General features: G+C 48.6%; 1 long non-coding RNA gene across 1 annotated transcript; it reads right to left on the bottom strand.

Moving 5' to 3' along the window:
* Positions 1 to 25,627: 25,627 nt before the first annotated feature.
* On the bottom strand, positions 25,628 to 71,793 carry LOC119964141. The gene is made up of 3 exons (XR_005460259.1): positions 71,718 to 71,793; positions 37,657 to 37,698; positions 25,628 to 26,288 (listed from the first exon to the last, which is right to left on the bottom strand). It is a non-coding gene; the product is annotated as an uncharacterized LOC119964141 (long non-coding RNA).
* Between the last annotated feature and the right edge of the window lie 296 nt (positions 71,794 to 72,089).

Below are 72,089 nucleotides of genomic sequence, written 5' to 3'. Positions count from 1 at the left end.
TATTTGTCCATTATCAGTCAAACATTGGAAAGACCGAAGCTCTTGGCTGGGATTCTCCGTCCCGCCGCACCCATTTTCTGGTGTGGCGCGCCCCTGCCGGCAGTGGGACCTTCTGTCCCAACAGCCAGACAACGGGTTTCCCATTGTTGACACCCCCACGCCATCAGGAAATCCGCAGGCATGAGTGTGCTGCTGGTGAAGTGGAGGATCCTGCCGACGGAGAATCTCGCTGCTCATCATCAGCCATGCCACATATCCCTGTTACTGATTTGATACACTCGTTGGCCATTGTCTCAGCTTAAACCAGGCTGAGAAAGTTCGGCAACTCTGAGTTGAACTTCTAACTTCATATCCTCTTTATCACAATGATCACGGAATTGTACCTTGATAACTTGGCCCACCTCAGCTGCCTTCATCACCTCTCGATCTTTTGTTATACCCTTTGTTTTGTCATATGTCTCTTAGATGCCAGGGAAGAGTTTTAAAAACAGACGATATCTTTGGAATTGGGTCTGCTCAAAAGCACTGCAGCTAACTGTGTGAAAAGAGAGAGAGCCCCGAGGTAGTGGCAAAGTGGTAATATTACTAATATAGTAATCCAGAGACCCAAGCTATTGTCCTGGGACAACACGGCAGCTGATGGAATTTATATTCAATTAATTTGTAAAATCATGAATTGAAAGCTCATCTCAGTAATTGCGACTATTATCGATTGTCCAAAAAACCCATCTGGTTCACTAGTGGCATTTAAGGAATTGAATCTGCTGTGCTTACCTGATTCGCCTACATGAGACGCCAGACCCACATCAATGTGATTGACTCTTAACTGGCCGAACAAGCCACTCTTCAAGGACAATTCGGGATGGGCAATAAATACTCGCTGTGCCACCCACATTAAAATAATCTTTATTATTGTGGAAGGTGATGTGTTAGGCAGGTTGGTTCGATGTTGACTGTAACTGGATGCAGTGAAACTAGAAACAGACGCCTGACACAGGAGATGATCCAACACTGTTTTATTTTACTAGTGAACTGCTATACATGTTCAGCTGTGGGTTGACACTCTACTAATCTAACTGATGACCTCTTACTGGCTTGACCAGACTTACTAGCTACCGCATGGTGATAGTGCTCACTAGCTTGTGCACTCTGAGCTGGGTCCTGAGAGAGGGAGATTCTTATTGCCCTGTGGGCTTTATAGTGGTGGTGTCCTGTCTGGTGATTGGTTGTTCTGTGTTGTGTGTTCATTGGTCATCCTGTGTGTCAATCACTGCCTGTCAGCATCTCATTATATACATGAGTGGATATTATGACAGAAGGGAAATTAATGAGTTGCCAACTTACAAGCATGCTGGAAAATGCTTGACTATAGTTCAACACTGCTTTTGAATGAAAATAAGTCGGTCAGGTAACATAAATGAAATACTGCTTAATATTCTGGTCTCGGCCTTATTATGAAAACACATTGTCCTCCATAAGATAACAAAATGTGTACTCAAGTTGTTTTTAGCCAAGGGCAAGAACATACGCACTACGGATTTCATCATACGTACTTTACAAGGTCTATTTAATATAAACATGCCTGTTTACTTCAAGCTGTTATTTCAGACCATAAAGATATGCTTCCTTCAATCGAATCTCAGAGCGCAGTGCACTGGCCTTGCAGCTGGAACACTCTCTCTCCGCAAATATATTTGTGTAAATAAATTTCCTTAAAACGAACCTCGAGGAATTTCCACGACAATTATTGTCACAAGTAGGCTTACATTAACACTGCAATGAAGTTACTGAGAAAATCCCCTAGTCGCTACACTATGGCACCTGTTCGGGTACACAGAGGGATAATTCAGAATGTCCAAATGACCTAACAGCATGTATTTTGGGACTGTGGGAGGAAGCCGGAGCACCCGGAGGAAACCCACGCAGACGCGGGGAGAACATGTAGACACCACACAGACGGTGACCCAAGCCGGGAATCGAACCAGGGACACAGGTGCTGTGAAGCAACAGTGCTAACCACTGTGCTACCATACCACGTACAGAAATATAGAAACTAGGTGTTGGCCATTCGGCTCTTTATGCCTCCTCCACCTTTCATTACGATCATGGCTGATCATCCAACTCAATAGCTCTACCTGCCTTCCCCCAAATCCTTTGATCTCCTTTGCCTCAAGAGTAATATCTAACTCCTTCTGAAAACCTACCTTTTTGGCCTCAACGACTTCCTGTGGTAGCAAATTCCAGAGGCTCGCCACACTCTGGGTGAAGAAATTTCTCCTCATCTCAGCCCTAAAAGGTCCTGAGGACCATATCCTCAGACTGTGACCTCTAGTTCCCAGTCATCAGGAACAGGAAGGATTCCTGGATCAACCCTGTCTCATCCTGTTGAATTCTAAATGATCCCCTCTCATTCTTCTGAACTCCAGTGAATATAATCCTAACCAACTCAATCTCTCTTCATACATCAGGCCCTCTATCACAGGAATTATTCTATTCACCTTCGCTGCACTCCCTCTATAACAAGAGCATCCTTCCTCAGATAAGGAGACCAAAACCACACACAATACACCAGATGTGGTCTTCATAAGATCAAAGACACAGGAGCAGAATTAGGCCACTCGGCCCATCGGGTCTGCTCCGCCATTCAATTATGGCTGATATTTTTCTCATCCCCATTCTCCTGCCTTCTCCCCATAACCTCTGATCTCCTTATTAATCATGAACCTATCTAAAGACACTCAGTGATTTGGCCTCCACAGCCTTCTGCGGCAAAGTGTTCCACAGGTTCACCACTCTCTGGCTGAAGAAATTTCTCCTCATCTCAGTTTTAAAGGATCGTCCCTTTAGTCTGCGATTGTGTCCTCTGGTTCTAGTTTTTCCTACAAGTGGAAACATCCTCTCCACGTCCACTCTATCCAGGCCTCGCTGCATCCTGTAAGTTTCAATAAGATCTACCCTCATCCTTCTAAACTCCAACGAGTACAGACCCAGAGTCCTCAACCGTTCCTCATACGACAAACTCTTCATTCCAGGGATCATTCTTGTGAACCTCCTCTGGACCCTTACCAAGGCCAGCACATCCTGTCACCAAGGCCCTGCTCCTGTATTCAAATCCGCTCGCTATGAAGGCCGGCATATGATTTGCCTTCTTTTTTTAAAAATAAATTGAAAGTACCCAATTATTTTTTTTCCAATTAAGGGACAAATTATTGTGTCCATCCCACCTAACCTGCAAATCTTTGGGTTGTGGGGTGAAAGCCACGCAAACACGGGGAGAATGTGCAAACTCCACATGGACAGTGACCTAGGTTGGGGATTGAACCCGGGTCCTCAGCGCCGTGAGGCAGCAGTGCTAACCTTTGCGCCACCATGCCACCGTTCGATTTGCCTTCTTTACTGCTGCATGCTTCCCTTCAACGACTGGTGTACAAGGATCCCACGTTTCGTTGCACATTTCCCTCTCTCAATTTACAGCCATTTGTAGAATTATCTGCCTTCCTGCTTTTACTACCAAAGTGGATAACTTTTACATTTATCCACATTATACTGCATATACCATGGGCTGGATTCTCCGAATCTGAGGCTATGGCCCCACGCAGGCGGACAAAATGGCGCAAAACGGCCACCGATTCCCCCTTTTGCTGGGGTTAGCATGCTGGCAGCGTAGAACACCTGGCTCTATCTGCCGATACGGTCCGGAGAGTTGCCGGGTCCGTGGCCGCGAATGCGTACGGCGGCGGCCTGCAGCGGCTGCAATGTGCTACATTGCCGAGGCCGCTCGCGGCTTGCACGCTCCGGAGCACCCCCGCACAGTGCCCCCAGCCCCCGATAAAGTTGCCGCCCCTGCCCGCGGATCAGCCCTCTCCAGACTGTGGCGGCGCTGGACTGAGTCCGCAGCCGCCACACTGAGTTCCCCAGGAACCAAATCGACCGATGCATCTTTACATCCTCCTCAGAGCTCACCCTTTCACCCAGCTATGTGTCATTTGCAAATTCAGTTCCTTCATCTAAACCATTAATGTATATTGTGAATAGCTGGGGTCCCAGCACTGATCCCTGAGAACCCATTAGTCACTGCCTGCCATTTGGAAAAGGACCCGTTTATTCTTACTCTTTGCCTGCTGTCTGCCAACCAGTTTTCTATCAATACACTACTTCAATCCCATGCGCTTTAATTTTACACACTAATCTCTAATATGGGACATTGTCATGAAAGTCATGAAAGAAAACAAAAGAAAGTCAGTGAGAGAGAGTGAGAGAGCCAGAGAGAAAGCGAGAGAGGGAGTGATAAAAATAAATAGACTGATAGAGAGAGACCAGTAAACAGTACAAGAGAGACATGGAGAAATAGACTGACTATTCACCATCAAAATGCCGGGCCACGGGCCACGCATGCGTATGGCTGACGACCTGCAGCGATCATGCCATGCAATGTGGCACCGGAGGTGCGCTGACCCGACTCACAAACTGCAACCTCACAGCCCATCTTCTGGCCACCCCCCACCCAGCCCTCCCAGCCCTCACTGAAGCCCCCACAGCCAGCGCCATGGATCCCGGCCGAGTGTGGCGCCGCTGGACACAGTTCGCAGCCGCCAAGCCGGGTTCATGATTTTTGTGAGAGCATGTGTCTGCGCCATCGGGAACTCAGCCCATCGGGGGCAGAGCATCGCGAGTGAGCCGGCCGATGAGGCGCCAACGGTATTGCACGTATCATGATGATGCCAGTTTGGAGGTGGCGGAGACTCACAAACAGGCGCCAAACCTGCGCCAGGCCCGATTCTGGCATCGGAATGGATTCTCTGCCCGATCGACAATTACGATATCGGCAACGTGTAACGGAGAATCCCGCCCATTCAGTTTGTTTCCTTTGTAAGCTACATTGGTGATTGTATTTTGGAATATACCCTTATGATAGTGTACTGGAAATCATATTATGATGTACACGCTCTTAATAGTTGTTACAAATATGTTTGTAAGAATGTTAGATTTTAGGGAGGAGGTCCCATGGTGCAATGATTAGTGTCCTTGGCTCTGAGCCAGAATCCCACTCCAGAACCTGATGGCCATGGAAGGTGCATTCATAATGTGGCCAAACAGACTAATTATCAACCAACAAATACTTCCAATAGGCCGACAGCAGGTAGGAGCAGGGGCGACCCCTCACACCTCAAGCCTCTGGCAAAAGGCTGGCAACCTGTTCTAAGGGACTACAAGTTAGGGAAAACAGACATAAGCAACATGTGCATTATCTGCCTCATGTGTCTCGAGATGTGGGAAGTTGTCTAAATACGTTTTGGGACTCTCCTTTTAATTCAGGGTAAAAAAAATTAGGGACACTTTGGCATCCGGGCACTTTGTTATGGAGGCTGCTGAATCTTTCAGAGTTGGACGGTGTGGTTGGAGGTGGACTAGTGAGCCTGGCGTGGGGGTGGTTCTGGCAAACCTGTCAGAGCAGGTTGGGAATTTTGGACAACTTGTCAGTGTCGGGCTGATGAGGAGGGAGGAGTTTGCTGTTTAATGATAGCATGGGACCGAAGCACAAACAAGAGGGCTCAATATGCTTGTGAAAGTGCATAGTGCGCATGCAAGAAATGTAATAATCGAGAATAAGGATCAAACCATGTCTCAGTTGCAGACAATTAAAGACATGGGACAAGCACCTCAAATGTGGGAAGTTCCTGGGAAATTCAGGATGGTTGCAAACCCCAGAAGTCGATTATGTGACCTATTCTGAATTGTACCCAACATCAAGCTTGTGTGGCTTAGGTGTTAAAGGTTAAAGGGCTAGTAAGTAATGGGGGAGGGAGGTTGCTGTTGGTGAAGGGGGATTGCAGGTTGTCTTACTGGGAAGAAAGTGCAAAATATTCAGACCTGTAAACAGTGACCAGGGCAGTTATGCTGATGGTGGATAGTCTGTTAATCCCCAAGTCTCACAGGAAGGTTTTAGAAATGTAACTGATTAAATTTTAAACTGTCTATTTAATTCTAGGATAGAAGGTTCACTTGGCAGAGAAATGGGGCTATTCTTTTACCTGCAGATTTTATCTTCACGATGCGGGCTTGACTACAACTTTGACTGGGGCAAAGCCAGCCATTTTTTAAAATAAAAATTTAGAGTACCCAATTAATTTTTTCCAATTAAGGGGCAATTTAGCGTGGCCAATTCACCTATCTTACACATCTTTGGGTTGTGTGGGCGAAACCCACGTAAACACGGGGAGAATGTGCAAACTCCACATGGATAGTGACCCAGAGCCAGGATTGAACCTGGGACCTCAGTGGGTTGAGGCAGCAGTGCTAACCACTGCACCATCTTGCTGCCCACCAAAGCCAGCTATTTAATGCTGCATGGAGTAAGCCACTGTGAGTTAATCACAAGAAACTTCCATCCTCTATTGTCTTCAAGTGAGCCAAGAGAGAATTCTCAGGCTTGCAATATTTCCAGCTACCATCTTGAGAACTTGAAGTAAAAGTGACATTTTTAACTCTTTAAGTAATTTAAGTGCATGGTGCATCTTTTGTAATCATCTTTTCTGTTGTGTGTGTGTTTTGTATGCATGTGTGAGTTGTCATAATATACACCAGTATATCATGGTGCAGATACACACTGATGGACACACACCGCGACCAATCAACATGTACAAACACCGCAGCCAATCACCAGTTAGTATACACACATATAGGCAGTTACTATAAAGGCAGAGGGCACCACGGTTCCCGCTCATTCTGGGTGCTGCCTCTTAGTGTAACAAGAACTCATCCAGCCCAGCACAGACTCACACTACGTGCTGAGATAATCAACTGGTTCGGACAAGGCTTAAACATAGAACATAGAACAGTACAGCACAGAACAGGCCCTTCGGCTCTCAATGTTGTGCCGAGCAATGATCACCCTACTTAAACCTACGTATCCACCCTATACCCGTAACCCAACAGCCCCCCCCCCCTTAACCTTACTTTTTAGGACACTACGGGCAATTAAGCATGGCCAATCCACCTAACCCGCACATCTTTGGACTGTGGGAGGAAACCGGAGCACCCGGAGGAAACCCACGCACACACGGGGAGGACGTGCAGACTCCGCACAGACAGTGACCCAGCCGGGAATTGAACCTGGGACCCTGGAGCTGTGAATCATTTATGCTAACTACCATGCTACCGTGCTACCCCTTAGGTCTCTAGTTTAAGTTAGCATCATTTAGACCCACAGTCATCGTGTGTTAGTTAGTTAGAAGTAGTTAATAAAATTGAGTTGAACCTTCATCAGTGTTGGAAGTGCCTGTTCATCTCTCAAGTCTACACTGGCCTACACTTCATGAGTGGGTGCTATTGCGATTACATTTTGAGTGTTGAGAATGTGAACATTTATTCTTTCTCTTTTCAAAGCAGCTACTTCCATTGCTTATTCAGCCATAGAGAGTGTAGGATATTGACACAAAGAAAAAAAAACCAGCCAAGGATTTTCCTGCCCTTCTCGGGTGTGCACCAAAACGTATGTCCCCATCTACAACCAGACCAGAAGCACCAGTGACACATTATAAAATCTTTTTCTAAGATATGGGGCGCGATTCTCCGCAAATGCGGAGAGTCGTGAAGGCTGCCGTGAAACTGGCCGTGTTTCACGGCAGCCTCTGCGCCCCCTCCCGGGACCTGATTCTGCTCCCCGGTCGGGGCGAGCAGCGGGGCCCCGTGAACCTCGGCATCGCAGGCTTAGCGAACTTCGCTAAGCCCGCGCGCTAAGGTTAACAGTGGCTGACGCAAACAATGATGTCAGCCGCGCATGCGCGGATTGGACGGCTCCAATCCGCGCATGCGTGGATGACGTCATCACGCATATGCGTGAAACCCGCGCATGCGCGGGCCGTTATGCCCCTCAGCCGCCCCGTGGACTGATCCAGCGGGGCGGCGGAGGAACAAAGAGTGCGCGGGGTTCGGACCCGCTGCCTGCGATCGGTGGGCACCGATCGCGGGCCCATGCCACCCTTGGCATGGCCGTTGTGCGGCCGTGCCAATTGGTGGCATGGTTCTCCAGAACGGCACTTTACGGCCGTTTTCACGAACTGTGAGAGCAGGTGTGTTGGAGTGCGTGAAAACGGCCGTTCAGAGGCACTTCAGAGTGCCCCCCGAAGTCCGCTGCTGACAGGCCAATCCCGCCGACATTGTTTAAAAAACGGCGAGCAGCGATTCGTGTCGTGGGGCGGCCGTGGGGGGGGGGGGGGGGGGGGGAGAATAGCGGGAGGTCGGGAAAAATGTCGGGAAGGCTCTCCCGCTATTCTCCGACCCGTCGTGGGGGGCGGAGCATTGCGCCCACGAGAATTGTCTGTAACCTTACAAGAACCAATTCACGATTCTTTAACCCCAAGATAATAAAAAAAACACCCAAAGCTAATAGCACTAATGTGAGGCCCTGTAGGGCTATACCTACAAACCTTCCATAATTATACCAAGGCGTCTTTCTCCTCAAAGGTGAGACACAAAATAGGTCACGAAAAGGATGAGCAGAGAATGCCCTTTCTGCACATTCTAACTCTTCCTATTGAGACTTTATCCACACTCCCGCCCCCGCCGTGGCCAGAATTCTCCGCCACCTGGGAATCGGCGGGAGCGGGAATCACGCCCCGCCGATCAGAGTGCCCCCCGAAGTCCGCTGCTGACAGGCCAATCCCGCCGACATGGTTTAAACCACCTCTGTGCCGGCAGGATTGGCGGCGCAAGCGGGCCCCCGGGGGGGTGGGGCGCAGGGCAATCGGACCCTAGGGGGTGCCCCGACGGTGACCTGGCCCACGATCGGGGCCCACCAATCGGCCGGCGGGCCTGTGCCGTGGGGGCACTCTTTTTCTTCCGCCACCGCCACGGCTTCCACCATGGCGGATGCGGAAGAGGCCCCCCCCCATCGCGCATGCGCCGGTGTTGACGCTCCGGCACATGTGCGGACTCACGCCAACCGGAGAAGGCCTTTCGGCCAGCCCTGACGCCGGCCAGCGTAGCGCCAAAGGCCATTGGTGCCAGTCGGCATAGCGGGAGCCACTCCGGTGTCGGCCTAGCCTCTAAAGGTGCAGAGAATTCCGCACCTTTGGGGAGGCCCAACGCCTGAGTGGCTGCCGCCACTCCGCTATGCTGGGACCCCCGCCCCGCCGTGTAGGGGAGAATTTGCCCCTGATGTGTTATCTGTGCTAGTCTAACATTGACTGCAACTGGATGCAGTAAAACAAGAAAGAGGCTTCCGACACAGGAGATGGTCCAACACTGTTTTATTGAACCTGTTGATTACTGTACATAATCTGCTGTGGGTTGACACTCTATTAACCTAACTGATAACCTCCTACTGGCTTGACCAGACTAGCTCTCTATCACATGGTGATGATGTTAATTGGCCTGTGCACTGCGACTATCTCCCTGGCCGTGTCCTGTGAGAGAGAGGGAGAGACTTAATGCCCTGTGGGCTTTATAGTGGTGGTGGCCTGTCTGGTGATTGGTTGTTCTGTGTCATATGTGTTCATTGGTTATCCTGTGTGTCAATCACTGCCTGTCTGCATCTCATGACATACATGAGTGGATATTATGACAACACCCACCTCCCATCAGTGGCCCTACCCATATTCATCATGATTAGAGCAAAGGAGACCATAAACCATATACCTCTGCCATAAACATACAGACGGAAAGAAAGGAAGAAGGATAGTCTTCACACATCCCAGTGTCATACAACCAGCACAGAGTATTCAGAAGGAGCAAGCTGAGGAGTAATTTTCATAAAGGCAGATGGAAGTCCCTGCCATTCTTAAGGATAAAAACTCACTGTCGTGCTCGATTGCTAAATCATCTCCGTCAGAATGAAAAATACCAACACAGAATCAGGAAGGAATTATAATGACAAGGGTTAGAGTTTGGATTATACAGTGCCAAAGTATTGCCTTCCATGTTCACAAAAACCAAAGTTTTAGCCAGATTGTCGAATGTCTTTATTGAGTTGTTGGATGTCACTCTCAGTGTAGCAGGACACAATGATGCATATTACACTTCAATGGCCTTCAGGTGTCTTCCAACTTCATCAAACCCCATGCGTCTCTGATGTATCGCTGCCGATAAATCTTGAAAAAAAGGAGACCTTCACTCCCTCATCGATCAAGGCCCCATTATGTTTAGCTGCCTCCAATACTCTTTGGTGAGCCTTGAAGTTATGAAAACAGATAATTACGGGTTGGGGTCTTTATGGTCCTTAGGCCTCGGAGACAGGATACTATGTGCACTTTGTAATTTAATGTGCCCACTTTTAATTTCTAAATTAAGGAGATGTGGTAGCCAGCTCTCAAATCATTTAACTGGTCACTTACCCTCAGCTCCTTCTGGCAAACTCACAAGCCGGACAATCTTCCTCTGGCCTCAGGAGCCTGCTCACTCACTAATTTGCCATGTTGAGGAGTTGGCACCACCCCAGCCACTTCTGACTGCTTTCTTTGTCGACAATTTTCTTAATATTTCTCGGCATTGTTTCACCAACATTTCGCCAGAAATCTTCTAGGGATGTAATATGGAGTTCTCACTCCCAGACTAGTTAAGCACAAGCACTGTGAGCGTAATAAATGAAAGGATTATAGACTGAGTAGTGTCAGAGCTCTTGGAAACTCAGCGAATCCTGTACTTGCATCACGTGACCTCCCATTTCTGTTTGTTTTTGAAAGTCATATAATTTCTTATCGAAAACAACCATGGTTGAGATTGGAAATGTGGTGAATGTATTATGACAGCCATTCACCACTGTAATGCATTGTACTATGTTTTTGCCCTTGCGGGCTCCACCTATGGACCATTGTATTGTATTACACCACTTTGTATCAGGTTGGTGCCCTTGTGTGCTCCGCCCCTGGCTCCACCCCCTTGAGGGGAGGTATATAGAGCTGCTGCCCTGCAGGCGGCTCTCAGTGCAGAGCAGTCGCAAGCAGGCACTGTTCTAGCTTATTAAAGCCACAGTTCACTTCAACTTTCTGTCTCGTGTGGATTGATGGTCGCATCAGGAAAAAAGGAGAACCATTCCACTATATCTCACTCCTTTCCATCACCATAGATGCGGGCAGGTTGTTTCCACTGGCGGGTGAAAGCAGAACTAGGGGACATAGCCTCAAAATAAGGGGAAGTAGATATAGGACTGAGTTTAGGAGGAACTTCTTCACCCAAAGGGTTATGAATCTATGGAATTCCTTGCCCAGTGAAGCAGTTGAGGCTCCTTCATTAAATGTTTTTAAGGTAAAGATAGATAGTTTTTTGAAGAATAAAGGGATTAAGGGTTATGGTGTTCGGGCCGGAAAGTGGAGCTGAGTCCACAAAAGATCAGCCATGATCTCATTGAATGGCGCAGCAGGCTCGAGGGGCCAGATGGCCTACTCCTGCTCCTAGTTCTTATGTTTTAAATGGAGATGAGAGTCTAGAGGATCGCTAATTAGCATTTCTGTCTAGATATAATGTCCTGGTCATTCATGTTGTCATTGCTTTGGGCTTTAAGAGAAGAAGAGCCATAGGAAACCATTGTGGTATTCACTTAGAAGTTTCCGAAGATATCCCTGAACCTCGCAGACAGGTCAGTGTGGATGAAACTAAGAGAGAAGAGAGAGAGAGAGAGCAGAGCAAGCAGAGAGACACAGCCAGCAGTCTACTATTCGCCATACCGCTTCTGATTGGAGCTCAGGTTTGGTTGGAAGAGAGCAACCTCGTGATGATTCAAATGAGGTGGGAGGTTTCATGTAGCTTTGGCAAGAGGGAGGGATGTTCAGGGAGTCCTTACTTCGAAAATCAGTCAGGGGATTAGAAGTTACCTGGCTAGAAAAGGAAATAGAAAGCAAGCTATTGGTAGTTGAGAATAACTTTGTTCTGCTCCCTGGAGAATGAAATGCCTACTCAAGTGACTTTTAGTCAGTCACTGTCAGTTTAAATTTCCTTTTAAAATGTATTTGTCTCTATGGGGATAACATAATGCTGTACAGAGGGATATGTTGTGGAGTACGCTTGCTTGATAATGCTGTGGATAATATATACTGTATAAATGCATGTTGTTGTTTTCAAATACATTGCTAAGGATTTTATCACTGACTACTTTCTGTTCATAATCACATAAAAAGAATCTGGATTGTCCAAAATACTTTCAGATGATACATGCTTATCAATTTTTGAGGGTCTTCTCTTTTCAGGGAAACTTACAAATGGTTACAGAATTAGACCTTTTGTATACTTGGGCTATCTCTGGCTTATGCTTATGTCTCACAGTGTTCACCTTTAGATTAGAATCTCTGTTCCCCTGGCAGTGTAAGTATTTTGTATTCTAATATGTTAAACAGCCTTATGAACAGAGTCACAAAGAGAGTGACGCAACCTAGTTTGTGTGATTAGAGATAACATGAATATATCAGTTTCAGTTTCACTGTTGCAATTGATACTATCTGAATGTCTGGATGAGGTTACAGGTCTGTAATTCTGACCCATGGATCCATCACTTCAAGCTCAGAGGTCATGAGATGAAACAGTGTGTTGCAAATGTAATGCTCAAATGGTTAACTGATTTATTCCATATCTCTAGCTGCCTGCTGAAGTTTTGATGATGGTAGTATCCTGCCTGCTGTAGATTTGGTAATGGTGGTATCGGGGCTGTGAAAGGAAATTGTCTGTTTCGTAGGAATGTGTTCGGGACTTTGCTTAACTCTTCAGGCAAAGTGCCTGTGTGTGTTTGTCTCTGTCTGTATTTTGTATGGGAGGTCAGTGTTGCTTTCACTACCCAAAGTGCCCTTGAAAAACACACAAGAAAAAGGAAAATTGGAGTCAAATGCAGAGTTATGCATTAGTCTCTTAGCTGGCTTAATGCACCAGTATCTTCAAATCATCATTACTTAATTTTTAAAAAAGTATTTTGTGGGATCTTGTACTAATGAGGGTCAAAGATGTTAACGTTAAAGAATAGAAAACTGTTTCATCCCCGGTATCCCAGTGTTGGCATTAGGTGTTTTCAAATCAAGTAAACTAAAGGCTGGATGCAGAGCAAAAGGTCTATCTCGAACAACACTTCAAAATATGAGGGGCTCCAACTTTGGAAAGTACCGTGAATGTGTCAGTTTGACATTTCTTTCCCATTTTCTTCACACCAGACATCCTTGTGCCTTCAATGTTGATGAAGTAGGATCAATTTTAATTTGGGATGGAAATCGGACAAAACTGTTAGCGTAAGGCCTGGCATTTTAACATTTGGGCTGATGCACTGATTGCCTGTAGAATCAGGCAACTCTCTCACAATTCAAACAATTTTTGGCATGTTTCCCGACTATACTTAAAGAAGGTTGCACCTTTTAAAGTGAGGTTTCATCTCCTACTTTCATATTTGTTGAAAGAATACTGGAAATGATTATGATATGAAAAATGAGTCAAAGAGCTGCCCCTGTATCACCCCCCCCCCCCCACTCCCCCACCCCAACACTTCTCCAATGTCTCCTATGATGCCATATTGGTAGAAGTAAGAAGCAGGTAGGAGGCAGCATCCCAAGAACCACCATCAAGCAGGCCTATGCAGTGAAGACTGCTAAAGTTAATGCCATTCAAATCAGCACTGATGCATCAAATATGGAATGTCCAACCCTCAAGACTGCCATCTCACCAGATCAAACTTAATCCCACCCTAACTCTTCTCCCAGATCTCTTTACCATCGCACCTTTCAACATCAAGAGATCCTGGCAGAGAACATTGTGGTAAATTAATTATTGTGTGGCACTAACGTGTATAATTGAGGAAGGTTCTTGGTTGTGATGTTTGGATAATGCTGCAATTAGCTGCTGATGTCTCCCAGTTTTCTTCTGGCTAATAGTCCATCCGAGCACCAATTCCTGAAGAGTATTTTATCACACAGATCTAATGTAAATGTCCCCATGTAGTTGAATTGCTTCTGACATTTGGATTTTACTTTGCTCTCCAACCCCAAAAGGGGTTTGTGTTACAGAAACAACAGAAAGATAGGTTAATGAGTCCTACTCACTGGGATATCAGCCAGTGAGCACTCTCCCTTCTGAATCAGAGGATTGTGGGTTCAGATTCTGTATGCTTCAGAGGTTTGAGTACATAATCTAGGCTGATACTCCAGTGCAGGACTGATAGAGTGCTCGTGCTGCTGAAGATGTTTTTCCCAATGAGGCAATAAAGCTAGATCCTGGCCGGAATTCTCCAGCCGTTTGCTGGCGGTGGGATTTTCTGGTCCCACTGGCCGTGCTGCCGTGTCCATGGGTTTCCTGCTGACATGGGGTGTCTTCAATGGGAATTCCAATTGACAGCAGTGGGAGGAGAGAATCCCACCATCAACGAACAGCACGTCACCTCCCGCCGCCACCAAACACGTGGCTGGGAGACCGGAGAATCCTTTTAGATGTATATAAAAAGTCCCATGAAACTATTAGCAAGATTGCTAATCTTGCAGCACGGTAGCATGGTGGTTAGCATAAATGCTTCACAGCTCCAGGGTCCCAGGTTCGATTCCCGGCTGGGTCACTGTCTGTGTGGAGTCTGCACGTCCTCCCCGTGTGTGCGTGGGTTTCCTCCGGGTGCTCCGGTTTCCTCCCACAGTCCAAAGATGTGCGGGTTAGGTGGATTGGCCATGCTAAATTGCCCGTAGTGTCCTAAAAAGTAAGGTTAAGGGGGGGTTGTTGGGTTACGGGTATAGGGTGGATACGTGGGCTTGAGTGGGGTGATCATTGCTCGGCACAACATCGGGGGCCGAAGGGCCTTCTTCTGTGCTGTACTGTTCTATGTTCTATGTTCTATGTAACTTCCAAAATTTCATCTTCCAGCCGCTCCTCTCTTGCCTCCCTAGTCACCTGCGCCTTATACAAGATGATCTCGCCCCTCACCATCCGATGGCCATCCGATACTCCTAGACACACACACTACATATAAATTACCTAAGCTGCCCAATGTCCTTGCCTACCGCCTGTGCCACCATTGCTCTGCAAGGACCAACAGCAGTGATGATAATTCCGAGGGAGCGGTGGATAGGTTCCTAATGGCCATTTTGGGGAAAGGTGGGCACTGTCGTGGGAACCTTTAATTTCAATTTGGCCATGGACTTGTACCTTTGTTAGCCCGCTCCTTCCAATCTATGCCATCATTACTGTGCCTCTTCATCCCCTTCTCGCTCAACAGGAATTTCTATCGTTAGTCATGATGGTCTCTTGCTAGCTGATGTGGACTCCCCGTGTCCTTATTAAAGTCCCACTGAAAGCACAAAGGGGAATCACAGATCTATGCATTTCCTGCAAGCAGCACTTTAAACTAGCATAATTTAAACCCACAGTTCTCGTATGTCGAGTAGTTAATAGTTAGTTAATAAAACAGAGTTGCTCTCTTGAGAACTCTTAGCTTCTCCATCTTCACCTAGGCATTTGGCTCTCAGCGACGAGAGGCCCACCAAGCACCAGCCATGTAAGTCTAAGGTCAACGCCGCTACGAGATAGACGCTCCTAGCTACTATTCTATACCAGTTCGAAGCCAGCAGTATCAGAACCGGACAATGGCCATTGTTTCCTCTGACTGAGTGGGCCACTCAAAGCTAAGTATAGGCTTTTAGTAGTAGTTGTAGTTTAGTGCGTAGAATTTGCGCATGAGTAATAATTGACTGTGTGTGTAAATAAATGTGCATTGATTTCAAACTTACTAACTGGCGTATCGAGTCAGTGATCAGTATTCGGCTTTGAACCCTGTGGCCATATCAGAAAGATACCTGGCAACTCTTGAGCAAAGGTAATTAAAACAGAGCAAATTAAGGGAAAGCATAACGAGCAACACAGGCGTCCCGTGCAAAAGGTTGTTGAGGTTCGTGTTGGCTCAAACTGGGGTCCTTTCAAAAAAAGTTTGGTTTTTGGACGTGCTGGGCTTTCTGGTGTACAGATGAAGGAGATTCGGCTATAATACTGAGTCAACAGGGAGGTCAGCAATTGTTTCCAAATCACAATTTTGCAGATCTTAGCAAAATGCCTAAAATATATTTCCAATTGACACAAAACTGTGCAGAAGGACAGATCCTTTGGTGCATTCCACCGTGGGCCAGGAGCTACATTTGAGTTGGCCTGTCTTTACCATCTCCGCTGATATTTAACTTTCTCTCAACTGTGGCTATGTCACCAGGCATTGCAGATGTAAAACTAAAGTTCCAAAGGAGATGTAAGGTGCCATCTAATAGCTGACTATTATTAGCTACCTAATAAAAAAGGAGAGTGGAGATCAGAGAAGCTATGACCTTTGATTGCACGTTGGCCCTGAACACAATGAGGATTCATAAGGGCGGAAATGCAACAAAAAATCAATTAGCAACAAAATAGAGCAAAAAGCTGCAGACTGGAGACATTTTCAAACAGGCCCTTTGTAACATAATATTCAGCAGAGAGACAAATGATCCTTTAAACAAATATTTTCAAAAATATCCAGTTTCATTTTTGTGACAAAACAAACCTATCTCTGCCAATGTCTGACAAAGTTCACATGATTTTTGCACTTTTTAACAATGCTGCAACAAACATTTGCATTTATATAGCGCCCTTAAAATAGTGAGGTATTCCAAGGTGGTCCACAGGAGAGTAATCACACAAAGGTGGCACATCACCAAGGAAGGAGACATTATAGGACAGGTGAGCAAAAGCTTGGTGAAAGCGGAATGTTTTCAGGAGGACCTTAAAGGAGCAGGAGGAGGTAGAGGGGCTTCAGGAGCATTTTCAGAGCTTTGGGCACAGATGGCTGCCAAACAAGGCCGGTTGTGCGATCAGATACTTCTAGGAAGAAGTGCTGCTTGCAGGAAATGCATAGATCTGTGATTCCCCTTTGTGCTTTCAGTGGGACTTTAATAAGGACACGGGGAGTCCACACCAGGTCAGAATTTCAAACTTCGGGTCTCTCCTCCTTACTGGCACTTATACATAGTTGAATGAACTCCGCGAATACCACGGGGAAGATAATCATTCCCACTCCCTAAGTCCCGTGCGGGGTGTTGTCATAATATACACCAGTATATCATGGTGCAGACACATACTGATGGACATACACTCGGACCAATCAACATGCACAAACACCGCAGCCAATCACCAGTTAGAATACACACACTATAAAGGCAGAGGGCACCACGGTTCCCGCTCATTCTGGGTGCTGCCTCTCAGTAGAACAAGAACTCATCACGTCTAGCACAGCCTCACACCACGTGCTGAGAGATTCAACTGGTTCAGACAGGCTTAGGTCTCTAGTTTAAACTAGCATAATTTAAACCCACAGTTCTCGTATGTCGAGTAGTTAATAGTTAGTTAATAAAACAGAGTTGAACCTTCCTCAGTGTTGGTGGTATATGTTAACCTCGCAAGTCTACATTATCCAACACTTCAGGTGTGATAGGGACCTTTTCGGTTATGGTCAGAGTCAGAATTTGTTGATTTTTCACTAAGTAACAAGTTGCTTTTTTTTGACCAAGCAACGTTCATGGATCCACCAGATTTTTGAAAGTCTAATCCATTAAAAATTACAAAAAAAAAGCCAGGCTGTAAAGCTCATAATACAAAACTCTTGCAGCCTGATGGTGATTTCTAGAGATCAAGTTACTGACCAGATGGTACCTCAAGAAACAATCCATTTTACTTACAGGAGTGCTACAGGGATCAGGACATTCTTATAGGCCAAATCCATGAAAAGATTCCCTTTCAGAGGGCAATGAATGTGCCATAATCTATATATTGACCTTCAGGTAGATACAAAGAGCTTCAATTTACTACACATATTTCATCTTATGTATCAATGTCAATGCAAAAACAACCCGCTATTCCATATAGTGTTCAAGCTTTTTGCATGTTCATGTTTATACACTGGGCCTAATTTAAAGTTTTTCCGCCTTTGTCTTCTTACATTTGAATTTGTCACTCAATATAAGGAGAAAAGTGTTTTAAGAATATCTGCTCCAAACAGTTAAGGACTGGATCAGGCTCATCTGTAATAAGAGTTACCAACTCTGGTTGCACATAATCCTGGAGATGCCATCACATGAAATGAAATGAAATGAAATTTAAAAAATGAAATGAAAATCGCTTATTGTCACAAGTAGGCTTCAAATGAAGTTACTGTGAAAAGCCCCTAGTCGGCACATTCCGGCGCCTGTCCGGGGAGGCTGGTACGGGAATTGAACCGCGCAGCTGGCCTGCCATGGTCTGCTTTAAAAGCCAGCGATTTAGCCCTGTGCTAAACCAGGATAAACCAGCCCTCCTGCCTCCAGCAACCCCATATCCCTCCCATTGGTTGCTTAACATGCCTACACTCACAGCATGTGAATTGATTCTATTACGCGATTGGATAACTATTGGAGGTCCATCAAATATTCTTCATCCCATGACGAATATTTTAATAACTAAGAAACAAAGGAGCTTTTTTGCTGGAGGATCATCATTGCGGTGAAAGATGCTCTTTGGTCTGCCTGAAACGTGTTGGTCTTCCAGTGCAGAGAGTTGTCTCCGATCCAGTGTCACATTACAAAGCCGAGGACTACATGCTGAGGGATGCACTAAAGCTTGGCGCAGCAACTGCAGAGCTTCAGTGGGGAAAGTTTGCTGTCTACGACCTTTCAGCCATAGTGAACTGAGGACTGGGAATTTTACAGATCCCCCTCGGGATACAGTGAATATGACATGCGTCAGAATCATACAGAAGCACCTCAGAGTGAACCTTGATCTATGAAGCCAACTTAAATTGCTTTGCACATTTGTAATTACCATTTTAAAATGTCTGTAATGTTTTTTGACTATATTGAAGCATCTCAAGAATGCAATATGATGTATGTGGAGAACCTGAATATTATTGCATTTTGTGTGATGGCCACTTTAAAATGTTGATTTTGTTCTTACAGATATTTTAAGAATAAAATATATTTTTGGCATAACATCCAGTGCAATGACGCAGTGATTAGGTTGCATAACAATAATCTGTTCTTGGATAATACGGGTGAACTCTGAGCAATAAGGAATGAGTGAGCTAGCTTATCTCTACACCAAGAAACCACTCACTCGCAAATGCTACTGAAGGGTTCAAAAGATTACAGAAGGAAACTTCATCAAAAACAGTACAATATCAGTGTGCTAATGGAAGCCAGGCTAAAAGAGCTGTGTTAGGGAGTTCTGAGAAATGCCAAAAGATAAGGCTTGTGCCAGGTATCAACTAGCTCCATAAATACGTCAAGGATTGTTTTCGTTTGATTCTGTTCTGTTCCAAGTGACCCTGTCATGTTTACACAGAAAACAGCCTCAAACATTGTGTGGATACTAACAGTGTAGCCATTCGTGGTTTATTATTTGAATTTGGCATATGGCCACTTTGTTAAAGCTGAACTGATTGCACAAAGGCAAGTTGCCATGGCTTCAATAAGAGAAAATGTTATGGTGAAATTCTGATACTGTACTCAACACTTCAGTCAAAAATTCTCAGTTCAGCTGTTCATTGGCTAAAGTTGCTATGGTTGTCCTCGAAGACAAGATGATGCCTAACTCCTCAGGAAACTCATACCCAATCAGTTATAACAAATAGCTTCTTTCAAAATAAATGAGACAAAGAAATGATTTTGTTATTCTATTTACTTTAAGTAGAAACTGAGAGACAGCTTCATTTATTAACAGGGGCTCATAAAATTATTGATTTTAGTTTAGATTTGAAAGTAAGCCTTCCTGGGTGGCACGGTGGCACAATGGTTAGCACTGCTGCCTCATAGCGCCGAGGACCTGGATTCGATCTCTGCCCTGGGTCGCTGTCTGCATGGGGTTTGCGTATTCTCCCCGTGTCTGAGTGGTCCCACCCCTACAACCCAAAGATGTGCAGGGTAGGTGGACACTAAATTGCCCCTTAATTGAAAGATTTGGTTTAATTTTGCTTTTCCTGTTCTGTAAAGGCTAGCTCCAGGTGGGATCTTGATTTGTGGGTCCCTGGTTATCCTTCAGTTCGTTGGGTCCAGTATTATTCGTTAAGTGTAGTACTGTAGCATACAACATACAATTCCAGTCCCAGAAAGTACACTTAATCTTCTTCAGTATTGTTTAGAGTAGAGGCGGACTTACACTTTTGAGGGCCACACGCTCTTCATTGCAGGGCCACCTGCCACACCCTGCCCCCTGTTGACATAGCGGCTCTCCCCCAATGATGTTGAGCGAGCCCCACACCGAATGATGTCAACTTATGACACTAAGCTGCCTGTACTAACTGATAAATTGAAATCTAAACCTACCTGTTGTCAGCATGCTGGTAGAACTGGTCAATATTGCAATCTCTGTGTCTTGAGGTGAGCAAATATGGACTGGCTGATGAGCAACGGGATGGAGAAAGCAGCCGATGATATGACTGCAGCACAGCGGGCCAATGCAGGGCAGAATGAGCCAGAAAAAGTCCAGTGCAGGGGCAAATACTCCTATGAAGTGGAATGTTCAGTCCAACTCTCATATCAGTGTCTTTGCTGGCAACTGTCTAACAGGATTCCAATTGTCCGGAAGATTATAAAGAGACTTTCTGAAGGCCAGTAAAAAGTGATGGGAACGGTGGTTACACACCAATTATAACTGTCTGCATGTGGCTACCAGCCATTATATCAGAACAGCACATGTTCTCTCCTGAAGTACAGAATTTTGACTAGAGTACATGGTAGAGGGACAATTATTTTAGATTTTCTTGCTTCATCAGTTGTTTGCAATCCATGGCAACTTAGATAGCTTTTCTTCTGCACTTTTTCTTCATAAAATCAACAATCGCATCATTGTAGGTAAAATCTTGTCAGGATGCATTTTCAATTGTCAGTGTTGCTGAACTTGTCAAATTTTACTGACTCATCGTATTTCACTGATAATCTTTCACTCTTTTCAATATAGAGAAAGGACGTTCACAAGAATCATTTGTGACAGGTATTGTTAAAAAGATCTTCAGAATGGTTTCCACATTTGGAAAGGTTGCCTGAAAACCATCACGTACAAGTCTGTACAAATCTACTGGTGATCCTGAAGCACAGACCTTATCATTATCAATGAAATTAATTGATTGTTTCACTTCATCTTCAAAAATAATTGTGTCTTTGTCCTCTCGGTAGAATTCAATTAATCTCTTACTGCAGCCTCTGACTGCGACGACTCTTAGCATCCTCATCCAAACCTTTGTCGAAAAGCACGCAAAATAATTCAACAGTCTATTTCAGAGATTCACTCCTATTCTGCAATTGCACCGTTATTGTGTCACAAGTAACATTGACAGTCTCAATGATCACCTGTTTCCCTTTTCAAGTGATTTCATTGTCTCTAGTTTCATCAAAAATTAACTTCCTGTGTTTTGTATGCTTCTCATCATCAGAGGGACCTGAATTCTTTATTAATGTTAGTATCTCTGCTTCCTCTAAGGTATAGTCATTTCAAACTTCCATGACAAACTTCTAACTGAGGCTAACAGTTATGAAGCATTCAATAAAGTTGTATCAATATTTTGCAGCGATTTGCTGACAACATTCATTCTTTGAAGTAAATGGTTCCACAAAACAGTAAAAATGCAATTTTGTATTTTTCAAATTTCTCTACAAAAGGTTTTCTTTCAGCTTTCATACCATGTTTCTCTGAAGTTGATGTGGCGAAGTCTGATAAACATTCATTTATATCGACAAAGTTCGTACTCAAAGCCAGAACAGCATCTACACAAAAAGACCACCTGGTGTCACAAATTCTTTTGGCCATGTGCTTGCTCCAAGTGATGTTGCATCATATTCCACCGATGCATGGAAACTGAAAAGGAGGCATACAATTTTTAAACAAAGCCAAAAAAAATCCAGGGCTGCCTCACACAATTCAGCTGCTGCACTGCACATTAAATTCAAGGACTGACTGGAACAAGGGATGAATGATGCACAGGGGCTTGCATTGGTCAGTCTTGCTTACAGACCTGAATATTTTCCTGTTTGATGACCATACCTAAATTTGAAATGAATATCCTGGCACTCAGAACTGTTGGATTGTCACTGGACAAAGCAATGAAATCGCTCTACAGCTTCACCACCACTGGTCCACATGGCTCACATCTGGGCCAGAATTCTCCATCCGTTGGGATTCTCTGTTTCTGCCGGCAGTGCACCCCCGCCTGCGGGTTTCTCAGCGGCATGTGGTGCCTTCAATGTGAAATCCCATTGGCAAGCAGGGGGAGTAGAGAATCCCACTGCAGTGAATGGCATATCGCCAAGAAACACGTGGCTGGAGGAACAGAGAATCCTCCATAGTTGAATCAACTATTATGGAATAGTATTTGGCATCTTTGAGTTTGTTAGTGAATTGTTTTCTGAGTCGCTCTTCCATTACAGTAATGAAGTCATCGTAGGTTTGCTGTGTTAAAAGTTGGTCTTCCCTGAGCCGCAATCTTGATAACTTTTTAAATGCTGTTTGAGAAGTTTGTCAAATTCACGGAGATATTTAACGCAGGCTATAAAATTACTTCTTCGACTTGACAATGATGACTCATCATGGGCGGGATTCTCCCAGCCCTGGGCCGGGTCGGAGAATCCCCGCGAACGGGCAACGCCGCCTCGACACCGGCATGCGATTCGCCACAGAGCGAAGAATCAGCGCCATTGGCGCGGTGTGGTTGGCGGGACGCTGGTCACGGGCCGCTCTACGCGGCCGGCCCGCTGATTCTCCGGCCAGAATGGGCCGAGCGGCCGTAAGAAAAGAGCCAAGTCCCGCCGGCGCCGTTCTAACCTGCTCTGAGCTGGCGCGATCTCGGCGTGGAAGGGTCAGGTGGCGGCCTGTGGGGCGGAAGGGGTGTCCGACCCCGTGGGGGCCTCCGATGTGGCCTGGCCCGCGATCGGGACCCACCGAACGGCGGGCCCCCCTCTGTGGCTGGGGGCCTCCTTTCCTACGTGTCGGTCTGCACCATGTTGCGTCGGGGCCAGCGCGTTGAAGGAGGCCACTACACAAGTGCGTGTTGGTGCCGGCACTACTGTGCATGTCCTCGTTGGCACCGTGCCGGGATCGGCAGCTGGAGCAAACTGCTCCAGCGCCGTGCTGGCCCCCTGTAGGGGCTAGAATTAGTCCTGGGGCGGCCCCTTCACGCGGTTGTAAAACGCAACGGCGTTTACGACGGCGTGGACACTCTGCCACGGGATGGGAGAATCCCCACCATGTTCTTTTCGAGGTAGTTCTGAAGAAGACAGCTGTTTGACTGTGGCGTCAACACGTCTCAGCACTTTCCTCCAATGAGAACCTCCTTTTCAAATTGAACCAGTAACGCAGAATTAATTCTTCCAGATAATTTGCATCTTTGAACGATTGCAATTGTTGAATGATCAACAATATCTCTTTGAACATTTCTCCAGTTAGATGTACCCATTCACAAATGATTGTTTCCCTTTACTAGGCTCAGTGAATAATTGGCAAACATAACAGTGACTGCCTAAGAGGTTTCTGAAAAAAATCAACCGATTTCTCCTTTCCGCAATGCCATTTCTCTTCACCTTCAGAAAATAATAATAATAATAATCTTCATTGTCACAAGTAGGCTTACACTGCAATAAAGTTACTGTGAAAAGTCCCCAGTCGCCACACTCCGTCGCCTGTTCAGAGAGAACGTGCAGATAGTGACCATGGCTGGGAATCAAACCTGGGACCCTGGCGCTGTGAAGCAACACTGCTAACCACTGTGCTACCATGCCACCCATAGGGCTAATGAAGACTTCTAAACTGTTTTCAGCCTCAAAACCCAAACTCTTTTCTCAAAATTTCCATGTTACCTGTGTTCTCTTGTCTATTTATTACAAAATATTCCATCATACCCAGTGGAACAGATTTTGGCCAGAGGCAATGTCTTTAGGGTAGGGTTCTTCCCTCACTTCAGCAGAAGAACAATAAGCTTAAGCAGTATCTTGTAGTTCCATTCCTATTTCAAAGTCCACATCTTGTTCAAGTTTATCAGGTGATGAGTTAGTTCCTGAAATCAGCAGGTCGCAATCATCAGACAAGTCACCAAAACCTTTTGTGGATGTTGTTGTTGACGATGAGTGCGCAGTTTGGGCACTCTCAAATCTTTGAAAGTAAAGTGCAAAACTGTCCTTTTGCCTAGCTTTATCTTCTTTTCTTGCCTTCAACGTCCTGTGTTTTTGACTTCCAAATTCATTGTCTCATATTGACCAGAGATGATCTGTCTTGATTTCAACGGTTCACAAGGTCTTCTGAATCTTTTGTTGAGTGAAGCGTCCTTAAGCAACTGCAGCAGATTGTCTAAGTCACTCAAAAGCAGTGACAAATTAAACAAAGCATATGTGTTGGTCGGGGGTTAGTCTTCGGAAATTGTGAAAAGGATTGAGAATGAGCTGTAGCTCACTGCCAAAAACCGACCAAACTTTTTGGGAAAGATGTTAGAAAAGCCACTGCAATCAATCAGAAACCAAAATGATTTGGTAACTGCGCGTCTGCCGTTCCCGCCGGCATGGTACCCCACCAGCCCCATAGTGGTGGCGGCCCTGAGAGTCTGGGGGCAATGGAGGAGACATGTGGGAGCAGAGGGAGCATCAGTCTGGTCCCCAATCTGTAATAATCACCAGTTTGCCCCAGGAAGTATGGATGGGGGCTTCTGGATATGGCAGAGAAGAGGGATTGAGAGGATGGGGGATATGTTTATAGAGGGGAGCTTTCCTATATGAGGGTGCTGGAGGAGAAGTTTGGGTTGGCGAGGGGAAACAAATTCAGGTATCTGCAGGTGCGGGACTTCCTACGTAAACAGGTGTCAATCTTCCCACTCCTACTGCTAAGGGGGATTCAGGACAGGGTAGTTTCCAGAGGGTGGGTAGGAGAAGGGAGCGTCTTGGACATTTACAAGGAACTTATGGGGTCAGAGGAGACGCAGACCAAGGAACTGAAGCGCAAGTGGGAGGAGGAGCTGGGAGGAGAGATAGAGGATGGTCTATGGGCGGACGCGTTAAGTAGAGTCAATGCATCCGCAACATGTGCCAGGCTCAGCCTGATGCAATTTAAGGTCGTTCACCGGACTCACATGACAGTGGCCCGGATGAGCAAATTCTTTGGGGTGGAAGTCAGGTGTGCAAAATGTGCGTGAGGACCAGTGAACCATGTCCATAAGTTCTGGGCATGTCTGAAGCTTAGGGGATTTTGACAGGGGCTTGCAGATGTCATGCCCATGGAGTTAAAAACAAGGGTGGCACTGAGTACAGAGGTGGCAATTTTCGGGGTGTCGGAAGACCCGGGAATCAAGGAGGAGAAAGAGGCAGACGTTCTGGCCTTTGCTTCCCTGGTAGCCCGGAGACGGATACTATTAGCATGGAGGAACTCAAAGCCCCCAAAGTCGGAGACCTGGCTATCAGACATGGCTAGCTTTCCCTGTTTGGAGAAAATCAAGTTCGCCTTGAGAGGGTCACTGTTGGGGTTCATCCTGAGGTGGCAACTGTTCATCGACTTCTTTGTTGAAAATTAATCGTCAGCAGAAGTGGGGGAGGGGGGGGTTAGGTTAGCTTAGAGTAGGGGGTTAATAAAGGTGGGGCCTGTAAGGGAGGGAGACGGCTTTTGCACTATGTTTAGTTTCATGTGCATTGTTTATTGTGTTGTTTTTATAATACCAAAAATACCTCAATAAAATATTTATTTAAAAAAAAGAAAGCAAAATGAATGACACCAAAAAAGACAACATGCAAAAACAACAAGAAAGAATATGCTGGTTGCTGCTCAGCCCGCTCACTCCCAGTCCTGCCTGGCTCTGGTTGAGTTGCCCCTTTCCCACTGGCTGGTGTTCCCCGATTCCCTGAGACACGATGCCAACACTTGACCGAACTTCTTCAGACCTCCGGACTGCATCCATTCAGGAGACCCATGTCTGAACTGCTGTAAGTCACCACCACCTTTCAATATCCGGTAAACCGTTTTCCCACTCTAAAGGGCAGTCCACCAATCAGAGTCCGATTTTGTTCTGTCTTCCCTGCTGATAGGCTCAAGAAACTCAAATGAACCTATCAGCAAATTTAGAGCTACCAAGGCTCCGATTGGTGTTCCCACCACAACAGTTATTTCTCCTTATGGGGCGCCCCAATTGGCTGGGGCCCAGCATTGCAGCGCTGTGAGTTTAATTGAAAGTTCCCCTCCGAGGATATTGAGAATGTTAGCCACTTCTCTACTCTTCTGCCTGGACATCCTGAAGCCATGCCTAATGCCCGGATTTTCAATTTTCAGGTTTCAGGATTTATAATTAGAATGCGTTCTGTTCAACAACATTAGGAACTTCATACATTCAGCTGAAAGTAATTATATATTAAATATTAATACTTTACATAGATTACATAGAATATGCAGAAACATTTAGCCCATCAATCCCTCCTATCATTTATGTTCCACTTGAAGCTTTTCGCTTCCTTCCTCATCTATTTCTATCAACGTAATCCATTCCCCTCTCCCTCATGCTTATCTAGCTTTCCCTTAAACATATCTATACTATTCACCTTAGCTATTCCCTGTCGAAGCAACTTCCACATTCTTTTCACGCTTTGGATAATGAACTTTTTCTGAATTCCTTGTTTGATTTCTTAGCCACTATCTTATATTTATGGCCTCTCCTTTTGCTCTTTCTCTCAAGTGGAAACGTCTGTCCTCTCTTCCATAATTTTAAATACCTCGACTAGATCACCAATCAGCTTTCTCTTTTCGCGAAAGAAGAGACTTGTTCATCCTCTCCTAATAGATATAAAGGGGGATTCTCTGGGTCTGCTAGCTAGTGGTGGGATTCATGATGTCCCGGAGAATCAGGTGCCGGGACAAAAATGGGTTCAGGCCGGGCATCAATCCCATTGTGAGTCTCCTGGCCTGCATCGCCAGGACTGAGAGGTTTCCTGCCCAGACCCGGCGAGAATATGTAAAGTCTCTGCATTCATTTGAATGCAATTATCAGGTTGGAAGCTGGATTCAACGGCCTCCTGTGATGCCAGTTGAAGTAGGGCACTAGTCAACAATTGGGGCAGAGGGCCTTACTAGCCATTTGGATGGGGCTGCAACAATATTCTGAGATCAGAGTGCCCTTTTTAAAGGGGAGCCCAATCCTGTCAGCAGGTTTAGGTTCCGCCCCTCTCCAGGCCAACATGAAGCTCGATCCTGGTTAAAAACCTTTCTCACCTCACTCAAAGTGCCGACAGGAAACAATCCTGATTCCCCGCTTGACTTAGTCTGCAAATGGGAGAATTGCGCACATATTCTCAGTTCTGGGGCTGGATTCTCCGATTGCCGATGCCTAAATCGTATTCGGCGATTGACTGGAGAATTCATTTTTACGCTGGAATCGGGGACGTCGCCGTTTTTCCAATGCTCCGCCCCCTCAAAAACAGCGTACTCGAGGAGTACATCGCACGCAATCGGGACGGCCTCAGGACGTCACCCGAGGCCCCCCCCCGATGCTCCGCCTCCGATGGGTCGAACTCCGACCGCGTGGGGCGCGTGTCCTCACAACTTTCGGGAACCTCACGTGGCAGTTGTGGACAATTCAAAAATATAGAATTATTTTGGAACGGAGAAATGCTTTTGCCAATTGAGTGGTACAGTAAATTTAATTTGCAAGATTGTATTTTATGTTGCAATTTCAGTTAAATTGACTGAAACAGATTGAAAACTAAAATTGGAAAGCATTAGTCATAATATTTTGGGTTAGCTTTCTGGTTCAGTTTTAGTGCCTGTAAGCTTTATATGAATCACTGCCAATCAGCATGTATTTTTTTTAACTGACATGCTGGTTTAGCACACTGGGCTAAAGAGCTGGCTTTTAAAGCAGACCAAGGCAGGCCAGCAGCACAGTTCAATTCCTGTACCAGCCTCCCCGAACAGGTGCCGGAATGTGGCTACTAGGGGCTTTTCACAGTAACTTCATTTGAAGCCTACTTGTGACAATAAGCGATTTTCATTTCATTTTCATTTCATGCTCGCCTTTTAATGAATTGTATGTAAAGAGCTGAAACTCGGAGGTACAGCCATGTAGGGAACCTAACTGGGATACATGTGAAGCGTAATTTATCTCCTCTCTTGGGCAGCACGGTTTGCACATTCTCCCCGTGTTTGCATGGGTTTCGCCCCACAGCCCAAAAGATGTGCAGGGTAGGTAGATTGGCCACACTAAATTTCCCTTTAATTGGAAAAAATGAATTGGGTACTCTAAATTTATGAAAAAAAAGATTTATCTCCTCTCTTGCTTAGAGGAAGCACACATGATGGAAATGTTGGAAAATTGAGTCTCTTCGGTGGAAGATCTCTGTGTTCAAACAATAAGTAGCCAGATTTTGCAACATCAGCTAGAACTGCAATCTGCAAAATACAGGTGTCATAATATACACCAGTATATCATGGTGCAGACATACACACTGATGGACACACAGTCGGACCAATCAACATGCACAACACCGCAGCCAATCACCAGTTACAGCACACTCACTATAAAGACAGAGGGCATCAGTTTTCCCGCTCATTCGGGATGCAGCCTCTCAGAAGGACAGAACTTACAGCTTACAGCACAGATCTTCACCATGTGCTGAGTGCATAGACTGGTTAGGATAGGCACAAGTCTTTAGTTTAATCTAACATTGTGTTAACCCACAGTGAAAGTATGTTCAACAGTTTCTGGCTTAATAAAATAATGTTGTACTATTTTAAGTGTTGGTAGCCTGTATGTGTTCCACGGATCCAGAGCACCCAACACATCCACAGGGTTGGGTTTTATTTCTCTCAGAAATCAGAGAGGGAGGCAGTTACACAGGAGCTGCAAACCTACCTAATCATTTGCCACCTTGATCAGGATGACTGCAATTTCAATTTATAGCTGGCAAAGATACTAGCCCAAACCCTCTTCAAATACGTTTTTGAAAATTCAATTATGGGATATGGACATCATTGGGTAGACCAGCATTTATTGCCCTTCCCTAGTTGCCCTTCAGAAGGTGGTGGTGGTGAGCTGCCTTCTTGAATTGCTGTAGTCCCTGATACACCCACTGTGTTGTTAATGAGGGAGTCCCAGGGTTTTGACCCAGTGACAGTGAAGGAATGGCAATATATTTCCAAGGCTTAATGGTGAGTGACTTGGAGGGGAATTTTCAGGGGGTGGTGTTCCCAGGTAGTTGATGCTCTTGTCCTTCTAGATGGTAGTGGTCGTAGGCTTGGAATGTGCTGCCCAAGGATTCTTGGTGAGTACCTGACGTGCACCTCAGAGATTATACGCACAGGTGGTGAAATTCTCTGCAGACCGTCGTAACGCCGATTTCCGGCGAGCAAAATTGGTGTAGATGACTCTGGAGTGGGGGCCTTCTTTTAGGCGGCTATTCTCCGTTCCCGGAGGGGCCAGCAGCGGACTGACGTGATACGCGTCAGTTTCACCAGCTGCGGAAGTGGTGAGACCCGGCGTTTTGGGGGGGGGGAGGAGGAGGAGAGAGACTGACCCGGTGTTTGGGGGGGGGGGGGGGGAGGAGGAGAGAGACAGACCGGCATTTGGGGGGGGGGGGAGGAGGAGAGAGACAGACCCGGCATTTGGGGGGGGGGGGAGAGAGAGAGACAGACCGGCATTGGGGGGGGGAGGAGGAGGAGAGAGACAGACCGGCATTTGGAGGGGGGGGGGGGAGAGAGAGAGAGACAGACCGGCATTGGGGGGGGGGGGAGGAGGAGAGAGACAGACCGGCATTTGGGGGGGGGGGGGAGGACAGAGACAGACCCGGCATTTGTGGGGGGGGGGGGGAGAGAGAGAGAGACAGACCCGGCGTTGGGGGGTTTGTGGCGTTGAGTTGAGAGGAGAGGGGGGGGGGGTTTGCGGCGTTGAGTTGAGAGGGGGGGGGGGTTGCGGTGTTGAGTTGAGAGAGGGGGGGCGGCGTTGGAGGGGGGCGGCGTTGGAGGGGGGTAGGGGTGGTGAAGGGGGTAGGGGTGGTGAGGGGGGGTTGGGGTAGGGGCAGCGGCGTGCAGAGGAGGGGGGCGACGGATGCCCGGGGCCAACGCACCGTCGCCCCCCCTCTGCACGCAGCTGCCCCTACCCCAACCCCCTCCCCTCACCACCCCTACCCCCTTCACCACCCCTACCCCCCTCCAACGCCGTACCCCCCCCCACTAACGCCGCACCCCCCCCCCCACTAACGGAGGAAGGAAGGGGGGGAGGAGGAAGGAAGTACTATTGAATTTTCAAGCTCCTGTCCTGTGCCCTGTAAATAAATAAATAAGTCAATAAATAATCTTTATTGTCACAAATAGGCTTACATTGCAATGAAGTTACTTTGAGAAGCCCCGAGTCGCCACATTCCAGCGCCTGTTCGGGTACACGTAGGGAGAATTCAGAATTCTCAGCTGGTACGGGAATTGAACCAGTGCTGCTGGCCTTGTCCTGCATCACAAACCAGCTGTCTAGCCTACTGAGCTGAAAGATGGTGGATAGAACTTTGGGGGGGATGGGGGGGGGGGGGGTCAGGAGATGAGTGAGATGCCGCAGGTTTCTTAGCCTCTGACCTGTTCTTGTAGCCACAGTATTTATATGGCTCATTTAGCTCAGTTTCTGGTCAATGGTAACCTCCAGGAGGTTGGTTATGGGGGATTCAGCAATGATAATGCCATTGAATGACAAGGAGTGATGGTTAGATCCTCTTTTGTTGGAGATGGTCATTGCCTGGCACCTGTGTGGATGAATATTACTTGACATTTATTAGGCCAAGCCTGGATATTGTCCAGGTCTTGCTGCATTTGGGCATGGGCCTCTTCGGTATCTGAGGAGTCATGAATGGTGCTGAACATTGTGCAGTCATCAGCAAACTTCCTCACTTCTGACATGATGTAAGGGAGGTCATTAATGAAGCAGCTGAAGACAGTTGGGCCTAGAAAACTACCCTGAGGAACACCTGCAGTGTTATCCTGGAGCCAACATGATTGTCCTCCAACAACCAAGACTATCTTTCTTTGTGCCAGGTATGACTCCAACTAGCAGAGGATTTTCCCCCTGATTCCCATCGACTTCAGTTTAGCTAGGGCTCCTTGATGCCATACTCGGTCAAATGTTGCCTGGATATCAAAGGCAGTCACTTTCACCTCATCTCTGGTATTCAGCTCTTTTGTCTATGTTTGAATCAAGACTTTAATGAGGTCAGGAGCTGAGCGACCCTGGCAGAACCCAAACTGAGTGTCTGTGAGCAGGTTATTGCTGAGTAAGTGCTGCTTGATAGCACTGTTGATGACTCCTTCCATCACTTTACTGATTATTGAGAGTAGACTGTTAAGGTGGTAATTGGCTGGGTTGGATTTGTATTGGTTGTTGTGCACAGGACATAACTGGTCAATTTTCTGTATTGGCTGGTAGATGCTATTGTTGTAGCTGTACTGGAACAGCTTGACTAGGCAAGCTTGAGAACACAAGTCTTCAGTACTATTGCCGGAATATTGTCAGCACCCATAGCCTTTGCAGTGTTCAGTGCATTTAGCTGTCATCTGAAAGTAATCTGGAAAGGAACTGTTGAAAAAAGCAGTGAAGACTCTCTCTCTGAAGCCAAGAGTGTCTCCAGCCAAGTGCAGTGCCGGAATTTCAATTCAACTCTGGGAAACTACCTCACCTCAAACGGCCCCAACATTCAAAAAAAAACTAGGCCTCATGGACAACCAAATGGACTTATCATATATTCTTTTCACTTCTTTTTTCAAATTTAGAGTGCCCAATTCATTTTTTCCAATTAAGGGGCAATTTAACATGGCCAATCCACCTACACTGCACATCTTTGGGTTGTGGGGGGAGAATGTACAAACTCCACACGGACAGCGATTTAGAGCAGGGATTGAACCTGGGAACTCGGCACCGTGAGATAGTAGTGCTAACCTCTATGCCACATGCTGCCCCTATTCTTTTAACTTCTAATTACATTACATTCTGATCTGTGTGTGTTATCATATCTTTACTGTTTTTTGCAGGTTTAGTAACTAATAAACATATTCTTTTTGTGAGGAGTCAAGAAAACCTGGCTTGTTGTTAACAAATAAATAAATTTGGATTGGAAAAGGCATTCACGAGAAACGTTCTGAAATCCTTTGTTGTGACTAACAGAGGCAGCTGAAATGGGGAGCCAATTGATGCCACCTCAAACCATTGACCCTCCTAATCTTCCTTTCCATAAACTAGCCAATACAAGTCACAAAAAACAATCAGAGATTTGAGAATTAAAGACATATTTTAATTACTTTTACATCTTATCGTGGAAGTAAGAACATTAATGCACTTGACAACAATATGGAAACAATGGACAAACAAACCTTGGGAAAGGCATTGGTTCTGAAAATGATTAGTAGCTGAAATTGGATAACCCCTGGGATCTGATGATAGGCAGATTAGGCTTTTGGAAGAAGTGAGAGAGAGGTAGCAGAAGCCACAATCTTTCAGCCTTCTTTGTATACTATCTTGGATCAAGAGGGGAGAAAATGTTAAACTGTAACTGTAGACCATTTAATCGAATATCAATTATGGAAAAATGCTAAATTTGTGGAATGGTGGCACAGCAGTTAGCACTGCACCTCACAGCGCCCCGGCATGGGTTCAATTCCGACCTTGGGTGACTGTGTGGAATTTGTACATTCTCCCAGTGTCTGCGTAGTTTTCCACCGGGTGCTCCAATTTCCTCCCACTGTCTAAAGATGTACAGGTTAAGTGGATTGGTCATTCTAAATTTCCCCTTTGTGTCCAAAGGTTCGGTGGGATTATAGAGTTACAAGGATAGGTTGGGGAAGTGGTCCTAGGTAGGGTGCTCTTTCAGAGGGTCGGTGTAGACTTGATGGGCTGAATGGCCTCCTTCTGCACTGTAGGGATTCTATGATTCTATGAGGGAAAATTAAGAAGCCCTTAAAGAATCATCAGATAATTGAGGACAGCCAGCATGGATTTCTTAAAGGCAGGTTATGTTTGGCAAATGTAATCATTTATTTTAAAGAAGTGATGATAGCAAAGATAGCCCAGTGGATGTGGGATTTTCGGAAGATGTTCAATAATGTGTCTTACCAGAAGCTTGTTAGAATGTATGTGGTATAAAAAAAAGTAACCACATGGGTTGAAAGTTGATTGATGGTTTAGAAATATATAGTTGATGTTGCTCAGATTGGACAAAGGTTGGAAATAGGGGGCTGGATTCTCCACACCCCGACGCCAAAATCGAGTCCGGCGGCGGGGCAGAGAATCCATTTCCGTGCATGGAATCTGGACCGGCACCGGTTTCTCGATTTCCCGGCCCCCGAAAAGGGGCGTACTCAGTACGCCGCGCCGTGGATCCCCTATCTGCAGCCATTGCCAGAGGCCCGACCCGCTAATCTCCATCCCCGGCTGGCCGAAGTCCCGATGGCGTGGGTCTAACATGGTCGCAGTCGCTCGGGATACTCGCGTGACTCAGCCATGGTCGGGACGGGCCAATCGGAGGGCAGGAGGGGGGCCTCATATGTGACCGGGCTACTTTTGGGTGGGCGGTCCGGGGTCTGAGTCCGCCATGGAGCATGGCACCTCCACTGGAGGCTGTCGCCGTGCGAATGCGTGGCCTCTGACCCGGAAGTGCAGGGCCCGTATCTGCAGCTAGAGCTGCAGGTTTCCCTGCTAGCATCCTGCTGGGCTGTAAATATATGGGGCGCGATTCTCCGCCCCCCACGCCGGGTGGGAGAATAGCATTTTTCATGCCCTCACGCTCTTCTCCCCCCCCCCATGCCCGAACCACGCCACGAATCGCCGGTCGCCATTTTTTACGGCGAGCGGCGATTCTCCGAGGCCGATGGGCCGAGTGGCCGGGCCTTCATGCCCGTTTCAACACAGCAGCAAACACACCTGCTCGCTGCCGTCATGAAACTGGTGCCAGATACCCGTTTGGGGCATCTAGAGGCCCGATTGGCACGGGAGCACCATGACTGTGCTCGGGAGGGGACAGGCCCGTGATCGGTGCCCACCGATCGCGGGCCAGCGTCCAAAACAGACGCACTCTTTCCCCTCCACCGCCCGGCATGATCAAACCGGCACGTCTTGCCGGGCGGCTGAGGAGAAAGACGCAACTGCGCATGCGCGGGTTGGCGTTGTCCAATCTGTGCATTCGCAGTTGACGTCATCGGCCCCGTCAGCCGCCGTGACACTTGACGTGCGGCCTTGACAATCGTCGTCAAGGCCGCGCCTCCGTGACGCACAGGGCCCTGCTCCTAGCCCCGCCCGGGGGGGAGAATCGGCCCCGGAAGTGGCCGTGAAGGCTGCCGTGGGTCACGGCCTGACCCCCGGCAGCCTTTACGATTCTCCGCATTTGCGGAGAATCTCGCCCATGGCCTTTCGATGCCAGTTGTTCCAGCGTAAAAGGTCACAGTTTTCACGATGGCGTGGGTTCATAGTCCTTGAAACAGAGAATCTACCCCGGATATCCCAGGGATCAGTAGTAGCTCCACTTTTGTTCTCTGTATGTAAAGATAGTTTTTGAACGTAGTTATAGTAGTAAGGTGCTCTTTCCAAGAGCCGGTGCAGACTCGATGGGCCGAATGGCCTCCTTCTGCACTGTAAATTCTATGTATAGGGAACACAATGTCAAGATTTGCTGAAGACTCAAAAGTATAATTCTATAAAGTTTTGCAAAGAGTTAGGAAGATTGTAAAAGTCTTCACAGACATAGACAAAGGAATACATGGCGATATATACAATTTAATGTCAGGAAGTGAAAGGTAGTTAATCTGGGAAGGAAAAACAAGGACTAAGAGTATACCATTTTCTAAAAATTTTGAACTCTACAAATCAAATGCAAGAATTGTAGCAATATTCCCATTGCCTGCTTTTCCTAGTCCCACGCCTAACGTCTTTGAAAATTGGCAAGAGGTAGCAGCACCTATATATCAGCAGCGCTGCCAATGATTCCAGATTCTATCGTAGTTAACAAAGTTTTGTGTGATTATTTGGGTTAAATATTTGCAAAACTCAGATTTTCATCACGGTGGAGAGGCTCGCAGCCATGGTGAAAATAGTGGAAATGTCTAAAAATCCAAAGTCCTGCCCTCGAACATAGCACTACCTCCTCTTGCAGGGCAGGATTGGGGGCAGCGCCTGCCTTGTACATAAAACTAGAGACTTCCTCTCAATGCGCGGTTTGTGGAGGTAGCTGGCCATTGAAATCGCCAGCTGCCTCCATTGAAGTGGGATTTGGTTAAGCCAGGACTTTGAAATGCAGACATAAAAACAGAAATTACTGGACAATCTCGGGTGGAATCTAATGGCTGCACTATGCCCGACTGCACACGGCCAGTAAATCTCTCGAGAAACCTCAAGAGATCTAACGGGATCTAGCAAGATGTCGCGATCTGGATATGTTTATTAAAGTGTGCAGTAAGACGCACTTGAATATGCACTCGTGGAATTACCCAAGGAGCGTGATCGAACCCCCGTGCCTCAGAGACCCCAAGTAAGCCCCAGTTAGCACTAGTCTCCAGAAACGTGGACACGGTGTACCGGCACTTTGGCACTGCCAGCCTGGCACCCTGGCAGTAGCACCCGCGTGTCCAAGGGACCCAGGTAGCACTGCCAGCATGACAGACTTGAGTGTGGCTTTGGTGGGACGTCCTTACTGAGGCCATGAAATGAAGCAAAGTACCGTTTGATAGCGAGATTGTTCTCGGCACTGCCAACACTGGGAAACACCCAGCTAAACGCGCTCTGTGCAGGACTTTTTCAGTTTGATTAAATCGCTCCCCTCAAATCTGAAACACAGAGCTTGCAAATCATACCAGGTGAGAGCTTGGCTGAAATTAATGGATTTGGCTGGATAGTCAGGATAGCCAGATCCCTTTGGATCTGGTCCCGGGACACCTTTGGGGAGGGAAGATGTCCTTCGGAATTGTTAAAAGTAGGCATAAATGCCCATAAAAACTGCCGAAACCCATGAACTGTCAAGTTCAATGGAACTGTCAAGACTTGTCGAAGTCACCTGTCAAAGTCCCTATCAAAGGGAGTTATCAACTTGTCATGGTATTTAAAAGTCTTTCCCTTGAATCTTTGACAAAACAAAATGCCTGGAATGTTAAAACAAAGATTGCTTGCTATTTCACTCCCTCTGATGTCATAAACGTGAATGCTTCCATTGGATTTTACAGCCATACAAAGTGAGAAAGCATGGTAGGTGTAAGGGCAAAGCGTGATGTGTGGGGTGGGGCATGGGCTTGCATGAGTTGGTGTAGCGGCTTTGAAGGGTCATGGAGATGGTGGGACATAGTATGGCATAGAAGGCATGAGAGGTTAATGGGTAGCTGGGGGCATATATGGCACGATTTTTCATGGGAGCAACCCATGGGGCATGGGGATTGTGTTGGGGTTTAAGGAGTGAGAGCTGGAGAGAAGTTTCATGTTTTAATCTTTATTTTTAAGGTTTGGACACAGTGTCGGAGTGGCCTTCTGCCCTGCCTGCCTCTGCATCTGTCATCCTCCTCACCTCTTCCAGTTCACCCACTCCCACTTCTAATGCAGCCCACACTCCGTCCCTGGGACCTATTGGGCAGCCATTTTTAAACGTCGGGTTCGCGGAGCTAAAGTTCTCCCAGAAATGCGCACCCGAGCTGGGAGCACGTATCTGGGCTTTTTGAATGTTTGGTTTACATTTGAATAAGGGTTAACTAAACTATGGTTCTAATAATTCGGGAAGTTTTAGAATAATTTTCAATGTCACCTGAATGAACCCTGATCAGAGTGGTAGGAAATTCCTCGTTTACCTGTTGTATCTTGACTATCTGGACATATGAGGGAGATCAATATGTTCTTCCTAGAATCATAGAATTTAAAGTGCAGAAGGAGGCCATTTGGCCCATTGAGTATGCACTGGTCCTTGGAAAGAGCACCTTACTTAATCCCACGCTTCCATCCTATCCCCATAACCCAGTAACCACACCTAACGTTTTAGACATGAAGGGGCAATTTAGCATGGCCAATCCATTGAACCTGCACGTCTTTGGACTGTTGGAGGAAACCGGAGCACCCGGAGGAAACTCACGCAGATACTGGGAGAAAGTACAAACACCACACATACAGTCATCCAAGGCTGGAATTGAACCCATGACCCTAGAGCTGTGAAGCAGCAGTGCTAACCATTGTGCCACCGTACTGCCCTCCTAAAAGCTGAGATGCTCAGACTGCAATCTGGTCCAAATGGGCAGTGGGAGCACAGGATGATCCGAGAGTAGTTCTCAGGGCAACTGATTATTGTCCTACAAAGTTGTATTTTTATGCAATTTGCTGCTATCAATGTCCAATCAGTGGCATTGAGTGTGGAAAAGAAAGAAAAGCCTCTGAGGGCTTAAGTGGGTTGGTGCAGACTCGATGGGTCGAATGGCCTCCTCTGCACTGTGTGTTCTATGTTCTATCAATCTCTCAGTCTTCTCAGTTAGTTGAACTTCGGCAGGACACTGATAGTGGTGCCAAAGTTGTTTTCAATGCCTCTGGGCAAGAGGAAAACATTTTCTTCCTTCCAATCTTAGCACTATACAATCAGTGCTGGTGGGACATGGGTTGAGATAAGGAGAGATTTAGGTTTAGTTGTGGCACTCTGTATGATTAAACAATTCACCACCACTCGAGCGGTTTAGATTCACCCATAAACACTTTGAAAAGGTCTTGGAGAACTGCTGGTTCTTTACCTGACAAGCATCAGTCCTTCCATCAGGAGAGGACAGGGAACTCTGAAAACAAATAAAAAAGGAAAAGAATTAGTAAGACTGGCAGTTGTCCACTTGCATATTGTAAAGTTCCAACTGTTTCTGGGCTCAAATGCAAATGATTCCTATCTAAACAAAGTCTCCAGCTTACAGATAAAGCCAACTTGGATTTGATCCCAGAAAAGATCAGGTCCAAGTGGGCAGTGGGAGCACGGGATGAACTGAGAGTAGTGTTTGAAGTGCTTTTGCTTGGAACTGTCACCAAGATATCATAATGATTTAATGGCCTGTAATGCGACGATAGGCTATTCCTATCCTGCTGCCTAATAGCTTTAACCTATTGAGGACCATAGTAACATGTATTGTGATGCAGAATCTAAGAGTGCTGCACAGCCAATACATAATAGATTTGGAGTGTGGCAGTCCCCTTGCATGAGGGCCAATTTTAATATGTTAAATTGGTATTTTAACTATCAATGGAAGTCAGTGATGGCCTCAAAATGAGAGTTATAAGCTTATCAGTCTCTTAATATCCGCATACTGGCTTCTTTCATTTTCAAAGAGGCAGGTTCCCTGCTTTGAGGCCTTATGGTGCAGTCAATATGGTTCCTGTATCTCTGAGACCTAAGCCCCAGGTTTGAGTTCCACCCCATGGTTTGATGGCCAAGGAAGTTGCATTCATGGCACGGCCAAGCGGGTTGATTGTCAATCTGTAAATCCTTCCAATACGTCTATGACAGGCTGTATAAAAGCAGAAGAGTTTTTGGTTTGCCACAATGATGTGGCAGCTGCAGCACAGGAGCATTCCCACTTTAAAAGATTCTACGCATAAGCTCTTGCCACGGGCTGTGCGGTAGTCCTTGCTTCGAGAAACTGCTGGAGACTTGATGGTCAAAGTAGGTGCATTCATACTATGGCCACACAGGTTGATTATCAGCTCGCAAATCCTTCCAACACACATATGGCAGGCAGTAAGAAGAGAAGATTCCTGACTGTTCATGCGATCAAAAGAAAGTTGGAACCTCTACCATAGCCCCAGACCACAGCATGCACATAAAAGTGCATGTCGCCATAGCAACTCGGACTCCCTGAGTGATCTGTAACACACCATCACCACTCCGTTTTGGTCATGTGTCCCTTTTAATATGCAAATCATGGTCCGACAATGTATGTAACATCTCGTTCACCATTTTACTACAGAACTGAGCGCATTATGGGCTATACATTCCCTGATCAGTTTTACCGACAGTACAACAGTAAAAGCCCCACACAATTGAATAAGTTACATTTGTAGAGCCAGGAAGAGCAGTTAGACTGCACAATAAGAGTCTGGCCTGAGAAAGCTCTGTTGTGTTATTCAGCCTGGGGTAACACGGACGGCAACAGGATGGAGATGAACTGTAAAGCATACACCAAACGTAGGCGTTGGTTCAATACGATTTATTGAACTTCTGTAACAATGCACACAGCTGGCTGTGGGTTGACTCTCTACTACTCTAAGTGTACTAACTCTAGCTTACTAGACCAGGCTAGCTCTGATCCACGTGTAGAAGGTACTGACTGATATATACACCCTGACTGTCACTACAGTTGTCACCAGTGGAAAGAGGCGGAGTGCTGATGCCTCTTGTGTTTTATAGTAGGAAGCCCCCATCTGGTGTTCTGTCTGGTGATTGGTTGTGTTCTGTCCTGTATGTTGATTGGCTAACCTGGGTGTCTGTCACTGCCTGTTTTTACCTCATGATGTGCATGGGTGGATACTATGACAAGATCATCTGGGCTGCTGCCTCCCCTGGCTGTTCATTTGCTATGATTATAGAGTAGGCTCAAATAGAACAGTTGCAGCAGAAAGTTGCACCAGCAGCTCACCACTTCTATTTAAGTAAGGCCCAGGAAGGGCAGCACGGTGGCACAGTGGTTAGCATTGCTGCCTACGGTGCTGAGGACCCGGGTTCGAATCCCGGCCCTGGGTCACTGCCCGTGTGGAGTTTGCGCATTCTCCCCGTGTCTGCGTGGGCTTCGCCCCCACAACCCAAAAGATGTGTAGGATAGGTGGATTGGCCACACTAAATTGCCCCTTAATTGGAAAGGTAATTGGGTACTCTAAATTTTAAAAAAAAGTAAGACCCAGGCTTCATAGTGCCTCTGAACTCTTCACTCATGTTTGTGCTGTGTTGGTCAGCTATCTCTACAGCATCACAATCACAGCCCTATCCCGACCATGGTGTGATATGATCTCAGCCACCTTGGGCGCAAGATAAGTTTAGTTATTTCACACAGGAATATGGGCTTGAAGTCAATGTGGTTTACCTGCTTGCACATCCCAGATTCAGACCATCCAATCTATGATATCAATGTTTCAATGCGTTAACGTTCAACATTAGCACAGGCAGAAAACTGACAGATCAAATTGACTGCGGATAACACACTCTGACATATGTCCCTTTTAGACATCCACACTCGTACACAGCCCACATATTGTATGCTACAGACCCCAATAAATACCCTGTTACACTTCTTGCCTATTACGTACCCTGCCTGTTACGTAGCCTGATCAGACATCTGCCCTCTCTATTCTTGCACATCCCACCTGTTACATACTCTGTTCGATACCCCACCCATTCAACGCCAGTCTACTATGCACCCCAGCCAATATCATCAGTCCTCTACATGCCCTGCCAGATTTTCAATTCCATCCGGTTCATATTGTGAAGGGCAATTGGGTTGAATTCATAAGACTCGGCCAATCTGATATGGCCAGTTTTCAGCCCCTATCAAAGATGTAAATTATCCCCCCCATCGCCAAATTTTCCACCCAAACACCTCAATTAGGAAGTGGTGCAAGTCGAGAGCATTGCGTGGCATCAAAACAATAAGTCTGAGAAAGAACGGAGAAAATAAGATCAAAAGGTTAATCAAATGCTCAATAATTCAATAAGATCAGAATGTTTTATTTTACAACAACAATAAAAACTTTTATTTATATAGCACCTTTCGCAAAACATCCTAAGGCACTTTGCAGGAGCAGTATAAAGCAAAGTATGACCGGATGCCACATTAAACGGAATTTTACTATTTTTTGACCAAGTGTGAAGGCAGGTGGGAAAAGCAATGTGTGGGCTGTCGGCTTCATTGCCTGCTCTGAATAAATCCAACCCACCAGCAACCTCGGTTTCCAATAAAAATTGAAAAGAAGGATACCCCTCCCAAAACATGGAGGTCCCCCCGGGAAACAATGCCCCCCCCCCCCCCCGCACCGACCCCAAATACGTCTCCCTCTCCCGGACATGGGAAACACCCCACTGGAAGCTCTTCCTCCCCCAGCAGTGCACCTTGACACTGCCCCAGGTTACTGCCCAGGCATGACCCTCTACCCCCGGGTATTGTACTTACATGTGTGGCCCTGGTTGGAACTGTTCGCCAGATCCCTGTTTTTCAAAAGCTGTTGTAAACCCCAAACCCCGCTGATGGGACATCACACCAGCAAAGGGGGGGAGGGGGAGGGAAGGGGTCACAAATGCTAACGTGGGGGGTCGATACAATGGAGAAGCCCACCAGTTATATTTAAATGTATGGTGATAGGTTTCCTGGACAGGAACCTCTTTACTTCATCCGTGGAGAGGGGTGGGGCGGGGGCGGGGGGGGGGGGGGGGGGGGGAGCAATGGGAATGGGAAATCCTACCACCGTAAAAGCAATTTAGGGACTCCCATTGGATTTGCACCCCCAACAGCTTTCCCATCCGCCGAAAACAGGGGCCGGGGAATCTTGGCCATTGAGTCAGATGACCAACAACTCGATCAATGCTGCAGGTTTGAAGAAGTGTCTGAAGGAGGAAAGTGAGGTAGAGAGGTGGAGATGTGTAGGGAGGGAATTACAGAGCTTGGGGACGAGGCAGCTCACGCTATGGTCACCAGTGGTGGAGCAATTATTATTGGAAATACACAAGAGGCCACAATTAGAGGAATCAGAGTTCCAAAAGAACTCTTTATTTATAAATGGTCCACACAAATTTATACTCTGTAATGCTCTCTTTATAAAATCTTTTGCAGATTGCCCATGAAATTGAAGTCCTAGGCCACACCCACTCTGCACAGCTGCAAGAGTAACCAATAATCTGACATCTTCCAAGCTTGTTATGGAATTGAAGCCAAATGTCACCTGCTTAGTGAGCCTGGGGAAGTACCTTAAGCTGATGGTGATTCAGAAGGTAGTTCTGGAATTGTCATGTATCTGCCTGAAAGAGGCATGCAGAGCCTCTGAAACCTGTAACAGTGCTATTTCCATGTGTGAGACATGAATGAGACTATTCAAATCAACAAGCATATTTCTGAAAACCTTCGAAAAAGATATCAATCCCTTGCAGTAAAGGTACGTTAGAACAGTTCACATTTCAAGACCATAGCCCATTGACTGCAATTTAAAAATTCCATGGATAGCAGCTGGAGGACCAACTTCAGATTGGATTTTTCAGATGCAGGGTCAGTATGGAGGTCTGCCCAAAACAGGCAGCGGGAAAGCATTTTGGAGGTGGGTAAAGAAACCTTGGTACGGCTCTTTGTTATGGTGCGAGACCGGCGCCGATATCAGTAGTAGGCCACATCCATATTGAACCTGCGAGCTACAGCCACCAAGGTAGATTCTAGGAAGCAGCTGCCCGCTGCAGCATTTTGGCAGGTTAGGACCTCAGGTAAGTACTTTGAGGAGGATGGGATGTGATGCCGAATGAGTAGATCGGAGATGTGAGGATGGGGTGGGTTGTGGCAAGCCCAGGCCAGGTAACACTCCTGTTCTTCCAACCCTGAAAGTGCATTTAAAAAAAAAGTATTTTAATATTTTTTTTACTGGCCTCCGTCCTTTGAAGGATCTCAAGCTGAGATAGTCTAACTGTGGAAAAAGTAGACATAAATAACCTTCCCAAATTCAGACCCTATAAATTTCATATTGAAATGTGGTCAACTCAGGATCTCAGTTTGTGGGAGACTTTTTCAGACTGGCACCCTGTGTGACTAATGTCACCAGTTTCAATTTTGCATGAGCTGTTTTTCCATGGTTAATCAGAAATGGGAGATCTCAGCCTGATTTTGCATCCTGTTTTGCCTAGTTCAAGCATGAAAAATGGGAAGCATTGATGCCCAATCTCTCCCCCCGGTTTGAGGACATATCAAGGACTGAAAACTATGCAAAGGAATAGCAGTGCGCGCCTTCAATTCCTTTAACTGTGAAATTTGCAAACCGAAAGAACACTGTAAATTCAAATGGTTCCACACATTCCCAAATTATCTCAGTCAAAGTACAAAAGATCGCTTTTCAGCTTTTTTGAAAATACAATCAAGGATTCACCAAAAATATATAAACCTTTTATCCAGGCAGGGAAATGAATATGGAATGATCCACAATGTGTCAATGGCTTCTGTTACTCAGATATGCCCTCAAAAATCGAGCATCTGACACATGAGTGAGCATGCTCAGCAATTGGGTCAAAGTGAAGGGTTGAGAAACAAACAATGCAAGGACCAAGAAGGAAATACAAATTAGAGTAGGTCATTCAAGATCCAATCAGGTAAAGAAAGACAAATAAAAGGCTGAATTTTAACCTTAAAATAAACAAACGGGTTTGGGACATGTCAGTGGTTAAGGCCTGGTAAAGTGGTTTCTTTACACACCTCCATACTGCTGACTTCTGGTTTTAACTGAGGAAAAGAAGTGAGTTGGAACTTTGAATATGATAATGAGTCAGTGAGACTTATTGTCATTCAGCTTTTCTAATTTAACTCTGATTGACTGCACGTTTCCCGAATATCAGTGAGCCCAGCAAGGTGAAGGCTTGGTGGATTGGATTGGATTTTGTTTATTGTCACGTGTACCAAGGTACAGTGAAAAGTATTTTTCTGCGAGCTGCTCAACAGATCAGTAAGTATACGAAAAGAAAAGGAATAACAGAAAATACATAATAGGGCGAGGTACACAATGTAGCTACATAACACCTGCATCGGGTGAAGCATACAGTGGTGTAGTGTTATTGAGGTCAGTCCATAAGAGGGTTGTTTAGGAATCTAGTAACAGCGGGGAAGAAGCTGTTTTTGAGTTTGTTCGTGCGTGTTCTCAGACTTTTATATCTCCTGCCAATGGAAGAAGTTGGAAGAGTGAATAAGCCGGGTGAGAGGGGTCTTTGATATGCTGCCTGCTTTCCCCAGGCAGCGGGAGGTGTAGATGGAGTCAATGGATGGGAGGCAGGTTTGTGTGATGGCCTGGGCTGTGTTCACAACTCTCTAAAGTTTGCAGTCTCGGGTCAAGCAGTTCAGGAGCTAACTGCATTTGCACCTGCTTCTGAATTCAGGCACATGTCTGAGCACCCTCCACAATAGAACCCTTCCAGCAATTTTCCACTCAAGGTATGTTATCCCACCATGGGTTCTCTGTCATCAACCCCCATCACCATCCCGATCCCTCCAACATAAGGCCTTCAATGTCCCCAGGGGACCTCCAGCCTCTACTCCAGGACTCTGATCTCCCACACCGTGAGACCTACAACCTCCCCCATAGGTCTCTGATTTTGACCCCACTTAGGTCAGCTTCTCCCACAACTGCCATGTCTCCAATCAAACTATCCGACCCAAGGATCAGCAACTCACCTAATTGACACTGCGTTCCCCGCCACTGGGATCAACCCTTTCAGATTTAACTCCACCTCAGCCCTCCGACCCCAAAGACTGACTTTCCTTGTCCTGCAGTCTTCATCAACTGGCACCTTGCCTGACTGGAAGCCAAGCCTGCCAATCAGACAGGCTTCCAGATAGTTAACTGATTGGTGATGTACTGTAGAAAGCATGCAGAGAATTCCTGACTTCTGGGTTTTCCATACCTTTCACCCTTCCCGCAACCCACCACCCCCCACATCAGCATATCAGATAGATATAAATTCAGCCCAAATTGGGGGAGAGAAAGAAAGTGCCTTGGAACATTTTATTATCCAAAAGTGTTATATAAATGAAAGTTGTTGTTGGTACTGATTGGTATTGAGAGAGGGAGAGAAAGAGACGGAAAGGAAAAGGGGAAAGATTTCAGATTTAAAATTTTATATTTTTGAAATCTCCAACAATAATTTATACCTGAATGAATGAATGAGACTTCATAACTGCTTTCGACACCAGAAAGGTTGATTAGCAGTAATTAATTCTCATCACATTGTTAAAGGGGTTCATTAAATGACAAGAAATGTTCTTTGATTAGTTTAGTTCGCACAACAACCTAACACCAATCAATGGTCAGGCGGATGTGTGATGGCATTTTTCTGAAGCTCTGGGCAGAGTGGCATAGTTCAGACAGCAACCTTTGGCCATTGCTCCTTGCACAAAGTTGCTGTACCATTCACACATAAACAGCAAGAAACACCATTCGCCTCAGTGCTATTTTGACAGAAAAATCTAGTCCCTAAAATCTACAACCTTTAAACCATTGACTTGTTAAAATTAACAAACCAAATTCTGAGCCTCGTTTACTGTAAGCATCAAGGATTTTGTTTTAAACCGTTATTAATTATTGGGGTTAGACCAACAATGCTCCACTTGCTAATGCTATTCAGACGACAAAGCAGAAGGGCATTTCTCCAGTCAAGTCACACGCATGTGATTATTGTTAACCTCTGTAATTATAATTTAAGATCAAACAGCCAGTTGCAGACTCTCCCACCAGTTTGTTTATATTCCAGAAAAGGGTCCTAGTCAACCCAGAATGAGATTTGAAATTTAAATGTAAACAACTAATAATAGAGATTCTTATCTTAGGGTGGCCCCTGTTTGGTCTGATTGATCCAGTGTATATCTCCACACAGAGCAAAGGACTTTGGAATGTTCTGGCTTAATAAATCATGGGGAGAAAGGTAAAACATTTAGCACTCCCTTCCAAAGAATTCACTGAGGACAATTCACTGGTAATAAATGCATATAAATGTGCAACCACAGTATGGAAAAGCAGCAACAAGGCACACTATTTTTCAGACATTTAGATTATTTAACCTTTTCTAATGATTCACTGCTGTTAGCATTTTGCTGTTGTGAGTTTAAAACCCCAATTCTGCTGAGTAGGGTATTGCTCTAGTGAAGGAAACCGCCTCCAAGACCACTGTCTTTATTTCTTTTCCAGCATTTACCATTTTATTCCTTCCAGCTGTACCTCCTGCACTTTAGAGCATTTGCTTTTAATAACTAATGTTTTTTTCCCTTGTTGGTACATTTTTTATAGTTAACAAGGCAAAGAATGTCAACGTGGAGAAAAAAAAACATTCTCCTACTTTTGACACCGCCTGTGCCAGTATGAAACCATCGCAGGTTAGGTTAGATATCAGCTTCCCACCATCCTGCATGGCCAATCAGCTATAACTCCAACCTCAGAGAAGTCTTTCCCGTTCCAATTTGGATTGTTTCTCCCTCCGCACCAGCTATTCTGATGGCCTCACTTAATAAAACTGAAAATTTAAAGCCAACTCGTGAAGAATTGTTGACAGTTTTGTGCTGCTAATTCAAACCCATTAAAAACTGATTGGACACTGATTGCTTAAGAAGTAATAAGAGTCTGTCCATCAATGGGTTAACATGTGTATTTATGGTACAGCTTCAGTTTTGCTGCATTAAATTTGTTTACTCACCTCTGGCCTTCGTGGACCTGGTTCATTGCACTTCCGGTTTTGCTCTTTTGTACTTTCAAAAGTGTTGATTAAATTGCAAAATCTAACACCTATTGGTGCTAGTATTTTTGTGCCTTCTAATTGCAATTATTTTCTGCTGTACTACGTAAGAATAACTGGAAAAGTTTTGAACAAAGAGGACTGTTTATCAATCAATAAACTTTGTCAGCTCTGGTTCAATTATACTTTAATAATAACAAAAACAACCTTTTTATTGTCACAAGTAGGTTTACATTAACACTGCAATGAAGTTACTGTGAAAAGCCCCTAGTCACCACAATCCGGCAGCTGTTCGGTCAGAGGGAGAATCCAGAATGGCCAATTCACCGAACAAGCCCGCCTTTCGGTAATTGTGGAAGGAAACCAGAGCACCCGGAGAAAACCCATGCAGACACAGGGAGAGCATGCAGACTCGCACAGATAATGACTCGGAGTCGCACCTGGGACCCTGGTGATGTGAAGCAACAGTGCTAACCACTTCAATGTACCTCCATCGGCAGGATCCTCTGCTGGGCCAGCAATGCACCCACGCCTGCATGTTTACCGACGGTGTGGGGTGGCCCACAATGGGAAACCCCATTGGCCAACTGCGCGACCGGATCATCCCGCTGCTGGCAGGGACACACCACACGGAAAATGGGCTAGCGGGACGGAGGATCCTTTTCAGTTTTAGAGACATGGGGCTGGATTCTCCGTTTGGGAGACTAAGTCCCCATGCCGGCGTGAAACAGTGGTATTTTACACCAGGGAAACTTCAAAATGGCTGCAGATTCTTTGCTCGGGGGGGGGGGGGGGGGGGGGGGGGGGGGGGGGGAGTTGCTAGCAGCCAGGGAGTTCCCAGCTCTAGCTGCCATACAGCCCAGAGCATTGCTGGGTCTGTGGTCACGCATGCACACGGTGGCAGCCTGCAGCGGCCGTGCCGTGTTCAAGCAATGTGGCAATTGGAAGAGAACTGATATAAAAATACCCTTTTACCTGTCCACCAGCAAAATGAATTGACACTTAACATTTTCTAATCAAAGTTCCCATCTCTTGACACCTGTACTTTTTTTTCCTGGTTCTTTCTTCATGCTAATTGTGAGGGAAGGTCTGCACTCTGGAGTCTTCCACAGAATGGAAAATGGGAAACTATCTAAATCAAGTTTTCTGTATGCGCTTCTCTCGAAATTTCTCCAAGGATACATGTTAGGACATTTTGTGCTGGAATGATTCAATGGAGAATTTTAGACTTGTTATGCTGACATTTTAGAATTGTGACACATATTGCTGTAATTGTTTTGTGCCGTGAAATTGTATTTTTCTGCTATAAATACTTTTTTGCTATGGGTATTTGCCTCTATGAGGTTTTATGAAGATGTTTGTTGAGTTGATTTTTCCTCAGTGTAATTTTTAATGAAATGATTTGCATTGAATAAATCACAATTAAAACAAATTAGATTTGGGGCAGCATGGTGTTGCAGTGGTTTGCACTGCTGCCTCATGGCAACGAGGTCCCAGGTTCGATCCCGGCTCTGGGTCACTGTCCGTGTGGAGTTTGCACATTCTCCCCGTGTTTGCGTGGGTTTCACCCCCACAACCCAAAGATGTGCTGGGTAGGTGGATTGACCATGCTAAATTGCCCTTTAATTGGGAAAAATTAATTGGGTACTCTAAATTTATATAAAAAAAACAAACAAATTAGATTCCATGAAAAAATTGACTTCTCATCGGCTATCGTAGAACCAGTGGGCAAGAGATTATTTTTAAATCATTCACTTTTCATTTCTGTTGGGGTCCGTCAGGTTTTTTTAAAACCAAGTTTCTTGATTATTTGCTTTCAAGTCTGACAATGCCCTATTCTACAGGTTTCAAAGGCAATTGATCTTTCTGCTTGGTTTCCTAGTCACAACATCAAAATGAATCACTGAATTGTTGTCGAATCGGAGGGGCCTATTCAGCCTCTCATTCCCCGGTCAGTTTTCTGTTGGAGCAACTACCCTGGCCTTTCCCTTTAGCATTGCAAATTTTCTCTCTTTGGCTAATTAGCCAATTCCCTAGCAAGGCACGATTGCATCTGCCCCTGATCAGTTTGTTCAGAGCCCTTATGATTTTGAAGACCTCCATCAAATTACCTTTCAATTTTCTATTCTCTAAGAGAATAACCCTGTATTCTCCAATATCCACGTAGCTGGAGTCCCTTATCCCTGGAACCATTACAAAAGGAAAAGCAAGTAACGCATAGTTCAAACCACAACTCCATTGGCGAACCCCGATAGTGAACCTCTCAAGGCGAACGTACCTTTTCTAGACCGAGAAAGCTCGCCATGTGCGATAGCCATGCTTCAGTCTTTGGGGGCTTTGCGTCCATCCATGCCAACAGTATTTGTCGCCGGGCTACCAGGAGAAGCAAAGGCCAAGACGTCGGCCTCCTTCTCCTCCTGGACTCCCGGGCCCTCCGACACCCCAAAAATTGCCTCCTTCGGACTCATTACCACCCCAGGTTTTCAAAACCCAGGACATGATGTCCGCGAATCCCTGCCAGTACCCCCTGAGTCTAGGGCACTATCGAAACATGTGCATGTGATTAGCCGGCCCACCGGCGCATCTGGCACACTTATCCTCCAGCCCGAAGAATTTACTCATCTGGGCCACCGTTATGTGAGCCCAGTGCACGACCTTAAACTGGATCAGACTGAGCCTGGGGCATGTTGCGGTCGTGTTTACTCTACCCAGAGCTTCTGCCCAAATACACCCCCCTCCCACCCCCCCCCCCCCCCCCCCCCCCCCCGAGCCTCTCTGCCCATTTAAACTTCAGGTCCTCAGTCTGTGTATCCTCTGCTCCCATTATTGCTTTGTAAATATCTGAGACTCTACCCTCACCTACCTCTCCCCTAGAAACTACCCTGTCCTGCCTCCCCTTTGGCGGGAGGCATGGGAAGGATGGCACCAGTCTGCGCACGAAATCCCGCACCTGTAAGTATCTAAAGTCATTCCCTCCTGCCTGCCCAAACGGCGATACCCACCGTCCATATTCGGTACTATACTGAGCATATGGTAATTGCCAAATATTCTGCTCCCACCATCCCGGCCAGCAAGTCCCTACTCAAGCCAAAGAAATCAATTTGGGAATACACCTTATGGACGTGGGAGTAGTACGAAAACTCCCTCGCCGACGGCCGGCTAAATCTCCACGGATCAGCTCCTCCCATTTGCTCCATGAACCCTCTCAGTTGCTTTGCCATCGCTGGCAACCTGCCCTTTTTTAAAGACAACCGATCCAGGCTCGGATCCAGGACTGTGTTAAAGTCCCCACCCACAATCAGTTTGCGGGAGTCCAAGTCAGGGATATTCCCTCGCAACCTCCTGATAAAATCCACATTGTCCCAATTAGGGGCATACACACTGACCAAGACTACTCTCACCCCTTCAAGCTTATCCTTAACCATAACAAATCTGCCGCCCCCATCCGCAACTGTACCCTCCACCTCAAATTGAACCTTTTTATTAATCAGGATTGCAACCCCTCCCCCCCCTCCCCTCCCCCCCCCTCCCTCCCCCCTCCCCCCCCCCCCCCCCCCCCCCCCGAGTCTTAGTGTCGAGCACCGAATGAAGACCTGACTAACCCAGCCCTTCCTTAGCCTAACCTGGGGCGAAATTCTCCGACCCCCAGCAGGGTCGGAGAATCGCCTGGGGCCGCCGAAAATCCCGCCCCCGCCGTGGCAGAGATTCTCCGCCACCCGCGAAGTGAAAGCCTTTCGGCCAGCCCCGCTGCCGGGGGCGCCAGTTTTTTGCGCCAGTCTTCTGGTGCAAACCGCTCCGGCGCGGGGCTGGCCCCCAAAGGTGGGGAGAATTCCCCACCTTTGGGGAGGCCCGACCCCTGAGTGGTTGGCGCTACTCCCCTACGTCAGCACCCTCCATCATGCCGGGTAGGGGAGAATGCCGCCCCTGGTCTGCCACTTTCAGGTGCGACTCCTGCAGCATGACTATGTCCGCCTTCAGAACCTGCAAATGTGCGAACACACGCGCCCTCTTCATCGTTTAGCCCTCTAACATTCCAGGTGATCAGCCTGGTTGGGGGGCTCGCCCCCCCCTTTGCCGATCAGCTATCCCCTTTCCTTGGCCAGCCCTCCAGCCATGTGTCGTGCTTCCTCTGGCCCGCCTCCTGGCCTGCTCCACCCATGACCTTCCCACTGTTGCCATGTCCAGTTTCCATCCTCATCAGCAGATCAACATCCCCCCCCCCCCCCCCCCCCAGTAACACGATCCTATCACCTAACCCCTGCTCTAGTCTAACTATATGAACCCCCCCACTTGGCTTCTGCTGACTAGCCCACCCAGCTAGCCTGGTGGCTCCCAACTTCGGCGCCAGCGCGTCTCTCACCCATTGTTCCCTGGCTCCCCTCCCCCCCGGCCCATCCATACCACTTCCCCAAACCAGCCCTGCTTAAACACATACTCTATACAAGTCAAAGACATCCCCAACAATAGCGCAATTCAAAGCAAACAGATAGAGATAAGTACTAGGCACTCTCAGCCCTTCCCCTCCACACACAGAAAAAGATTGCAAAGAAATTACCCAAAACCCCCACCATAACCACACCTTTTTAACTATTTTCTTGTTTATTCTCCCCCTACCAAACCTCCAACCAAACAAGAAGCCCAAAAAGGAAACATTCAGGGAAACGACGAAAAAGAACAAGAAAAACACTTTGCACCAAAATACATCAACCTAAAAAGGTCGAAAAAATGAAAAGAATGGACCCAAGCATGCAGGCATCTCTCAAAGCGAGAGAGAAACAAAATAGACTTAAAAGTTCTACCATGAGTCCAAGAGTCCTCAGCTCAGAGCCAGCCCTAGCTTCTTAACAAGGTCCATCGCCCCCTCGGGTTCCTCGCAATAGTGGTGCTGGCTCTCATATGTAACCCACAGTCGCGCTGGAAAAACCAGCCCAAATTTCACCTTGTTCTTATACAAAATCTCCTTCACCTGCCTGTAGCCTCCCCTCCTCCTGGCCACCTCAGTGCTCAGGTCTTGGTAAACACGCAGGGTGCTATTGTCCCAGGTACAGCTTCATGTGCTCTTGGCCCATTGCAGAACCCGCTCCTTGCCCAGGTACCTGTGGAACCGGACCACCATCACTCGTGTGGGGCCCCCTCATTGCGGTTGCCTCACCTGCACTCTGTGTGCCCTGTCCACCTCCAGCGGGCGCGGGAACATCTCGTTCCCCAGCAGCTTCTGGAACATATCTGCCACATATGCGGCAGCATCCAGCCCCTCAGCCCCTCCAGGAGGCCAACAATTCTTACATTCTGCCGTCGAGATCTGTTGTCCAGGTCCTCCAGCCTTTCCAGGAGCATTTTTTGCTGATCCCTCTGTCATAATATACACACAGGTATATGATGGTGCACAGACAGGCAGTGATTGACACACAGGATAACCAGTGGACACACAGAACACAGCAGGCAATCGACCAGAGGGCACTAGTTTTCCCGCTCTCTTGGTATCCAGCCTCTGAGACAGTCAGAGCCCGTGAGCAGCAACTAGAACATACACCATGTGGTAGTAAGATAGTCTGGTCAGGTTAGCCTCAGGTCTCCAGCCAAGTCAGCATAGTGTCAACCCACAGTTAAAGTATGTATGATAGTTAAGAGTTCAATAAAATTGAGTTGCATTTCTTCAAGTGTTGGAAGCCTGTCTCTCTCACTGCTGCAGTAAACGCAGTCCTTGCAGACCCAGCTTACCCAACACATCACCCTCAACCTCTGAATCTCCACGTCCGCCATCGTTTGAAAGTCGGCCTGCGCATCCACCATATTTTCCAGCTTCTTGCCCTTGTTTGACCACTTCTTCTGCTGTTTACGGTCCCTCCGGCTTCTTAAGTCCATACAACTCTGTATGGGTTCAGTGCCTGAGTACTATTGCTTTCCAGTTCCGCGCTCAAAAGTGCAAAAAAGTCGGGGTAAAAGGTCCAAAAGTCCGACCGAAACGGGAGCCACCAAATATGTGTCCTACTCCCTCATAGTCGCCATCAGAAGTCCGAACCAGTGTTTTTAATACTTGATGCGTTCTTTAGCCACACAATAACCGATCATTACTACTGTTTGCTGATTGAGCAGTAATTTGCAGTTGATTACGGGAAGGTTTAGGGGAGTGATTACAAAAGAATTATTTAGTCCATCAATCAGGTGATGTCAAAAACCACAAAAGCGAAACTAAAGCAGTTAATTTTCATCTGAGCCCTAAGGTGATAGACTATTGCACTATAATCATTCTCACGTACCCATCTTTGCATTATAAAATATATGAGGACAAATTTAAATTGAGAGCTGGTTTCCAGTGGTTTAAAGTTGGATTTTCACAGAATTAGGGAGACTCCACCTTTCAAAAACGGCTGAGACTCAATTCTGCGATTCCTGGTCGCATTGCCAATACTCTAAATTTTCATCACGGGATAAGGGTCTGGGCTGGTGCAGATCACAAGCCCACATCCTGCACTCCTGACCTGGTTGGATCCATTACAGGAAATAGGCATAGCAACACCAGCCTTTCGAGGAATCACAGTTTTGTAGTTCAGAAACCCTCGGAGGTATCTCTGGAGGTGAATGGTCCTATTAGCGACAGACAGCATGGTTTTGTACGAGGGAGATCGTGTCTCAATAATTTGATTGAATTTTTTGAGGAAGTGACAAAAATGATTGACGAGGGAAGGGCTGTGGATGCTGTCTACATGGACTTTAGTAAAGCATTTGATAAGGTCCCTCAAGGCAGGCTGGTGCAAAACATTAGACCACGTGGGGTCAGGGGTGAACTAACTGGATAGATCCAGAACTGGCTTGGCCATAGAAGACAGAGGGTAGCAGTGGAAGGGTGTTTATCCAAATGGAGGTGGTGTTCTGCAGGGATCAGTACAGGGACCTCTGCTCTTTGTAATATATATAAATGACTTGGAAGAAAATGTAGTGGGTCTGATTAGCAAGTTTGCAGATGATACTAAGACTGCAGGAGTTGCGGATAGTGATGAAGATTGTCAGAGAATACAACAGGATATAGATAAGCTGCAAAATTGGGCAGAGAAATGGCAAATGGAATTTAACCCAGACAAATGTGAGGTGATGCATTTTGGTAGATCCAATTCAGGTAAAATAAATGGCAGAACCATCAGGAGCATAGAGACGGAGAGAGATCTGGGTGTGCAGGTTCACAGATCCTTAAAGTGGCAGCGCAGGTGGAAATGATGGTAAAAAGCATTTGGCATGCATGCCAAATAGGACGGAGTATCGAGTATAAAAGCTCAAAAACTATGTTACAATTATGTAGAACGTTGGTTAGGCCGCATTTGGAATACTGTGTCCAATTCTGGTCACTGCACTTCCAGAAGGACGTGGAGGATTTGGAGCGAGTACAGAAAAGGTTTACCAGGATGTTGCCTGGTGTGGGGGGTATTAGCTATGAGGAGAGATTGAATAAATTGGGATTGTTCTCCCGAGAGAGACGGAAGCTGATGGGCAATCTGATAGAAGTTTATAAACGTATTGGGGAGAGATAGGGTGAATAGTTGGAGTCTTTTTCCCAGGGCTGAAATAACAATTACAAGGGGGCACAAGTTCAAGGTGAGGGGGGAAAAGTTCAGTGGAGATGTGTGGGGGAAGTTTTTTACACAGAAGGTGGTGGTGACCTGGAATGCACTGCCAATTGAGGTGGTTGAGGCAGATATGTTAACGACCTTTAAGACTTATTTGGCTGGCACATGAACAGACAGGTTATAGGATACAGGCGGTTGGTCTAGATAGGACACATGATTGGCCCAGACTTGGAGGGCCGAAGGGCCTGCTCCTGTGCTGTATTGTTTTTTGTTCTTTGTTTGTTGGCCCGTACCGGTCTCCCCGAACAGGCGCCGGAATACGGCGACTAGGGGCTTTTCACACTAACTTCATTGAAGACTACTTGTGACAATAAGCGATTTATTATAATTATATTATTGTTGTATCATGGAGCCTGGTCTGGATGAGAGAAACTTCTGAAAGATAAATTGAAAAGGTGTTACCCTCCCACTCCACGCATGGCTCCTCATATCCTCCCATGCCAATATATGCCCCTCCAAATAAGCCCAATGGCCTCTTATTCCCTCTACGCCAACCTATAGCATTTCCATACCCATTCACCCAGTTCACTCTGTTCAGAACCATTGAATCCTATCGTAACTTTCTTTCAAAAATTGCTTTTACTTCAGCCCTACACAAGTATCAATCAAATAGAACCTTAAAGTTCAACAGCAGAAACTGCAAGTGTTTGCCACCCCTTTATCTTGTGTAAATAAATATTGAGCTATTGAGAAATAAATTTGTGAGAGAAAGCTGTCAATCTAATGATGCTTTCCCATGGGTGAAGCTGCTTCAATGGTTTAATGAATGTCTGGTCTCTCAGTTAAGAATCGATAATTTTGGAAATTTAGGAAAGAATAGCTGTTTAGTTGAAAGCTTTATCACACATGGCATTATTATCTCGAGTTCACATATTCTGTACCGAAAGTACACTGGGTGAAAGGGCATGGAAGTGCCATAGGTTGGTATGAAGGCTCTCAGGTGCTATTAGTGTTGGATGGAGGTGCAGAGGTTGGTATGGGAGTATAAGGGGCAATGGAGAGTGGGTAAAAGGACATAGTTTGGCATAGAGAGTATGAGGGGCATGGGTGTACGTGGAGGTGCATACTGAGCATGGAAGGGGCATAGGAAGTGCACAGGGGGTGAGTGAGTGTGAGGGTTGTTTTATTGTTTTTTTTACAAGTGGATGAAGTTCGACAGCACCAAGGCAGGCAATTAAACAGTCTGCCTCTGTATCCAGCATCCCCTGGGACAACTTCCAAACTGTTTTGGGGGGTCGTTAAAACTGCCTCTGGCATGCATCTGCACCTCAACCACTCTCCCCCGCTCTTCCCACTCCCCCTGCCAGAATAAAAATCTTTCCCCCCGAGGCTGCTGGGCCGAGCTGGGAAATGTCCTGACTCCTTTAGATTCCCGTTGACTGGAGGCAACAGGAGATATGGCAATTCTAACCACTGGATCATGCTTAAATGCAGAGTCCACATCCTGCTTAGAACAAGTGAGAATAAAACACAAAGCAATAGTTAGCTGGAAAGAAATTGGGCATCAATTGGCTACCTATTGGTTGCAAAGTATGTGGTGAAGTGTTTAGAGAGGATTGCCCTGGAAGGTGAGTTGAGTGAGGTAAGAGCAAGGTAGGCTATGACTTTCCTGTTGGAACATGTGGGAGCTCTCCTGCTCCTTCTCATCACATGGAAGAAATATTTTGACTTACTTGCTGAGCATCTTCATCCTTCCTACCAGTTGCTGACCTACTTCAGCCTTGTGAGAAAGCAAGGGCTGCTTCACAACCTTTTTAAAAATTCACTTACGCTAGTTATGCCAGGATTTATTGCCCATTCCTAGTTGCCCTGCAGAAGGTGGGAGTGAGCTACCTTCTTGAACCACTGCAGTCCCTGAGTTATAGGTACATCCGCAGTGTTGTTTGAATCCCAGGATTTTGCCCCAGCGACATTGAAGGAACAGCAATATATTTCCAAGTCAGGGTGGTGAGTGATTTGGAGGAGAACCTCCAGGTGGTGGGGTGCCCAGGTATCTGCTGCTCTTGTCCTTCTAGATGGTAGCAGTCATGAGTTTGGAAGGTGCTGTCGAAGGAACCTTGGCGAGTTACTGCAGTGCATCTTGTAGATGGGACACACTGCTGCCACTATTCGTCGGTGGTGGAGGGGTTGAATGTTTGTGGAAGGGGAAGCAATCAAGCGGGCTGCTTTGTCCTGGATGGTGTTGAGCTTCTTGAGTGTTGTTGGAGCTGCACTCATCCAAGCAAGTGGAGAGTATTCCATTACACTCTTGGCTTGTCTCTTGTAGATGGTGGACTTGCTTTAGGGGGTCAGGAAGTGAATTACTCGCTGTAGTATTCCAAGCCTTTTACCTGCCCTGATAGCCACAGTATTAATTGGCTGGTTCAGTTCAGTTTCTGATTAATGGTAACCACCAGGATGTTGACTGTGGAGATCCAGTGATAGCAATGCCATTGAATGTCAAGGGGCGATGGTTAGCTCCTCTTTTGTAGGAGATGTTCATTGCCTGACACATGTGTGGTGTAAATGTAACTTTACACTTGATTGCCCAAGCCTAGATATTGTCCAGGTCTTGCTGCATTTGGACATGGACTGCTTCATTATCTGAGGAGTTGCAAATGGTGCTGAAGATTGTTGCAAATGGTACTGAAGAGGGGCCTGGAAGATTGTCCAGGGGTGGGGGTGGTGGGGCTGGGGTGAGTCCCTGAAAGCTCTGTGGTTGGGAGTGGGGGGAGTTTCACTTCAGTGCTGGTATTTCGATCTCTGTGGAGTATATTGCGGTAATTGAAATGAATATGTGGAGCCGGCCTCGCCAGCTCTATCAGGTTCCACACCGCCCAAATGATGATGTGAACTCTGTCCACTTTTTTTTTACTCAGAAAAACTCAAGATCTGGAGAGAAACTTGCAGTCGGATTCTCCATTCCTGAGACTAAGGGTGGGATTCTCCGATTGCCGTTGCCAAAATCGCGTTCAGCGATCGGCCGGAGAATCTGTGTTTATGCCGAAATCTGGGGCGGTGCTGTTTTTCCGATGCACCGCCTCCTTAAAAGCGGCATACTCCTACGCAGTTGGGACGGCCTCAGGTTGTCACCTGAGGCCCTCCCCCGATGCTCCACCCCCGATGGGCCGTCTTCCCGACACTGTCGCTCGCATGGCTTCTCAACTTTCGTAAACCTGCCGTGGCGGCTGCGAACTGTGTCCCGTGCCACCACGGTCGGGGAGCACCCCCACCGGATGGAGCTTTGGTATGTGGGGGGGCCGCCAACGTTTTGGTCGCAAGACCAGATGCATCCTCCGGCATAGCTGCAGAATTGGAGAATCCAGCCCTAAGTGTTGACACTGAAGCAGGATTTGTGGAGTTCCATGATAGCAAAACTGGCACTGCATCTGGACCGATTCAGCGACCGTTGAGGGGATAGCACCTGCGCAACATGGAACATGATCGATTCCAATGGAAAACGGTATTGGATTAGCCGGGGTTAGGATTGGCACTCAAGAGGCTGACAAGCTGCAGCCGCATATTAGCACACCACACCCCACACAAACTCATCCCAGTCAACAAGTTGGCACTGGTTGGACACCCATACGACCCGTGACGCTAAGTTGACAGTGGACAGTCAGCAGCATGTGCAGCCGCATGGCTTCTTGGCAGGCAGTGGCAATTGTGTTCCATGCCCATCCACCTCGACCCCATTGCCCACCTCCTGCCACCCCCTGCTACTCTCTCCAGCCGTGGCAGAAGCCCCCCTGCCAGCGTCACAAGTGCCAGCGCACTATGGCGATGTTGGACACTTTCCATACCCCCTCTCAATCCCTCATCAGCCAGGGCGCCTGTTTCACGATTTTTGAAAGCACAAGTGAACCACGCTGTCGGGAATTCCCCCCAGTGAAACGGAGGATTGCGGAGGCCCTGGAGAATACCGGGTCAGGCCCACTAATGATACACCAAGGGTGTTTACTGTATGTGCGAGTATTGACGCCGCTGTAGAGGCACCGGAAAATTATGATTTGGCGTGAACCCAGGACCGGCCACAATTTTGGTGTCAAAACCAAATCTCCACCCAATCGCGTTTCGCGATTCCGGTGTCGGCCGGCGGAGAATCCCGCCCCTGGTCTGTGCAGCTGGACAGCCAGTTTTCAACCTGATACTTTGAAAAATATGATAAGATTCCACCCAGAATCATTGGTGTTGCATGGATTTAGATCAATTAATTTGGCAAACTTTAGGTGGTGCCTCATCTGGCTGCTTAATAACAGTGAGGGAAGTTAGAGTTCCAGGTAGATAAGTAATCTGCTCTCTTGTAACTGCCGAGGCAGGTGAGGTTAAAATTACCTCACGTGGAGTGATTTGGCGATAAGGATAAAACATCAAGTCCAGCAGTTGCTCTGTGCTGCTGCTTGTGGAAGCTGAGTTTATTTTTTAGAGCCAGGTGTCATGGCTAACCTTAGTTTTTGCTACTTGGCTTCCTCATTGAAGGAAATATTTGCAGTTATAACTGCAAAAGTGACACAATTTAACTCGCAGTGGTCTATTGTAAAGTAAAAGGCTCCTTGTCACTATTTTGCTACAATCTGGCAGTTTAAAGCTTCATGCAGTTACTATCAGAGGGAACTGAATGACAAAAGATTTATCGCCCCAATTTGCAGCTCTGTGCTGGGTCGGTTAATGAGGAATACAACAGGTCAGTCACATTTTGACTCAGGGACATAAGTTCAATTTCTCCACTTCACCAGAGTCCTTCAATCAGTTCAATTATTGTGAGAGGAGAATCAGCAGAAACAAAAAGCAGAAGGAAAGTTGTCCCTGGGCAACTATCACAAAGATCCAATTGTGACTTGTTAATTAGCCTAGAATGAAAGTGCCCCACCCTCTTAGTCAAAGAAGTTTCAAAATGATTAAAACTGATCTAAGTCAGGTGAGAGAATGGTGTTATTGTTAAGTAATGGTAGGAATTTAGGTGCAAGAAGCCACAATGAAATGCTGCACTGAAACTTCAGGCAGGTTGTGTTTTACTCTCTTCACAGTCTGAAACATTTTAACAATCATTCATGCAACATTCTGAGATTTTGAAAATTGATTGCATTAAATTTTACTGTACCATATTTACACTTTGAAACTGCAGCTATGTTAAACTTCAATGGATGTTCTGCTTCGATAGAAACAATTACTTAAAGCTGTGCACTTTGTGAGAAGAAAAGATCAGCTCTGAGGAATCATCTGGCCCATAAATCTCCAGCTAACACAGTTTAACTTTATTTAAAAGCAAAACGAGCCTCGGACTGAGGCATTGGGTTCTGACTTGAAAATTCAAAAAGTAGGGGCGCGATTCTCCGCTTCCCACGCCGGGTGGGAGAATCGCGGGAGGGCCGGGTGACTCACGACACGTCCCCCTGGCCCCCCATGCGATTCTCCCACCCCCCGCTCGGAAGAATCGCCGCTCGCCATTTTTCACGGCGACTGCCGATTCTCCGACCCGGATGGGCCGAGCGGCCTGCCGTTCCCGACCGGTTAACGATGGCGGTAACCACACCTGGTTGCTGCCGTCGTGAACATGGGCGCCAAATGCTCGTTTGAAGCTTGTGGGAGGCGGAGAGGGGAGTGAGCACCACGGCCGTGCTCGGGAGGGGACTGGCCCGGGATCAGTGCCCACCGATCGTCGGGCCGGGGTCTCAAAGCGATGCACTCTTTCCCCTCCGCCACCCCAGAAGATCAAGCCGCCACGTCTTGCGGTGCAGTGGAGGGGAAGACGGCAACCGCGCATGCGCGGGTTGGAGCCGGCAGCCGCTGTGACGTCAGCCGCGCATGCGCGGGTTGGAGCCGGCCAACCTGCGCATGCGCGGCTGTCGTCTCTTAGGCGCCGCTGTTGTGTCATTCTCGGCGCGCCGCCTTGACGCAAGCATCAAGGCCCGGCGGCCGAGAGTTACGGAGCGCCGCTCCTAGCCCACCGGTGGGGGTGAATAAGGTGCGAGGAGCGGCCTCCGAGGCCGTCGTGAAACTCAGCCGAGTTCACGCCGGCCTCCCCGATTCCGCGCGGGAGCGGAGAATTCCGCCCAGATTCTTTGGCATAACCATTCAGGTGTGCGATCGAACATCCTCGCTGCACCCACTCACGTGACGCAAAGAGGCCGCTAAATCTTGCGATAGGCCTCTCGTGAAATTTGTGATGCATGGAATGCCTCACGAGATCTTGCAGTATGTCGTGATCTGGATCTCGGCCTTCCATTGAAATTTAACATAGAGTACCCAATTATTTTTTCCAATTAAGGGGCAATTTAGCATGGCCAATCCACCTACCCTGCACATTTTTGGGTTGTGGGGCAAAACCCACGCAGACACGGAGAGAATGTGCAAACCCCACACGGACAGTGACCCAGAACCGGGATCAAACCTGGGACCTCGGTGCCGTGAGGCAGCAGGGCTAACCCACTGCGCCACTGTGCTGCCCGAAGTTTAACATAGCTGGGCGAGATTCATATTTCCATATTTAAGTGAGCAGTTAGGCTCGCTTAAACATCCCGGTGGTCCCGAGGCCTGGAAATGAACACCTGCGCCTGGGCCACCTTGACATGGATGTGGACCAGGCATAACGACACCTGGAGGCCCACAGGTGGTCAGGCTCTGGGCAGAGTGATATACTTGCACTCCTGCCATCCAAGCACCTTGGCACTGCCATCCAAGCACCTTGGCACTGCCATCCAAGCACCTTGGCACTGCCAGCCTGGCACCTTGGCCCTGCCACTCTGGCAGTGCCATGGTGCCTGGGTGGCACTACCAGGCTGGCAGGGTAATTGCCAGGGTTCCAGGCTGAGAATGCCAAGGTGCCCGAGTGCCATTTTGCCCGTGTCAGGGATCGGGCCTGATGGTGCCCTGCCCTTATGAGGTGGGTTGAATGAGGGCTCGAGAACTCCTGACAGATAGGTTGGGGCATTGTGTGTGTGTGTGTGTGTGTGTGTGGGGGGGGGGGTTGCTCTGGAGGCCACGGTGGTATTGCCGAGTGCTGGTCAAGTGATCGGGCCGGCATTTATAAATGAACTTGTCAGTGCAGGAAATTAAGGTAATTGCGACCTTGGCGGGTGCTGACGCCGAGAAGCACCCCATTAATAGACTCTTTTTTTGTTCATTAATTCATGTCCCAGATCGCTGATACATGCAAAATCAGTTTGGTTTACAGCAAGTCTGTGCATGTGATATGTGTCACTTAACATAATTGGATACTGTATTTATAAAGCAAAACCGATTGAGATGGGAGTAAGCCAGTTTTGAGCTGCTTTTAGATGCACTATAATTGCTCTCAGTGCCCCATAAATATAAATTGGCTACTAGGTAATCCTGTGTCTTCCCCCATTCTATACTGGCAAAGTCCTGTTTGGATTTTGGCTAAGGAGCGCACTTGACCATGCACATCAGCCACAATAGAACTGATGGCCAACTCCCATTGTCTGGGTTCACAGATGAAGAAAAGGGGGCAGGATTCTCCAATAATGGGGCTATGTCCCCACGCCGACCTGAAAACGGGCACGAATCACTCCGGACTTTTTTCTAGAAAGTCCGCGGTGATTCTCCATTTTTAAGGGGGCTTGCAGGGCTCCGGAGACTCCATGCAGCACTGGGGTCCTGCATTTCGGCCGCGGATCCACGCATGTGCGCGGCGGCCGCCTGCGGCACCAGCCACACGCAACATGACGGATCCACACAGCAGGCCGGCGCGAAGAAGTTGGCCCCCCACCACCCATATTGCACGCTCCCGCCGGTCGGTGGCCCCCAATCGCAGGCCTGGCCATCGTGGAGGCCTCCCCCGGTGACGGATTGCTCCGCCCCAGACCAGGGCAGCCACCGCAGCCGTGACTCCGAGCTCCCGCCGGGTGGAACCATACATGAACCACGGTGGCGGGAACTTGACCGATCGTCCGCAGAGAATCGCCGCGGGGGCCTCTTTCAACAGCCCCAACCGGCACCGCGTCGACCGCGTGCACTCGACTACCGGCGATTCTCCAGTCGCCGGAGAATCGCGGGAAGATGTCGCAGGTCCGACACCCCATTCTCCGCCCCGTGATTACGGCACGGAGGCTCAGAGAATCCCAGCCAGGGTACCTGATAGCTGTTGGTACCAATATCTTCAAGAAGCAAGCAAAAACATTGGAAGAAAGGTGAAGTGGAACTATCTCCAGAGCACATTATGCTGTGGTTGGATTGTCGCACATTTGATTTTAAGTTAGCTTCCAGTATTAGACCAGTTTTCCTAGAAACATCCAAAAAATTTATCCAACATGAAGGGAATAATATCAGGAGCATTTGCTGTTGATTAACCAATTCAGCATCTGGCAACGTGGACTAATAAAAGACGACATCTCAAAAGACTGCTCAAGTGTCTAGTTGTTACAAAAAATAATTTTTCCTCCATTTCTGTGGGTCATCTGCAGATACATTGATTTTTAAACATAGTAGGTGCAATTTAACGGGAAAAAAAAGATTCCCGCTTTGGATACATTTTGCGGGGTCTTTCTCAACATCAGCGCTGAGAATAATCCCACTATAAATGGGACTCTGTTATTTTAAGTGCGAGGAGTGAAGGTGTCAAGAGGTCTTTGAATTCTGCTGACAACAAGCATCAGTGGCTTGTTTGTTAAAGGGGGAGCCAAAGTTGCCTTACTGAGAAGGTGAAAGATATTCACACATGTAAACAATAACCACAGCAGCAATGCTGATGGAAGATAAACTGATTAGTCTCTCAATCCCAGGAAGCTGTTTGGAATGTTAGGTTTGTGAACAGTTATACTTTAAACTGCCTATTTAATTCCAAGATGGCATGAAGCTGAGATCCGGAAGATAGCCGGTTAGCATTTCTACTTGCATTACAGATTTTAAAATAATGGGCGGGATTCTCCGATAATCGGCGCGATGGCTGGGACCCGGCACCAAAATTGGTGTGGATCACTCTGGCGTCGGGCCCACCAAATGGCGCCCTCCTCCCCCCCCCCCCCCCCCCCACCGAGATCTGACAAGATGGCCACCCGCTGTGCAGCCCCGAGGTTCCAGGAGCGTGACATTGAAGCGCTCCTGGAAGCAGTAGAGCAGAGGAGGGAGGCCCTGTACCCCGGACACGGCCGCAGGGTTGCCCCACGCCTCAGCCGGCGCCTGTGGAGGGAGGTTGCAGAGGCCGTCAGCGCTGTGGCTGTAACACCAAGGACAGGTGCCCAGTGCCACAAGAAGGTGAATGACCTCGTCAGGGCAGCCAGGGTGAGTACCCCCCCGATGTGCGGCACACCCCCAGGTTCAACCAACCCTAACCCTGACCCTAATGTGCAGCGTACCTATGCCAATATACGCACAACCGCTGGCCTGCATGTATATCCCTGCCTAACACTGTTGCCCTTTATCTCTGCCACCCCCCCCCCCCCCCCCCCGCAGGAGAAGCGCGCACACAACAACAGGGAGCATCAGAGGACCAGAGGGGGCACAGCTGATGAGAGACCACTCACCGTTCATGAGGAGAGGGCCGTAGAAATGGCAGGCGGACCGGAGGACCGGGAGGTTGCCGAGGCAGAGGTCGGGGGCGCACCACCAAGTGAGACCCCCATGGCCCGTCCCCATTCCCCCCATATTCCCTTCTCCCATATCCCCATACCCCCCACCCCCCATATCCCCCTCCCCCATATCACCCATATCCCCCTCCCTCATATGCCCCCTCCCGATATCCCCCTTCCCCATATCCCCCTTCCTCATATCCCCCCTCCCCATGTCCCCCCTCCCCATAATCCCCTCCCCATATCCCCTTCCACATATCCCCCCTCCCTCATATCCCCCTCCTGCATGTCCCCCTCCCCATATCCACCCTCCCCCATATCCTCCAATCCCCCTTCCCATATCCCCCATGTCCCCCCTCCCCATATCCCCCCTCCCCATATCCCCTCCCCCATATCCCCCCTCCACCATGTCCCCCTCCCCTATATCCCCCCTCCCCATATCCTCCAATCCCCCTCCCCCATATCCCCCATATCCCCCCCTCCCCAATATCCCCCCTCCCACATTTCCCCCGATCACCACCTGTGTGTCTAACCATGTATGCGGTATTGTGTATTGCAGGACCAAATGTCAAGGCACCCGTCCCCGCAGATGCCGACCGCCCGCAGGACGCTCCAGGGCGGCCATGAGACAGAGACAGGCCCGGAGCTACATGGAGACGACGCCTCCGTCTCGTCCATGTGCGGCGGCGCAGGCATGTGGCACCCAGCGACAAGGGAGGCAGCCACACTCTCCCATCGAAGCTGAGCCAGGACACCACTACCCAGGACAGCCCTACCCAGGACAGCCCTACCCAGGACAGCCCTACCCAGGACACCACTACCCAGGACAGCCCTACCCAGGACAGCCCTACCCAGGACAGCCCTACCCAGGACACCACTACCCAGGACAGCCCTACCCAGGACAGCCCTACCCAGGACAGCTCTACCCAAGACAGCCCTACCCAGGACAGCCCTACCCAGGACAGCTCTACCCAGGACACCACTACCCAGGACACCACTACCCAGGACACTCCTACCCAGGACACCCCTACCCAGGACACCACTACCCAGGACACCACTACCCAGGACAGCCCTACCCAGGACAGCTCTACCCAGGACACCACTACCCAGGACACCACTACCCCAGGACAGCCCTACCCAGGACAGCCCTACCCAGGACAGCTCTACCCAGGACAGCCCGACCCAGGACAGCCCTACCCAGGACAGCTCTACCCAGGACACCACTACCCAGGACACCACTACCCAGGACACCACTACCCAGGACACTCCTACCCAGGACACCCCTACCCAGGACACCACTACCCAGGACACCACTACCCAGGACACCACTACCCAGGACAGCCCTACCCAGGACAGCCCTACCCAGGACAGCCCTACCCAGGACAGCCCTACCCAGGACAGCCCTACCCAGGACACCACTACCCAGGACAGCCCTACCCAGGACAGCCCTACCCAGGACAGCCCTACCCAGGACAGCTCTACCCAGGACACCACTACCCAGGACACCACTACCCAGGACACTCCTACCCAGGACACCCTACCCAGGACACCACTACCCAGGACACCACTACCCAGGACAGCCCTACCCAGGACAGCTCTACCCAGGACACCACTACCCAGGACACCACTACCCAGGACACTCCTACCCAGGACACCCCTACCCAGGACACCACTACCCAGGACACCACTACCCAGGACACCACTACCCAGGACAGCCCTACCCAGGACAGCCCTACCCAGGACAGCCCTACCCAGGACAGCCCTACCCATGACAGCCCTACCCAGGACAGCCCTACCCGGACAGCCCTACCCAGGACAGCCCTACCCATGACAGCCCTACGCAGGACAGCCCTACCCATGACAGCCCTACCCAGTACAGCCCTACCCAGGACAGCCCTACCCAGGACAGCCCTACCCAGGACAGCCCTACCCAGGACAAGCCCTACCCAGGACAGCCCTACCCAGGACAGCCCTACGCAGGACAGCCCTACCCAGGACAGCCCTACCCAGGACAGCCCTACCCAGGACACCACTACCCAGGGCAGCCCTACCCAGGACACCACTACCCAGGGCAGCCCTACCCAGGACACCACTACCCAGGACAGCCCTACCCAGGACAGCCCTACGCAGGACAGCCCTACCCAGGACAGCCCTACCCAGGACAGCCCTACCCAGGACACCACTACCCAGGGCAGCCCTACCCAGGACACCACTACCCAGGACAGCCCTACCCAGGACAGCCCTACCCAGGGCAGCCCTACCCAGGACAGCCCTACCCAGGACACCACTACCCAGGACACACCTACCCAGGACACCCCTACCCAGGACACCCCCTACCCAGGACACCCCTACCCAGGACACCCCTACCCAGGACACTCCTACCCAGGACACCCCTACCCAGGACACCATTACCCAGGACAGCCCTACCCAGGACACCACTACCCAGGACAGCCCTACCCAGGACAGCCCTACCCAGGACACCACTACCCAGGACTCCCCTGCTCAGGACAGCCCTCCCCAGGACAGCCCTACCCAGGACAGCCCTACCCAGGACACCCCTACCCGGGACACCGACACACATGACACCGAAATACAGGACAGTGACACACAGCGGACGGATGGACATGAACCGCCACCCCAGGGTACCATGGATTCTGGGTTGGACTATGCTCACGACGTAAAGCCACTGCTTTCTCCAACACCCTCCACCATTGCAGAGGCACTCACCTCGGTTGGGCACTTTAGTGATGAGGCGTCTGGTACACTCACTGGTGCGCACAACACAGCCGTACCGGGATAGCAGGCGGAGGTAGGAGCAGCAGAGGGGCCGGGAGGTCGGAGGGCATACTGGCGCAAGCAAACATCCGCCGCCCAGACGGGTCCCAGGTTCCTGGAGTTACCACACCCACCCATAGACCCGATGCAGTCACCGAACCAGGGACGATCGAAGGGGGTGACAGCCGGCTTGTGGCAGCTGCAGATGCAGGTGGAGGAATGCACCCGCGTCCAGGAGCTGGGAGTGGTGCCGGTCATGCGTGCCACCCAGGCCGAAACCAAACAGGTGGCGTTCGTGGTGGAGGCAATGAGTGCGACGGTGTCAGATATGGGGGGCAGTATGCAAGGCCTGGGGCTCTCCGTGCAGGCGGCGTCTATGGCCCAGGACTTGGCTGCCCTCCCACAGGAAGCCATGAGCCAGAGCCAGCGGCAGATGGCAGACGCGCTCAATGCCATGGCGCAGTCTCTGCAGGCCATCGCTGAGGGCATCGGCGCCAATGCCCATGTGCTGTTCATCGTCGCCCAGACACAGACAGGGATGACCAACTCCCTGAGCTCCATGACTGCAAACCTGCAGACCCATGTCGATACCAGGGCGGGCCTCCAGGACTGACAGCGCCAGGTGTCGGTGGGGTATTGGATGGCCGGTATTTTCGCACCCCCGACCCATGTAGAGGCCCGGGGGCCATCAGGCACCCCGAGGGAGGAGGAGGTGCTGGGGTCCCTCCCGGGTCCCCCTGTAGGGGATGTCCCGGAACACTGCGGCATCTCGGACACCCCCCCCTTCCGTCCAGGTGCATCTGGTGGGCTACAGGCAGGACCGGCTGGCAGCCTGTTATCCCAGTCGCCCGAGTCGCAGCCTCGCCCATCTAGGCCGAGCCGCACCAGGAAATGGCCGCCAAAGGGATCCAGGGTCACAGGGCAGGAATCACAGGAGTCCACCTCCAGTTCTGCTGTACCGTCTGGGGAACCACCTAGACGTAGTCAAAGGGCCCCGTAAGGCCAAACAATTAGACACTGAGTAAGTTGGCACGGGTGCAGGGCACAGACGAGTTATAGGGGGTAGGGCACGTGTATGGACTGTTTGTCATTAAAATCACTTTCGGGGGTGTGGTATGAGTGAGCGCCAGTGTGTGTGTGAGGGGTGGTATTACGTTGGCCCCAGGTGAGTGTGCCCCCCTCCCCCCGTGGTTGCCCTCTGGGCAGAGGATGGGACCGTGCGCTGCAGTGTCATGGCCGTGTGCAGTGATGGTCCGGGTGGAGGGTGGTACCATTGCCATGGGTCAGACATTGTCCAATGATGTAGAGCCAGGAGCTCATCGCAGAGCGTGTCATCATCATCCTCCATGGCCTGCAATAGACACGCTTCCACCAGCGACCGTGTGAGCCCGGCCCATTGTGCCGCAGGTGGATGTGCAATGGAAGGGTGGTGTGCATGTGGGTGGGGTGTGGGTGGTTGATGGTGGGTGGGTGGCGGGGGGGTGAGGGTGTTGGTGGTTTATGGGTGGGGGGGTGAGGGTGGTCGGCTGGTGCCGTGGTGTGTGGTCTGTGCCCAGACTCGGCGATTCTCACGCCCCCCCAGTTAGTGAACCGGGCGGCTATCAGCCTGTCCCGTGCCCGCTGGCCCAGCCGGTAACGGTGGGCAGCCACCTACCCATGTCCAGCCTGTCTGTCCTGACCATTGCCCCCATCCTCCTCATCTGGCGAGAACTGCGCCTCATCCTGCTGCTCCTCCACTCCCCCCTCCTCTGCCTGCGGCACATCGCCCCTCTGCTGGGCGATGTTGTGCAGGACGCAGCACACCACAATGACGCGGCCGACCCTATCTGGCGGGTACTGGAGGGCCCTTCCAGAGCGGTCAAGGCACCTGAAGCACGGGCATCGTTGTAGCGGTTCTCCGTGTCAGTCTGTGGCCTCCGTATAGGCGTCATCAGCCACGACCGCAACGGGTAACCCCTGTCGCCCAGCAACCAGCCACTCAGCCAAGGTTGGCGTCCCTCGAACATGCCGGGGATGTAAGACTGCGCCAATATGTACGAGTCATGTACACTTCCCGGGTACCGGGAGCAGACGTGCAGGATCATCATGCGGTGGTCACAGACCACCTGAATGTTCATGGAATAGGTCCCCTTCCTATTGGTGAACACGGCCCTGTTATCTGCAGGTGGCCGCATGGCGACGTGCATCCCATCGATCGCGCCCTGGACCATGGGAAACCCGGCTACAGCAGCGAAGCCCGCTGCCCGGGCATCCTGGCTGGCCCGGTCCATAGGGAACTGGATGTAGCGGTCTGCAATGGCATATAGGGCGTCTGTCATTGCCCGGATTCACCGGTGCACCGATGTCTGCAAGATGCCGGACAGGTTCCCACTCGGTGCCTGGAATAACCCCGTGGCATAAACGTTCAGGGCCACCGTAACCTTGACGGAAACGGGGAGAGGGTGTCCTCCCCCAGTGCCACGCGGTGCCAGGTGTGCCATCAGGTGGCAGATGTGTGCCACGGTTTTGTGGCTCATCCGGAGTCTCCTTCTGCATGTCCGGTCCGTGAAGTCCTGGTACGACGAGCGGGGCCGGTACACACGGGGCCTCATCGGGCGTCTCCGTCACCATAGCACCAGCACTGCCTCCTCCTCTTCCTGTCGGGCTGGCGGCCCTCCATCCTGGGTGGCTGCCACCTGCCCCTCTGCGGCATGCTCCTCTACGGCAGCCTGCGCCACCTCCCTGGCACGCTCCTCCTCCTCCCAAAGGGCAACATGTAGAATTGCGGCTCACGCCACGGCGGCCAACATCGCTGGCTGATCAGCAAACATAACGGCCTGCAGGGGGGTGGGGGGTGGGGAACGACGACATGTCACCATTGCCCATACCCCCCCCCCCCCCCCCCCCCCCCCCCCCACACCTTCAGCCAAGTGCCATGGGCGCAACTGTTGGAGGTTGACACCTGGCCAGGCGAATGACCTCCCTCGTTCTCTCCCCCCTCCCCGGCACACGCCCTCCCTCCCCCGGCACTCACCCTCTTCCCCCCTCCCGGCACTCGCCCTCATCCTCCCCCCCCCCCCCCCCGGCACTCGCTCCCCCTCCCCGGCACTCACCCTCTCCCCCACTCCCCGGCACTCACCCCCCTTCTCCGGCACTCACCCTCTCCCCTCACCCCGGCACTCGTCCACCCTCCCTGGCAGTCACCCTCTCCCCCCCACCCACCCCCCCTCACCCCTCTCTCACCCCCCCCTCACCCCACCCCCCACACCCCCCCCCCCCCCCCCCACACACACAGACTGCGGCCACGCCGTCACTTATCCTGTGGCCACCCCACACCGTGACCTACCTCCACGCTGTCTGGCATCAACCATCAGCACTGGTTGACGCCGTTATATAAGGTGGTTTAATTTACGCCGGCGTGACCCGTGGTTCTGTCGGTAGGACTTTGGCCCATTCGACCGGGAGCGTTCGGGAAGCCCAGAAACCCATTGAGTCGCGCCGGTCCCCACTATTCTCCAAGGCAGGCGGCACGATTCATGCGTCGCCGACCTTTGGGTATTCAGAGAATTCGGGGGACGGTGGGGGTGGGATTCACGCCGATCCCCGGCGATTCACCGACCCGGCGGGGGTTGGAGAATCCCGCTGAATATTACTGATCCTCACAGACCAGGGCAGTGGGTAAGAATCAGAGAGAGAGAGAGAGAGAGAGAGAGAGGGCAGGGAGATAGAGACATCAACTCACTATTATTCACCTTACAGAATGTGGGTGAGAGCTTGTGCTCAGACTGAAGAGACCAAGGGTGGGATTCTCCCCTAACCAGTGGGGCGGGCCGAACCAGCGCCGAGGAGTGGCGTGAACCACTCCGGAGTCAGGCCGCCCGGAAGGTGCGGAATCCCCCGCACCTTCAGGGACTAGACCGGCGCCGGCAGGATTGGCGCCGTGCCAGCGAGCGCTGAAGGGCTTGGCACCGTGCAAACCAGCGCCGGAGGGCCTCCCCTGGCTGGCGTGCATTGGCGCATGCATGGGAGCGTCAGCGTGTGCTGGCGTCATCCCAGCACATGCGCAGGGGGGTTCTACTCTGTGCCGGCCATGATGGGCCATTACACCAGCCGGCGCGGAGGGAAAGAGTGCCCCCATGGCACAGGCCCGCCCGCGGATCGGTGGACCCAGACCATGGGCCAGCCCCGGGGCCAGATCTCCCCCCCCCCCCCCCCCCCCCCACCCCCGAGGACTCCACAGGCCTCCCGCAGAGCCAGGTCCCGCCGGTACAGACCTGGTGTATTTTACGCCAGCGGTACCCATCAAAAACTGGCTGCCACTTGGCGCATTGTGGGCCGGAGATTCGCCAGGGGGGCTGCTGCCAACAGCTCCCGACCGGCGCGGCACGATTCCCGCCCCTGCCGAAAAACCAGCGCCAGAGAATCTGGGAGCCAGCGTCGGGGCGGGATTCACGCCCCCCCCCCCCCCCCCCCCCCAAGCGATCCTCTGGCCCGGCAGGGAGTCAGAGTATCCCACCCCAAATTTGTGGGTATTCAAATGAGTCTGGGAGATTCACCTAGCTTTGGCTAGAGGGACGAATGTCCAATTCATCTCGCAACATGAAATACAATTCTAGGATTAGGAATTACTGGCTGAGAAAAGAAAAGAAAGTATACAGGCCCTTAGAAGCTAATAATCACCTTGGACTGGTTCGTAGAGGACCAAGTGTCCACTTAAGGGATCAAGTAAAGTATAACTGTCGAGGATTTTTGGCCATTTTAAAAGTTAGTGGGAAACTTTTCTATAGTTTAGAGAGTAAGTTACCTCCTGAAATAGTTTAATCAATGTTACTTTTAGATTTCTGTTTTACAGTAAAAGTCGTAAAACTTGAAATCTTGCTGTCTGATCCTTTTCGTCAATCACTGGATGTTTGATTTTTTTTTAAAAGCCATCAGTCTCTATGGGATCATAAGATTGTGTGGCAAATTCCACAGATCCAGCAATGACAGCATTAACATCTGGCTTTCATTTACTGAGAAAGGTCTGTGCATTCAGCAAACCACACAGATGGTTTATACAGGTGAGTTGCATGGTTGACTGAATATATTGACAGTTGGTGCAGCTGAAGGCAGTATTTATATTATTGTTGCAGCCCTGTTGTCTCTACAGATGGATTTTGGTACCTCCAGAAGCAGCAACACTGCCTTAGTTACCTTTCTGTGTTTCCATGGAGGTTGCAACCTGCCATAAAGGACCACTATGCACACTAATTGAATGGTCTGAAGTACCATTAATTCTTAAAATATACTATTATCAGTAGTATGGTAGATCCTGCATTATGATAGATATTGTGTTTGCAACATTTACATACAAGTGAAAAGAACTCCTATTATTTAAAGAGGCAATATTTTCATATTTGGCAAACCCCTTGTTATTTGTTTAAAAACAGACAATGCAGTATTGTAAATGGTATTAAAATCACCCTCGTATCACTTACATGTAATCACATTCTGATAAAATGGTTCTATGACTTCTTTGACACTGCTCCAGCTTTGCAATAAGCTTTTTGTGAAGACACTTTCTGTTAACAACAAGAAGAATAACAACGTACCCTCTTCCTGTCATGTGATGTGAAAGCGTGCAATACTGCTTGTGGCTGCTGGTGGTTAATGAAGGCATGAACTTTAATAGTGAAACTCAACCAGGTTATGATGTTTTTATTTCCAAGCATTATAGAACAGATTTTACAAACTTTTTTTTATTCGTTCATGGGATGTGTCCGTCTTTGGCTGAGCCAGCACTTATTATCAATCCCTAATTGCCTTTGGACTGAATGACTTCCTGAGCCATTTCAGAGGGCATTTAAGAG

Source organism: Scyliorhinus canicula, chromosome 4 (assembly GCF_902713615.1).
Source record: "Scyliorhinus canicula chromosome 4, sScyCan1.1, whole genome shotgun sequence".
Lineage (NCBI taxonomy): Eukaryota > Metazoa > Chordata > Chondrichthyes > Carcharhiniformes > Scyliorhinidae > Scyliorhinus > Scyliorhinus canicula.
This window is presented reverse-complemented; position numbering and strand designations above follow the sequence as displayed.